This window comes from Equus asinus, chromosome 6, assembly GCF_041296235.1.
Source record: "Equus asinus isolate D_3611 breed Donkey chromosome 6, EquAss-T2T_v2, whole genome shotgun sequence".
Taxonomy (NCBI): Eukaryota; Metazoa; Chordata; class Mammalia; order Perissodactyla; family Equidae; genus Equus; species Equus asinus.
In genome coordinates this window covers 27739768-27811856 of record NC_091795.1, presented here as the reverse complement: position 1 = coordinate 27811856, position 72089 = coordinate 27739768, and the positions used below count along the sequence as shown (strand labels likewise).

Here is a 72089-nt window from a genome sequence, read left to right as displayed (position 1 = left end):
CTGTTTTCCATGGTGGCTGCCCCAGTTTACATTCCAAGTAGCAGTGCACAAGGATTCACTTTTCTCCACATCTTCCTCAACACTTGTTATTTCTTGTCTTTTTAATAATAGACATTCTGATAGGCATGAGGCGATACCCCATTGTGGTTTTGATCTGCATTGCCCTAAGGATTAGTGGTGTTGAACATCTTTTCATGTGTCTGTTCATCTGTATATCTTCTTTGGAAAAACATCTATTCAGATCCTCTGCCCATTTTTTTGAATCATGTTGCTTGTTTCTTTGTTGTTGAGTTGTATGAATTCTTTATATATTTTGGATATGAATCCCTTATTGGAAATACAATTTGCAAATATCTTCTCCCAATTGTTAGGTTGTCTTTTGATTTTGTTGATGGATTCCTTTGCTGTGCAGAAGGCTTTTAGTTTGATATCGTCCCATTTGTTTATTTTTTCTTTTATTTCCCTTGCCTCAGGAATCATATCCAAAGTAATATTGTCAGGACTGATGTCAAAGAGCATGCTGCCTATGTTTTCCTCTAGAAGTTTTATGGTTTCAGGTCTTACATTCAAGGTTTTAATCCATTTTGAGTTAATTTTTGTGTATGATGTAAGACAGTGGTCTAGTTTCATTCTTTTACATTTGGCTGTCCAGTTTTCCCAGCACCGTTTGTTGAAGAGACTTTTCTTTTTCCATTGTGTGTTCTTGGCTCCTTTGTTGTAAATTAGCTGTTCATAGACTTGCGGGTTTCTTTCTGGGCCCTCAGTTGTGTTCCATTGATCTGTGTGCCTGTTTTCTGCTAATACCAAAGGGTTTTGGGTTTTGGTACTACAGTTTTGTGGTATAGTTGGAAATGAGGGCATGTGATACCTCTGGTTTTGTTCTTTTTTCTGAAGATTGCTTTGGCCATTCGGCATCTTTTGTGGCTCCATTCCAATTTTAGGACTGTTTTATTCTATTTTTGTGAAAAATGCATTGGCATTTTCATAAGGATTGCATTGAATCTGTAGATTGTTTTAGGTAATATGGACATTTGAACAATATTAATTCTTCCAATCCATGATCATAGAATATCTTTCCATTTCCTTCTTATCTTAGATTTCTTTCAGTAATGTGTTATAGTTTTCAGTGTACAGGTCTTTTACCTCTTTGGTTAAATTTATTCGTAGTTATTTTATTCTTTTTGTTGTGGCTGTAAATGGGATTATTTTCTTAATTTCTCTTTCTGATATGTATAAAGACCACATCTTTTTGTATATTATACCTTGCAACTTTACTGTATTCTTTTGCTATTTCTACTGGATTTTCGGTGGAGGCTTCAGGGTTTTTTACGTAAGAAATCATGTCATCCACAAATAGTGACAACTTCACTTCTTACTTTCCAATTTTGATGTCTTTGTTCTTTTTCTTGCCTTATTGCTCTGGCTTGGACTCCCAGTACTATGTCGAATAAAAGAGGTGAGAGTGGGCATCCATGTCTTATTCCTGTTCTCAGAGGAATAGTTTTCATTCTTTCACTGTTGAGTATGATATTGACTGTGGGTTTGTCATATATGGCCTATATTATTTTGATGTGCTTTCCTTCTATACCCATTTTATTCAGAATTTTTGTCATAAATGAATGTTGAATCTTGTCAAATGCTTTTGCTGCATCTATTCAGGTGATATGACTTTTGTTCTTCATTTTGTTCATGTGGTGTATCACATTGATTGATTTGTGGATGTTGAACCATCCTTGCATCCCTGGAATAAATTCCTCTTGAGCATGGTGTGTGGTCCTTTTAAGATATTATATTTGATTTGCTTATATTTTTTGAGAATTTTCACGCGTATTATCATTAGAGATATTGGCCTGCAATTTTCCTTTTGTGTGTTGTCTTTGTCTGGTTTTGGTATCAGGGTAATGTTGGCCTCATAGAATGAATTAGGAAGTCTCCTATCCTCTTCAATTTTTTGGAGGAGTATGAGAAGGATAGGTATTAAAATCTCCTTTTAATGTTTGGTAGAATACAGAGAAGCTGTCTGGTACTGGACTTTTGTATTTGGGGAGGTTGTTGATTACCATTTGAATCTCCTTATTATTGACAGGTCTATTCAGATTTTCTATTTCTTCATGGTTCGGTCATGGAAGGTTGTATGATTCCAAGAACTTTTCCATTACTTCTAGGTTGTCCAATATGTTGGCGTATAGCTTTACATAGTATTCTCTTATTGTCTTTTGTATTTCTGAGGTGTCCATTGTAATTTCTCCCCTCCATTTCTGATTTTATTTATTTGAGCCTTCTCTCTTTTTTTCTTGGTAAGTCTCACTACAGGTTTGTCAATTTTGTTTACCTTTTCAGAGAACCAGCTCTTACTTTCATTGATCTTTTCTATTGTCTTTTTAAGTCTCTATTTCATTTAATTGCACTCTTATTTTTATTGTTTCCTTCCTTATCCTAACTTTGGGCTTTGCTTGATCTTCCTTTTTAGTTCTTTTAGGAGTAGCATTCGATTGTTTATTTGCGATTTTTCTTGTTTCTTAAGGTAAGTGTGTATTGCTAGATACTTCCATCTTTGTGCTGCTTTTGCTGCATCCCACAGATTTTGATATGTAATATTTTCATTTTCAATTGTCTTGAGGTATTTTTTTTCTCCTTTGATTTCTTCATTGACCCAATAACTGTTTAGTAGCATGTTGTCTAGTCTTCACATATTTGTTAATTTTCTAGTTTTTCCTAGTAGTTGATTTATAGTTTCATATCATTGTGGTCAGAAAAGATGCTTGACATGAATTCAATCTTCCTAAATTTGTTGAGACTTGTTCTTTTTCCAACATATGGTCTCTCTTTGAGAATGTTCCATGTACACTTGAGTAGAATGTGTATTCTGCTGCTTTTGGATGGAATGTTCGATATATATCTATAAAGTCCATCTAGTCTAATGTGTCACTTGATGTCCATGTTTCTTGCTGATTTTCTGTCTGGATGATCTATTCGTTGATATAAGTGGGGTATTAAAGTCCCCTACTCTTATTGTCCTGCTGTCAATTTCTCCCTTTAGGTCTTTTAATTGTTGCTTTATATATTTTGGTGCTCCTATGTTAGGTACATGTATACTAATAAATGTTATGTATTCTTGATGCATAGTCCCCTGTATTATTATATGATATCTACCCTAGTCTCTTGTTACCTTTTTGGCTTGAAGTCTATTTTGTCTGATTTAAGTGTGGCTACACCCACATCCTCTTGGTTGCTATTAGCTTGGAGTACTGTTTACCATCCCTTCACTCTGAGTCAGTGTTTGTCTTCAGAGCTGAGATGTGTTTCCTGAAGGCAACATATTGTTGGGTCTTGTTTTTCATCCATCCAGCCACTCTGTGTCTTTTGATTGGTGAATTCAATCCATTTACATTTAGCGTGATTATTGGTACATGAGGACTTAATACTGCCATTTTATCTTTTGTTTTCTGTTTGCTCTATATTTCCATTTTTTCTCTTCCCTTGTGTTTCTGGGTGCCATTTCAGTTTGGTGGTTTTCAGTGATGTGTTTCTCAGTTTCCTCTTTATTTATGTCTTGTGAGTTTGCTCTGGATTTTTGTTCTGTGCTTCCCAGGAAATCTGTATAAAACGTCTCATAGGTAAGATAGTCTTTTTTTTGCTGATAGCATCTTATCTTAATTTGCCTACACAAGTTTTGTTCTTTGCCTCCTCACATTCTATGTTTTGGTTGTAACAAATTATCTCTTTTTTCCTTTTTTTTTTTTTCTGGTGAGGTTGCTTGTCCCTGAGCTACCATCTGTGCCAATCTTCCTCTATTTTGTATGTGGGATGCTGATGAGGTGTAAGGCTCTTTCTGGCTTTAATATTGTGAGATATTTTGAAAACCAAGACTGATGTGTAATCTCCCTTTTAAGCTATTTCACTGATTAAAAGTAAGAGACAGTAAAACCCTCGTGTGGCTGTTCATACAAGCTGTTATTTAAAGCTCTTATTTAAAGAAGTGATTATGCTGCTTCTGCAGGTCAGAAATTTGTAGTGCATGAATATGACCAGCAGATGGCAGCAAGTGTCCACTCCTTTTTGAAAATCACCTTCCAAACCTCCCATTCTCCTAGAGGGAATTGTGATACTACAAATGAAACAGTGTTTGAACCATTAATAATATGCAACTGTAAAAGATATTTTCTTTGTAAATAGGGAAGGCTATTTATTATTTTATTTTAGTTTGAGATGTAATTGACATGTAGAATTCTATTAGTTTCAGGTGTACAAAATAATGGCTTGATATTTGTATATGTTGTGGAATGATCACCACAATCAGTTTAATTAACATCTGTCACCATACGTAGTTACAAAAGTTTTTTTCTTGTGATGGGAACTTTGAAGGTTTACTCTTAGCAACTTTCAAATATACAGAGCAGTGTTATTAACTGTAGTCACCATGCTGTACATTATATCCCCATGACTTATTTATGTTATAATTGGAAGTTTCTACCTTTTGACTCCCTTCATCCATTTTACCTACCCTATCCCCTGCCTCTGGCAACCACCAGTCTGTTCTTTATATCTATGAGCTTGGTTTATTTTTTTTCTAATTCCACTTATAAGTGAGATCATATGTTATCTTTCTCTGTTAACTTAGTTCACTTAGCATAATGCCCTCAAAGCCCATCTATGTTGTCACAATGACACAACTTCCTTCTTTTTTATGGATCAATAATATTCTATTCTATATATATATAGAATTTGTATATTCTATATACACACATATACCACAACTTATTTTCCCTATCTTGGCTGTTGTAAATAATGCTGCACTGAACATGAAGGTGCATTTATTTGAGTTACTGTATTTGTTTTCTTTAATAAATACACAGAAGTGGAATTGCTGGATTCTTTGGTAGTTCTATCTTTACTTTTAAGATGAAGCTTAATACTATTTTTAATAGAGGCTGCACCAATTTACATTCCCAGTAACAAGGGGTCCCTTTTCTCTGCATCCTTGCCAACACTTGCTATCCTGTCTTTTTTTTTCTGTCTTTTCTCCCCAAATCCCCCCAATACATAGTTGTATATTGTAGTTGTGGGTCCTTCTAGTTGTAGCATGTGGGATGCAGCTTCAGCGTGGCTTGACCTCAGTGCCATGTCCACGCCCAGGATCCGAACCAACAAAACCCTGGGCTGAAGAATTGGAGCATGTGAACTTAATCAGTTGGCCACCGGGCCAGCCCTATCTTCTGTATTTTTAATAACAGCCATTCTAACAGTTGTGAGGTGATATCTCATTGTGGTTTTGATTTGCATTTCCCTGATCATTAGAGATTTTAAGCACCTTTTCATGTACTTGCTGATCATATGCTTGTGTTCTTTGGAAAAATGGATATTCAGATCCTCTGCCTATTTTTTAATCAGATTGTTTATTTCTTTTGTTTGAGCTGTATGCATCGTTTATACATTTTGGATATTAACCCTTTATCAGATATATGATTTGTAAATATTTTCTCCCATTCATTAGACTGCCTTTCCATTTGTTGATGGTTTCTTTTGCTGTGCAGAAGCTTTTTATTTGATGTAGTCCTACTTATTTATTTTTGCTTTTGTTGCCTTTGCTTTTGGTGTCAGATCCAAAAATTCATCACCAAGACCAATGTCAAGGAGCTTATTGCCTATGTTTTCCTCTAGGAGTTTTGTGGTTTCAGATCTTACATTCAGTCTTTAATCCATTTTGAGTAATTTTTGTATATGGTGTAAGACAGAGTTCAGTTTCATTCTTTTGCATGTGGTTGTCCAGTTTTCCCAACAGCATTTATTGAGGAGACTATACTTTCCCCATTATATTCTGGGCCCCCATGTCATAAATTAATTGTTTCTATATGTCTGGGTTTATTTCTGGGCTCTCTATTCTGTTCCATCATTCTACGTGTCTGTTTTTATACCAAAACCATACTGTTTTGGTTACTCTAGCTTTGTATGAAATGTAGTTTGTAATCAGGGAGTTGATGCCCCTAGATTTGTTCTTCTTTCTCAAGATTACTTTAGCTATTTGTGGTCTTTTGTGGTTTCCTACCAATTTTAAGATTTGTTCTATTTCTGTGAAAGATGCCATAGGAATTTTGAAAGGGATTTCATTGAGTTTTGGGTAGTATGGACATCTTAACAATATTGACTCTTCCAATCCATGAACACAGAATAGCTTTCCTTTCACTTGTGTCTTCTTCGGTATCTTTCAGTAATGTGTTATACTTTTCAGCATACAGATTTTTCACCCCCCTGATGAAATTTATTCCTCGGTGTTTGATTCTTTTTGACGCAAATCTAAAAAGGATTGTTTTCTTAATTTCTCCTTCTGACAGTTTGTTATTAGTGTATAGAAATGCAACAGATTTTTGTATATTGATTTTGTATACTGCAGCTTTACTGAGTTCATTTATTGGTTCTAACAGTGTTTTGGTGGACTCAGTGTTTTGTATATATAATATCATGACATCAGGAAAAAGGGCGTTTCACTTCTTCCTTTATGATTTAGATGGCTTTTGTTTCTTTCTTTTGCTTAATTGCTCTGGCTAGGACTTTCCAATCTTATGTTGAATATAAGTGGCATGAGTGAGTATCCTTCTCTTGTTCACAATTTTACAGGAAAAGCTTACAGCTCTTCACTATTGAATATGATGTCAGCTGTGGTCTTGTTATACATGGCCTTTAATATGTGGAGGTATGTTCCTTCTATACCCACTTTGTTGAGAGTTTTTATCAAGAAATGGTGTTGAATTTTGTCAAATGCTTTTTCTGCATCAATTTAGATGATCATATGATTTTTGTCCTTCATTTTGTTATTGTGGTCTATCGCATTGATTGATTTGTGGGTGTCTCATTTTCGATAGCACTCAAAAAAAAGATAATAAAATACTGAGGAATAAATTTAGCCAAAGAGATGAAAGACCTGTATAAAAACTATAAAACTATGAAACACTAGTGAAAGTTATTAAAGTAGTTACAAATACATGGGAGTGGTGTCATCAATTGGCAGGGTAGGAGACCCCAGCCTTCTTTTCACGACAAAGAACAACAATTAGGCAGTATTCATGAATAAAAATAGCTCTGGGAGAGCTCAGGAGACCACTTAAGAAGCATCAGCTACACAGTGGAGCAAAAACCTGAGAATACATGCACAAAAAGGGTGGAAAAAACAATTTCACTTTGCCTGCATCAAACCATCCCCCAGGTTGGCACTGCTCAGCACCAAGAGGGAAGTGCCCAACCCAAGAGAGTTCCCCTGGCTGGGAAAAGGAGAAAGGGGTAAGCAACCGGCTTTCCCAGACTTTCATGGCACTACATGAAAGGCCTGTTTAAACTTCACTTCACCTAGAGAGTGGCACAGCTGAGAGATCTAGAGATGACTAGGAGTAAGGAAGATGGTAGCAGCACCAGAATCAGCCATTTGGTGGGAGCCACCACAGTTCCTCTGCTCTTCTGAGGACTCTAGCAGCTTTTGCTGCTGAGGACCTCAATGGTCCTTGTGGATATGGCAAATCCCACAGCTTTCATCACTGAGGATCCCATGATTGACCCCAACAGACTGTTCCAGAAAGGGCCTCAGGAGCTTTCGCCATTAAGAGAGCGATGGCCAGCACTGCTGCTGCAGACCCTTTGCATCTTTTAACACTGAGGGCCTCCCAGGTTTTTGATTTTGTAGGCTCCACTGGCTGAGTCCCTCTCCGCATCCCCAACACCCTGGTGGAGACTCTCTAGCCTGTGCTGCCATGGATGCCCCAGGCCCTGGGATTCACACCAGAGGCTAGCCCCATCTTCTGTGGCTGCATGTGTACATGATGCCATCCCAGGTCCCCAGTGTTTGGTGTGCAGCCATGGCTAGTCCCTGCAGCTGCACAAGGGCACATCAACAGCCCAGGCCTCCACAGTTGCTTTAGTGCCTGGAAAGACCCCCAACTCCTGCACTGCCATGTGTGCCAACAGCCAGCCTCTGTAGCCATTCATTTGCACATTGCTGACCCTGACTCCCATCACTTCCATGTGCATGTCCACAGCTACCCCTTACAGTTAAGCACCAGCACACCACTGACTCTTGCCATGACCTTCACGACTGTACACTCCCCTGCAGCCAGTATCTGTAGCAACATGAGTGTATGCCAACAGCCCACATAATACTAGCTGATCATGCACCCACAATCAGCTCCAGCCTCTGCTGCTGGTCTTGACTCTCACCACTGCAAGGGTGCCTTCAGCCAGCCCTTCCACCCTGCAGGCACCTGTAAACAGCCCCTGCTGCTGAATGTGTGCACACTGCTAGTTCTGGCTACCATTGCTGCTTGCCCAGTTTTTCACTGCTGCACCTGGAGGCACTGCTGAGGATCTCAATAGCCCTTGAACTCCCATTGTTCCCACAGACCTCCCACTGTTCTTACCATCAAGGATAATGCAGTTGTCACTATCATGGACTCCAGCTGCCTGAGCTAATGAGACACCTTCTCCCTTCAGTTCTGAAGCTGCCACTTGCCCCCACATTTGATGCCCTGCACCACTAGACCTGGAGCTACCACACACTCCAGCATGTGCCCCCCTACTTCAGGTAAAGGTCTTCCTTTAGTGAAGTCAGTCCATAAAGCCCGGAAGAGTTGATTGTTTTTTCAAACATACAGACACCTATACAAGGCTACAGGGATGATGAAGAATCAGGAAAACATCACAACACCAAAGGAACACAACAAACTTCCAAGGGCTGATCTCAAAGAAATGCAGATCCATGTATAGTCTGCAAAGAATTCAAAATATTTGTTCCAAAGAAGCTAAGAGGGCTCCTAGAAAACACAGACAATTTTAATGAAAGCAGGGAAACAATACAAGAACAAAATGAGAAGTTCCGCAAAGAGATAGAAAACATTAAAAAAACCCAACCAAATAGAAAGTTTGGAATGAAGAATACAAAGACTGAGATAAAAAAACACAGTAGAGAGTTTCAATAGTAGACTCAATCAAGCAGAGGAAAATATCATCAAACTCAAAGAGAGATCACTTCAAATTATCCAGTCACAGGAGAAATAAAAACAATGGAAAGGAATGAAGAAAACCTCTGGGACTTATTAGATAACATTAAGTGAAACAATATGCTCATTATGGGAATCTCAGAAGGAGAAGAGAAAGAGAAACGGTTAGAAAGATTATTTAAAGAAATAATGACTGAAAACTCCCTAAATCTAGGGAAAGATATCTACATACACATACATGAAGCTCAAAAGTCCCAAGTCAGTTTCAACCCAAAGAAGACTTCACTGAGACACACTATAATAAAACTGTTAAAAATAAAAGAGAAAGAGTCAATCTTAAAAGTAGCAACAGAGAAAAAGCTTGTAACATACAGGGAAACTCCCCTGATGCCTACAGTGTATTTCTCATCAGAAACCTTGCAGGCCAGAGAGAATGTGATGATATACTCAAAGTACTAAAAGAAAAAAAACTGCCAACCAAGAATACTTTACCCTGCAAAGCTATTCTTCAGAATTGAAGAGAGATAAAGACATTCCTAGACAAAGACTGAAGAGATTCATCACTATGAAACCTGCTTTACAAGAAATGCTGAAGGGAGTTCTTCAAGCTAAAAGAAAGAATGCTAGCTAGTAACATAAAATCATATGAAAGTATAAAACTCACTGACACAGGTTAATATATTATCAAATCCAGAATTGGCTAATTTTGTAGTGTAATGTAACTAAAAATAAATATAGCTACAATAATTTGTTAATGAATACACAAAATAAAGATTTGTATATTGTGACATCAAAAAAAACCTGTGGCGGGTGCACTAAAGATGTTCTGATTTTTATACAAAGTTAAGTTGTTATCAGCTTAAGGTAGATTGTTATAAGATGCTTTATGTAAGCCTCATGCTAACAACAAAGCAAAAAACAATATTACATATACAGAATATAAGAAGAAAGGTATTGCAGCATACCACTATAGAAAATCATCAATTTGAAATAAAAGACAGCAAGAGAGGAAGAAAGAAACAATGGGTCTACAAAACAACCACAAAACAAAGAACAACATGGCAATAGCATATCCTTACCTACAAATAATTACTTTAAATGTCTATTGACTACATTCTCAAATGAAAAGACATAGAGTGGCTGAATGGATAAAAAAATAAGATGCAAAATATTCTGCCTACAAGAGATTCACTTCAGCTTTAAAGACACATATAGGCTAGAATGAAGGCATAGAAAAAGATGTTCCATGCCAATGGCAACCAAAACAGAACAGGTGTGGTTATACTTACATCAGACAAAATAGACTTTAATTCAAAAACTGTAATAAGAGACAAAGACGTATATTATATAAATATAAAGGCGTCAGTTCATTGAGGAAAAATAACTGTAGTAAATGTATATGCACCAAGTCAGAGCACCTAAATATATGAAGCAAATATTAACAGATCTGAGGAAGAAACAGATAGCAATGCAGTAATACTAGGAGATTTCGGTACCCCACTTTCAACAATGGATTGATCATCCAGACAGATATTCAATAAGAAAATACTGGACTTGAACTATATCTTAGACCAAAAAGACCTAACAGAAATATATAGAACTTTCCATCCAATAGCAGCAGACTATACATTCCTCGCAAGTGCACCCAGGACATCTCCCAAGAGAGATAATATATTAGATCACAAAACAAGTATTAGCAAATACAAGAACATTGAAGTCATACCAGTATAGTTTCTGATCGCAATGATATGAAACTAGAAGTGAATCACATGAAGAAACCTGAAAATTCACATATGTGGAGATTAAACAACAAACTCACGAGCAACCAATGGGTCAAAGAAGAAATAAAAAGATAAATCAAAAAATATCTTGAGACAAATGAAAACGGAAATACATCATACCAAAAATTATGGAATGCAGCAAAACGATTCTTTCTTTTTTTAAAAAGATTGGCACTGGAGCTACCATCTGTTGCCAATCTCCTTTTTTTTCCTTCTTTTCCCTAAAGCCCCTCAGGACACAGTTGTACGTTCTAGATGTAGGTCCTTCTGGCACTGCTATGTGGAACGCTGCCTCAGCATAGCTTGATGAGTGGTCCTAGGTCTGCACTAGGATCTGAACCACTGAAACCCTGGGCTGTCGAAACAGAGCATGGGAACTTTACCACTTGGCTACAGGGCAAGCCCCAGAAATGCAATTCTAAGGGGAAAATTTACAGTGATAAACTTCCCTTCTACATTGAGAAACAAAAAGATCTCAGGTAAACAATCTAAATTTACACCTTAAGGAACTAGAAAAAGAAGAACAATTTAAGCCTAAAGTTGGCATAAGAAAGGAAATAACAAAGATAAGAGCAGAAATAAATGAAATAGAGACTAGGAAGACGATAGAAAAAGATCAATGAAACTAAGAGTTGATTTTTTAAAAGATAAACACAATCAACAAACCTTCAGTTAGACTAATTAAGGAGCTAAGAAACAGGACTCACATAAATAAAATCAGAAATGAAGAGACATTATAAGTAGTACCACAGAAATAAACAGGATCATAAAGGATTATTTTGAACCAGTAGATGCCAACAAATTGGATAAACTATAAGAAATGGATAAATTCCTGGAAACATCCGACCTACTCAAACTGAATCATAAAGAAATGGAAAATCTGAACAGACCAATTACTAGTAAGGAGATTGAATTGATAATCAGAAATCTCTAATAAAATGAAGTCCAGGACAAGATGATTGACTAGTGAATTCTTCCAAACATTTGAAGAATTAACACCAATACTTCTCAAGCTCTTCAGAAAAATGGAAGAGGAGGGATCACTTCCAAACTCATTTTATGAGGCCAATATCACACTAATACCAAAGAGACAAAGACACAAGAGAAGAAAACTATAGGTCAATATCTCTGATGCACATAGATGCAAAAATCCTCAACAAAGTACTAGCAAAATGAATTCAACAGTATATTAAAAGGGTTATACATCCTGATCAAGTCAGATTTATCCCTGGGATATAAGCTTGGTTCAACATATACAAATCAATAAAAAAATGAAGGATACACCACATTAAAAAAAGGATAAATATCATCTCGATAGATCATCTTGGTATATGGAGGAAATGCAATTGACAAATTCAACTCCTTTTCATATAAAAACTCTCAACAATTTGGGTATAGAAGGATTGTACCTCAATAAAATTAAGGCCATTTATATGACAAACTCACAGCTAACATTGTAAGTCAATCGTGAAAAGCTAAAAACATTTCCTGAAAGATCAAGAACAAGAGTTGGTGCCCACACTCACCACTCATATTCAACACAGTGCTGGAAGTCCTAGCCAGACCAATTAGTGAAGAAAAAGAAATAGAGTGCATCCATATCAGGAAGGAAGAAGTAAAATTGTCTTTGTTTACAGATTATATGATCTCATATATAGAAAAGACCACATTACTGAAACTAAGAGAAACAACATGTAATAGAATCATAAGAGTCAGACAATGGAGTTAGATATTTAATAACATACTTTACTTAAATGTTCAAGAAATGAAAGACAAAGACTAATTCTTTCATCAGAGAAGTAGAAACAATAATGAAGAATTAAATGGAAATTACACCTATAAAACAATGAGAATAGTATTTAGTGAATTTACTGTAAGTGAGTACAATATATTGAATTAAAGTATATGATATAATTATACTGGTATGTCTTTAGAAATATATTGGCTATGTGGTACATTTTCCATCACATCAGTTTGCTCTCATTTTATCTTTAAAAATCTATTTAGAGCAGGTGTGTAGTAAAAAGATGTCAGCTCACATGACCTTTCACTTTGATTAACTGTGCTTAGATTTTGTGTCCCTGCCTAAATTTGGGGTGGAATTTACCTTTAGAGCCTGGACTAGTTTCATTGTGTACTCAGTCCCTTTGAAACCAGGCCCTCTCACACCACCTGACTTTGAGTGGCCTTCCTATATTTGCAGTATTTAACTGCTACTGCCTTTCTCAGCCAATTTCCCTGATCTTGCTACCTTATGTAATCAGTGACAGCTGAAAGGCCATTCATGTTTATCTGGATTCTCATTCCTCTCCTCATGGCAAACTTGGTCCATTTGCCTCTCTGTCCTGGATGTGAGTGTGGAATGATGGGGACTGCTGGTACCATTTCCACATTTTCTGGTTTTACTAAATCATTAAAGATAATCATGAGTTTCCTAGACTCCGAGATATTATTTATTTTAAGATTAATCTTCAATGTAGAAAATTTATAGTAAGTAATGCAAAATTATGTTTTAAAACTGCACTAATATACATTTATTCATTTAAAAAAGACACTTTGCTAGTGCCACATTCATAGTTTGAGTGTACACCTTCTTTCAAAATCCAAGACAGATTCATTGTTTCTGTGGATTAATAAATGATTTGGAAGATTACCAAACTGTACACTTAGCTTAATATATGAATAATTGATTATTGACAGATTAATATGTTGAGACATCATATAGTATGCAAGCTTCTTCTGCAAGCACTGCTCCCACGATTCAGAATGGAGAGATGAAACCTCCATATGGTGGGAGAATTTTCAGGGACTCAAACCTGCCAGATCATTGACATCAGAGATTAAAATCTGGGGTATAATTGATAGATGGAGAATGTTTCAAGATAAAAAAAGGGACAATTTGATAGGTTGGCATGATTTCCTGTCTAGTTTGGTCTATCTTTCCAGTTTTCCTGGGAGCGAGGATTTCTCAGGGCCTGAGATTTCAGTGCTAAAATGAGGAAAGTCCTGCGACAACTCGGGTGGCTGGTCACCCTATCTATTTCCTTACTATTCTACCTTTTTCAGAAGGTTGAGGGTTCAGGGAAGGGAAAAGAAATTAAGGTAGAATCAATCAGTGTTTCTGTTACCCCAAATAATTCAGGAACAGAGAAGAACAGGTAGAACTGCAATTGGATTTTCCCTTAAATTGTTTCTTTTGGGGCATGAGAATTTGAGATTTTGTACTTGGACCACAATCTGTCCTGCTTAGATTTCCAATAAACGCAGCCCAACGGTTGTGTCTCACTTCATGGGGGCTTGGAGAAAATAAAAGAAGTAATAAGAGAGGTCCAGTGAGAGAGCAGTAGGAGGGAAAGAAAACAACTATTGTACTTGGTGTGAAGACCAGGAATGTGTCATTCCTACAGGCTTAAGTGACGGAGCATAGGGTATTTGAAGAGTATTGTTTGTCAGGGTCTTTCAGAGAAATAGAACCAAAAGGATATATACATAGAGAGAGAGAATTTAAGGAATAGCTAGTATGGGGGCTGGTAAGTCTGAAATTTGTAGAGCAGGCTGGCAGATTTGAAATTCAGGTTAGTGTTGATATTTCAGTCTTGAGTTTGAAATCTGCAGGCTGGAAACTCAGGCAGGGCTTCCATGCTGCAGTCTTCAGGAAGAACTTCTTCTTCTTTGCGAGACCTCAGTCTTTGTTCTTAAAGCTTTCAACTGATTGGATGAGGCCCACCCACATTATGGGGTATAATCTGCTTTGTGCAAAGTCTACTGATTTAAATGCTAATGCACCAAAACATGCTTTAACAGCAACATCTAGACTGGAGTTTGAGCAAATGACGGGCACCATAGCTAGCAAAGTTGAAGCACAAAATTAACCATCATAAGGGCAAATTTGAGGGGCTTCATGAAGGGAGAATTGACCCTTTGTGAGGGCTGAGGTTTTGATCTCCAGATAGTCTACTTGATACAGAGCACAGCCGGGTCTTAGCATATTTCTCATGCCAAGAAGCAGTGCAGAGGTTAGATGGACTCCCATAGAACAACCCATATGCTCCCTGATAGAGTAAGCATTGAATCTCTCTCCCACTCAACAGATTACAAAGGTTTCATTAGCTAAACTTGCAGTATGCCTCAAGCCGGAATAACCTATGCCCTCCTCACCATGAATGCATACTTAATTTCATAAGGGACTTTCCCCTCACTTTTCCCTCTGTTTGAGAAGGAAGATCAGGACTAGAAATAGGACAAGGAGCAAAATCTTACAGGGACCTGTGACTAGAAGGAGGTTAAGACAGTAACACTAAGCTGGCTTTTCAAACCACTGGTTGGAACTGAATTTACATGAAAGCACCTAGACTTAATTATTTGGTTAATTTAACAAGAAATGAAAATATTTAACTGAAAAAATAAGAAAAACTAAAATTCAGGGTTAAAAAGACACATTTCACATGAGATTAAACATAGTTGAAGAGAAATTAGTGAACTAAAAGATAGGTTAGAAAAAACAGGCTATAATTAAGAAAAGAGAAGCAAAAGGAAGGAAAATATAGAAAGGAGATTCTTAGGGGATTTGTTGAGAAGGCAATGTGCTATTGAAGCGACAGAAGAAAAGCAAGGTAATGGAGGAAAAAGCAATGTTTGAAGATACAATGCTCGATCACTCTCCAACCTGATGAAGGACATCACATCACAGATTCAGGATTCCAAGAAACACAAGCAGGATAAATAAAACGAAAACTCAATGTAAGCACATCGTAGTAAAATTGGTTAAATCAAAGAGAAAACCAAGGCCTTAAAAGCAACAAGAGAAAAAATAAATAAATTTCCTTAAAAAATACGCAGTAATTATTACAGCTGACTTGTGATATGAAACAATAGAGCAAGAAGACTGACATTTTTTTCCCCAAAGTGCCTGGAAAAGTTCACTACAAAATTAAATTATATAGCAAAGGAAAGAGTCTTTGAAGAATTAAAATGAAACAAAGACATATTAGAAGCAATTGGAATACTTTATTTTCGTAGACTCATCCTAAAAGGAAGGCTAAAGGAGATATTGTAGGCAAGAGGAATCCAGTTGGAATCTCAGAAATCAAAATTACCAGCCACCAAGAAGTCTCCCAATGTTCCCTGCCTCCTGGGATTCCTTTCTCCTGATATTAACACCCTCCTCTCCACATTAAATCAGGATAACCTGTGTAACCAGTACAATATTGAAGAAATAACAGTGTGTGACTTGAGAGGCTAGGACATTAAAGAGATTGTGACTTCTTACTGCTCTCTTTTGGATAATTTCCTGTAAAGGAAGCTAGGTGCCACCTTGTGAGAACAGGCAAGTAGCTTTATGGACAGATTTACCTGATAAGAAACTGAGGCCTCTTGCCAATGACCAGCACTAATTTGCCAGCTTGTGAGTGGGTTACCTCGAAAGTTACACATCAATTCATTTGCTGACTGCAGCTGTGGGTGACATCTTGACAGCAGCCTGATGAGAAACCTGGAGCCAGAACCACTTAGGGAAGCCATCCTCAAATTCCTGACTTACAGAAATGGTGTGAGAGAATAAATGTTAATATTTATGTTGCTGAGTTTTGGGGCAATTTGTTACACAGCGATGGATAAATATTTTAAAGGTATAGTAATAAATGTAGTAAAATATGGGCATAAGTATGATGTCTATCAGCTGTGTAAAATGAAAATAATATTTTTCAGGGTTAAAATGTATACAGAAGTAAAAGATGTGACAATACTAGCATATGAGTCGAGGAAGTTCAATGGAGTTGAAGTATTGAATAGTCCCTGAACTGTCTATGAGAGCATGAAAGTGCTAATTTATATAAAATTTGTTTGTTTGTTTTGTTTTTTTGAGGAAGATTAGCCCTCAGCTAAGGAAGCCTGGCCCTGAGCTAACATCTGTGCCCATCTTCCTCTACTTTATATGTGGGACGCCTACCACAGCATGGCGTGCCAAGCAGTGCCATGTCTGCACCTGGGATCCGAAACAGGGAACCCCGGGCTGCCAAGAAGCGGAACGTGCAAACTTAACCGCTGCGCCACCGGGCAGGCCCTTATAAATTTTTCTTATATGGAAGAATAAAGAGAGTGATTCTTTTTTCAGTCTTTTGTTTTTTTGACTTGATAGTGATTTAAAAAAATTGTTTCAGTGAGGTAAAATTAACATACAGTAAATCAAACATATTTAAAGTGCAGGACTTGATGTGTTATGATGTATGTATATACCTGTGAATTAATCTCTACAATCAAGATAGTAAATAAATCCACATAAGTGTTTAATATTCTTATGTCCTCTTGAATAACTGACCCGTTTATCATTACAAAATGACCTTCTCTATCCCTGGTAATATTTTTTGTTGTGAAATCAACTTCATCTGATATTCAAATAACCCCTCTACTTTTTAAACTAGTGTTAAAATGTTTAATCTTTTACATTTTAATCTGTTTGTGTGTTTCTATTTGTTTTCTATTTGTCCCATCTGTTCTTTCTTCCCCTTTTTCATTTTTTTGTTTACTTTTCAATTAATTACTTTTTATCATTCTTTTTTGTTTCCTTTGTTGTTTTACAGTGTATAATTTTTGCTTCTTTATTTAGTGGTTGTTTTGGGGTTTGTGCTATATATCTTTACCTTACCATACTCTACCATCACTTCCTATCTAGTGTTAGGATTTTTAAATAATATTCTCCATTTTCACTCCCCTGATTTTTATGCTATTTCTGTCATGCATTTTACTTTTATGCATGTTATAAATCCCACAATAAATCGTTATAATTTTTGAATACATACTAAGGTAACTTTTAAAGAGTTTTAAATAATAAGAAAGGAAAATCTTAAATATTCACTCATGCAGTTACCTTTGGCAGTGCAATTTATATTTTCCTCTGCTATTGTTTTCCTTTTGCCTGGAGGCCTCTTTCAGTATTTCTTGTAGTATGGAACTATTGGTTATGTATTCTTTCAGATTTGGTATGCTTTCAAAGTTTTTATTCAACACTTGCTTTTGAAATATCATTTTTCTGAGTATGGAATTTTTGTTGGACAGCTGTTCTCAGTGCTTTGAAGATGGTGTTCCACTGTCTGCTGGATTGCATTGTTACCAAGGAGAAATGTGCTGCCATCCTTGTGTTTGTATGAAATATGTTTTTTCTCTCAGTGCTTTCAAGATATTCTTCTTATCATTGGCTTTGGCCAATTTGATTATGATGATAAGCTTCAGTGCATTTTTCTTCATGTTTTTTGTCCTCACAGTTCATTGAGTTTCATTGATCTGTTCATTTATAATTTTCATCTATTTTGGAATAGTTTTTGCCACTATTTCTTCAAATACTTTTTCTATTTCTGACTCTCCTTCTCCTTTCAGACTCCAGATAAAAGTATATTTTCCACTTGAAGTTGTCCTGTAGCTCACTGATGAACTTGCCATTATATTGGATTCTTTTCCTTCTGTTTCATGTTGAATAGTTTCTATTGTAAAGTCTTCGTGTTTATTAGTTTATTCGTTTGTCATTTCTTATGAATTCCACTCAGTTTTATATCAGACACACTGTAGTTTTCATCTCTAACAGCTCACTTTAGCTCTCTTTCTTAATATCTTCTATGTCTCTACTTAACTTGTGAATATATGTCATACATTTATAATAACTTTTAATGTTCTTTCCTTTTAATTCTAACACTTGTGTCAGTTCTGGGTTGGTTACATTGATGAACTTTTCTCCGCATTATGGGGCATTTTCCTGATTTTTTGCATGACTGTTAACCTTTCATTGGATACAAGGCCTAGTGAATTTTACTTTGTTGGGTGCTTGACATCGTTGCATTGCTATAAATATTCTTAAGCTTTGTTCTGGGACAGAGTTAAATTACTTGGAAATAGTTTGATTCACTTGGGTCTTGCTTTTATGGTGTGTTTGCTGGGCCCAGAGCAGTATTTAGTCTAGAGCTCACGATTCTCCCACTACAAAGACAAACTCCTTCTGAATACTTTACTCAATGTCCTGGTAATTATGAGGTTTTCAAGTCTAGCTGGTGGAAACAGGCACTATTCCTGCCTCTGTGTGAGTGCCAGATACTGTTACCTCCAATTTCCTTGGTAGTTCTTGGCTCAGTCACAGGCAGTTTCCTCATAGAAATGGAGCAAATGGCTCTCTCTTGAATATTCTAGATAAACTATTATAAACAGATAATGGGAGTCCTCTCTATCCTCTGCAGCTCTGTCTTCTGTGGTACTTTGTCCTGCAAAATTTAACCTCTTCTGTTTTTCTGGACTTTCAGATTTGTTTCCTCAACCAGAGAATCCAATGGGCTCTGCCTGGGTTCCTCCTCCTTGTGCTGCAGCCTGAAAACTCTCTCACTGCAATAAGCTGTACATTCATAGGACTCAGCTCCCCTGTTTCCTGTCTCTCAGACTGTCCTTAATTGCCTGATGTCCAGTGTCTTGAAAACCATTTGTTTTTCAAATATACAGACACACACACACAGAGGCGAGAGTAAATCTCATCCTTTTTATCCCCTTTTGTCTGGAAGTGGAAGTCCCTCTTCCATGGATGCTAGGGACTGAATGTTTGTGTCCCCAAATTCACATCTTAAATCCTAAACCTCAATGTGTTGGTATCAAGAGGTGGGGAATTTGGAAGGTGACTCAATTATGAAGGTGGAGCCCTTGTGAATGGATTAGTTCTCTTATAAAAGAGATTGCAGGGAGTTCCTTCTCCCCTTCCAGCAAATGAAAATACAGCAAGAAGATGACCATATATGAACCAGGTAGCGGTACTCACCAGACAGTGAATCGGCTTGTGGCTTGACTACAGGTTTTCCAGCCTCTGGAACTGTGAGAAATAAATTTCTTTTGTTTATAAGCCATCCAGTTTATGGTATTTTTGTTAAGACAATTGATTTTTAAAATTGTGGCTATTTTATTTCTAATTTCTAGAAATTTTTTTGGTTCTTCTTAAATGTACAGTGGCTTTTTTTTTCAGTTTCCTATACCTTCCACACAATGTCAAATTTGTAATTCATTTCTTTAAACAAGCTCTCATAATTTTGTAATTCCCTAATTTGAACTCTAGGCAGAACTCTATTCTTTGTTATTTTTGTTTTTTCCCTTTCATATTCAAGTTATCTTATTTGCTTGGGTGCTAAGAATCTTTGATTTCTTGGCAGTAAGAGTCGTTGAAAACCTATTTGTGAGGTTTCCTGTGCCCTTCTCTGAAGCAGCTTCCATTTGGGGGCCATATCAGTAGGAATATCTTAACCCAGTTCCAAGGATGGAGAGTTCCAGACCCATATAGGCCATGCACTTGTGGAGTAAAAATCATTGCAAAGGTTGGTCTGGAGCCATAACTTCCCAAGGAAATCTTGTTTGTTTATTTTTTTTTCTCACCATTTCTGCAATGAATGCAGAGCCGTCTTTTTAGTTCCTAGCAGTTGTGGGAAGGATAGGTTCCAGTTTCTCTTTGTTGACGCTTACTTTGAGATTAAAGTCTCTCTGGCCCCTAACTCGAATCAGGACCCCAGTGTCTTCCAAATGATTACATTCTGGACCTGTGTTCTATCCCTCTTGCCCTTACATATCCTCCAAATCCAAACTCAAGTGTTTCCAGTATCCTTACACACATTTTGGGTAAAAATGGAGTCAGAGCTCAGACATTATCTGGTCATAGATTTTTTTAAAAAAAATTGGGCCCAAAGTTGCCCATTTTCTTTTTGTCCCTTCCCTTCTCCTTCCTTCCTCCCTCCCTTCTTTTCTTCTTTCCTTTTATAGCTTTTTCTCCTAACATCTTTCATTATTTCACCAGGATTGTTAATATGAGGAAACTAGCCCATCATTTCTGGAAACTGAAACCATTTACAAACATTTTGAATCTAAAGTAGAAGCTCTTCATTATATTATCTAACAGTTTGTAGTTTCAGACCTTTTAAGTTGATCTTAGTTTCTAAGTTGACTTCTGTGTCATCTGGTCATACAAGTACACTTCTGGTGATGATATGTTCAGCTCTTGATTTGCATTAGATATTTTCACAACTCACTGCACATGCAATTTGCTTCTATCATTGAGTGCTTTGCATAGGCCCCTGGAGGCCCAGATCAGCTGTTCAGGTTTTATAAAATGGGCCTTTGCAGTGTGAGCTGTGCTGCATCAGGCAAGCAAGGGCACCAAGATGATGTTGCAGACACAGGTCCTTATAACCTTGTTGCTCTGGGTATCAGGTGAGAAATTTTTAAGTGCTTTTGGAGTAATATCTTTTTATAGTTAAAAATTAATTTTAAGATGTACTGCGAAATACTGGCTGTTTACAAAATAGACCCAATTGTGTGCTGACATGTAATACTATTAGAAAGCACATTTTAAATTACATATTTCAATGTGTCTATGATAAAGTGTGTGTGTATCATCATTATCTATTTGTGTTTGCAGGTGCCTGTGGGGACATCGTGATGACCCAGTCTCCAGACTCCTTGTCTGTGTCTCCAGGACAAAGGGTCGACATGAAGTGCAGGGCCAGTCAGAGTGTTAGCAATGAGTTATCCTGGTACCAGCAAAAACCAGGACAGGCTCCTAAGCTGCTGATCTATGCAGCATCCAACAGAGCATCTGTGGTCCCTGACCGATTCAGTGGCAGTGGATCTGGGACAGATTTCACTCTCACCATCAGCAGCCTCCAGGCTGAAGATGTGGCCGTTTATTACTGTCTGCAGCATTATAATAATCCTCCCACAGTGCTTCAGGCTCGAACACAAACCTCCTCCCCAAACCATGGGTCAGTGAGTCTCTTCTGCACCAGCTGCTTCCTCTTACACAGTCTTGAACATTCACATTCCTCTATCTACCAGAGAGGTCATATTTCCTGACTCACTCTGTGCTGGATTTGTAGGGTCCAGGGGAAAATTAAGAGGGTTTGCTTTTTCTGAATCCCTTTTTATGGGAGATGGCTGGAGAAAAAAATGCTGTAAATATCTCTTAGAGATCAGGAGGTTTTGTGTCACAGGAACCTGCATGTTTCTCATGGACTCATTGTGTGATTCAGCCAATAAGGTTTGTCTCTACCCTCTGGAAAAGGGTTCACTGAGTTTTACACTATGATGGATCCATTCTCTCTTCCCTGTTCTTCTGAGATTCAGGAACATTTCTATTTTAATTTCTAGCTCTCCTGGTTTCCTTTCTTTATCTGCAATCATCCTTTTAACTCTGGACTATCCCATTATTATATCGTTCACCTCTCCTACTCAAAACCTTCCACAAAGAAGGTTGTATCCCTCTCTTGCTGTTTCTTTCCATGCACAGATTTTCCAGCGAAGCATTCATGATCAGTGTCACTGAAGTTGTTTTCCTACTCTGTCTCCTTTTGTACCACCTTTATCTTCTCTCCATTTCCACAGTTGTACTCATTCTTACAAATGCACTTCTCTCATTCTTTAACCCTATCACTCTAGAAATATACGATACTGTTCCCTGTTACTTTTTCTCATCATCTATCATCTTCCTCTTTAAATCCATCTCTTGGGCACCCAAGTCTAATTTTGTGACTGAAGGAAATAATTGCTCTAAGCGTGCTATAACTTGAGTCCTTTGGACAACATTTAATTAACCTGCTCATTTCAGTGTAAAAATGGAAAAACTCCAGTCATTTTGATATTACTTCTTCACCTCCTTCTGAAATATTTGGGTTAATTAAATTTAGGTTCAGGAAAGATTCCTGCAAACCTCATCAGTGTAATTTGAACACTCTTACCTGCTTAACAGCTCCTCATGATAATTACAAATATATTTAAAGTATTGCTATTGAGGAATCAGTGGCATTCATTCATTCAGGATAGTTTTTGAGTTCTTCCTATGTGTCAGGAGCAAAAATATCTGCTTTCATTCCAGTTGGAGTAACCAGACCATAAACAATTGTATCAGTAAATATTTACTGTAATTTTCTAAGTGCTGGAAGAAAAGTAAAGCAAGGAAGAGGATAAAAGATTGTGGGGTAAGAGTGAGGAGAAATTTTAAACTAGATGATGCATTAGTTAGCTATTGTCATGTAATAAACCAGCCACAAAATGCTGTGGTTTAAAATGGTGGCATTTTTATTGCTGTTATGCTAATGGACCAGCTGATTAGTTCTATTAATATGTGCCATACTCTATTGATCTTCACTGGCTTGCTTGTGTGCTTGAAGTCAGCTGACAGGTCAACTGGGTGCTGATTAATACAGAAAGGCCCAAATTTCTTTAATCTCTTTCACATTTCTATAGTTGGCTGATCATCAGCTGGGGCTGTCTGGGTGACAACCTCATGTCTCTCATCAACTGGCAAACTAATCTCAATTTCCCAAGGCTGTTGGCAGGGTCACTAGAGAGAAAGTAACACTACTTAAGGTATCTTGAAATCTAGACTCAGTACTGTCCTAATGTCCCAATTTATGCATTGTAAGGATCAATGCAATTGATCCTATTGAAGGAGATGTTAAATAGCACTTACCTGTTCATAAGAGGAACTGCAAAGTTATACTGGAGGAAGCATGCATATAGGGAGGGAATGAGGAGTCCCCTTTAATAATAGAGGATCCTTTTTTGCAATGAACCTACCGTAGAATGTCATGGAGAAGGTGAGAATGAGAAGGTGTGACTATCAAGGCCTTAATGTCATGAGAAAATGAGCCATAGAAATATCTCCAGGGAATAGAGCTTTAGCTAGAGGAAATAGCACTGCTCTGAGGCAGAAATGAGACCAGTGTGTTGGAGAAATAGTGGGAGGGCAGTGTGAGAGAAAGAATTTACTATGTTTGGCATGACAATCAGAAATGTTTTGCTCCTGTGGACTCAAGTGTTGGAACATAAGGTTTGAAGTGTGTTTTTTCTTAGGATACTGCAGAGAAAAAGAACTAATGGAATGTATACCCAGAGAGAGAGATTTAAGGAAGTGCAAGTGTGGGTGTTAGAAAGTTGGAAATCTGTAGAGGAGGCTGGCAGGTTGGAAATTCAGGTTAGTGTTGATGTTGCAGTCTTTAGTCTGAAATCCAGCAGGTCTTCTATGTTGCAATCTTGAGGAAGAATTTCTTCTTCACTGGGAAATCTCAGTTTTTGTTGTTAAATGTCTCAACTGATTGAATGAGGCCTACCCACATTATGGGGCATAATCAGCTTTTTGCAAAGTGTTGATTTAAATGTTAATCACACCAAAACATGCCTTCACAGCATCATCTCAACTGGTGTTTGTCCACACAACTGGCAGCATAGCCAGCCAAGTTGACACAAAAGGTTAACCTTTATAAGGGTAAAATTGAAGGCAGAATTGACCTTTTGTGAGGGATGAGGTATTGCTCTCCAGCTAGGGTCTACTTGATACAGAGTACAGCTGGATCTTAGGAAATTTCTCATGCCAAGAAGCAGTGCTGAGGCCACACGGACACCTATAGAACATCCAGTGTGCCACCTGATCTACTCAGCATTGAGTATCTCCCCAACTCTTAGAACAGATTACAAAAGTCTCAGTAGCTGAACTTGTAGTACACCTGAAGCCACAGTAACCTGTGCCTTTTAAGGGATTTTCCCTTCACTCTGCCCTCTGTTTTAGAATGGACAGCAGGACTAGGAACAGGAGTAGGTACAAAATCTTATATAGTCTCTGTGACCAGAGGGGGTTTTGATAGTTATCCTGAGCTGGCTTTTCAAACTACTGGATGCAACTGAATTTACTTGAAAGCACCTAGATTTAATTACTTGGTTAGTTCAACACATAATAGAAATATTGTACTGAAAAAATAAAATAAATGAAACTCAGGATCCCATCCACAGATTTCACAGTTGATTAAACTCAGCTCAAGAGAAGTGAGTTAACTAAAAAGTAGGTTAGAAGAAAATGTCTAGAATTAAGAAAAGAGAGACAAAAGGAGGGAAAATATAGAAAAGAGATTCTTAAACACATGGGATTTACTGAGAAGGCAATGTGTAATTGAAATGACAGAAAAAAAGAAAGCAATGGAGGGAAAAGCAATGTTTGAAGATGTAGTGCTTCGTCACTTTCCAAAGCTGATGAAAGACATCCATCAAGTCATAGATTCAGGAAGCTCCAAGAAACACAAGCCCGATAAATAAAATGAAAACTCAACCTGAGCACATCATAGTACATTTGCTTAAAGCCAAAGAGGAAAACAAAGCCTTTGGGGCCAGCCTTGTGGTGTAGTGCTTGGGTTTTGCATGCTCTGCTTGGGCAGCCCAATTTTGTGGGTTTGGATCCTGGATGTGGACCTACACCACTCACCAGCCATGCTGTGGTGGCATCCCACATACAAAATGGTGGAAGATTGGCACAGATGGTAGTTCAGGGCAAATCTTCCTCAAGCAAAAAAGAGGATGATTTTTATCAGCTATTAGCTCAGGTCTTGTCTTCCTCAGCAAGAAAAAACAAAACAAAGCAGAAACAAAAGCAGAAAAGCAAACCCTTTAAAAGAAATGGAGAAAAAAGATAAATTTCCTTTAAAAACACGCTGTAAGAATTACAGTTGACTTCTGATATGAAACAATAAAGCAATAAGACAATGGAATAGTATGCATTCAAAGTTCAAGAAAAAAATTCATTACCAAAATAAAATTACCTACCAAAGGAATGTGTGTTTCAAGAATTAAGACAAAATAAGGACATATTCAGAAAATAATTGGAATATTTTATTACCAGTAGACCCATGCTGAAAGGGAAGCTAAAGGAGATATTTTAGACAACAGCAATATGGTTGAAAACTCAGAAATTATTATACTCAGCCACCAAGAAGTCTCCTAACGTTCCCTACCTCCTGCTATTTCTTTCTCCTGATATTAACATCCTCCTCTCCACATTAAATCAGGACAACCCATGTAACCAGTAGAATATTGTAGAAACAAAATTGTGTGACTTGAGAGGCTAGGACATTAAAGAGATTGTAAGTTCTTACTACTGTCTTTTTGATAGTTTACGGTAGAGGAAGCCAGATGCCACCTTGTGAGAACAGGCTAGTAGCTTTATGGACAGATTAACACGGTAAGAAACTGAGGCCTCTTGCCAATGGCCAGCACTAACTTGCCAACAGATGAGTGGGTTACCTTGAAAGCTACTGTTCAAATCATTTGCTAACTGCATCTCTGGCTGACATCTTGACGGCAACCTGATGAGAAACCTGGATCCAGAACCAGCCAGGGAAGGTATCCTCAAATTCCTGACTCACAGAAATGGTGTGAGACCATAAATGTTTAATATTTGTGTTGCTGAGTTTTGGGGCAATTTGTTCCCCAGCAATGGATAACTAGTGTAAAGATGCTGTAAGAAATACAGTGATATATGGGCATAAGTATGATGTCTATCAGCTGTGTAAAGCAAAAATAATATTTTTCAGGTTTAAAGTACACATAGAAGTAAAACATATGATAATCATAGCATATAAAACAACAAGAATTTAAATGGAGTTGAAGGACTGAACAGTCCTTGAATTGTCCATGAAATCTTCAAAGTGCTAATTCAAATAAGATTATTTTTCTGGCAGGGCGAGAGATTATTTTTTCTCTCCTTTGTATTCTTTTTATGACTTGATAATGAGTGAATAAAAAAACTTACTTATTGAGGTAAAATTAGCATCCAATAAGTTGCACATATTTAAATGCACAACTTGACATGTTATATGTTTATACTTGTGAATTAATCTCTATAATCAGGATAGTGAATGTATCCACAAAAATGTTGAATATTGTTGTGTGTGCTTGAAAAAGTGACCCCTTTATCACTGCTGAATGTCTCTCCTTATCCTTGGTAATATTCTTTGCTCTGAAATCAGTTTAATCTGATATTAACATAACCACTCTTTTTTGATTAGGATTACAATGATTAATATTTTAAATTATGTTTTTACAATTATTTTTTTATTGAGTTCCTAATAGTTTACATCAACGTGAGATTTCATTGTACATTATTTCTTGACTGTCGCCACCTAAGTCCTCCCCTTCACCTCCTGTGCCCACCTCCACCCCCCTTCCCCTGGTAACCACTGAACTGTGTTCTTTGTCCCAGTACTTGTTTATATTCCACATATGAGTGAAATCATCTGGTGTTTGTCTTTCTCAGATTGACTTATTTTGCTCAGCCTAATTCCCTTCCATGTTATTCCAAATGGCATGAATTTGTCCTTTTTTCTGGCTGGGTCGTATTCCATTGTGTATATATACCACATCTTCTTTATCCAATCATCAGTCAATGGGCACTTGGGTTGTTTCCATGTCTTGGTTATTGTGAATAATGCTGCAATGAACATAGGGGTGCATATGTTACTTTGGATTGTTGATTTCAAATTGTTTGGGTAGACACCCAGTAGTGGGATAACTGGGTCATATGCTAGTCCTATTTTTAGTTTTTTAGGAGTCTCCATACTGTTTTCCATAGTGGCTGAACCAGTGTGCATTTCCACCAGTGGTGTATGAGGGTTCCCTTCTCTCCACACTCTCTCCAACATTTGTTATTTTTAGTCTTAGTGTTTATAGCCATTTTAACAGGAGTAAGGTGATATCTTAGTGTGATTTTGATTTGTATTTCCCTGATGATTAGTGATGTTGAACATCTTTTTCATGTGTTTATTGGCCATCTGTATTTCTGCTTTGGAACAAGGTCTTTTCATCTCCTCTGCCCACTTTTTGATCAGGTTGTTTGCTTTCTTATTGTTCAGTTGTGTGAGTTCCTTATATATTATGGAGATTAACCCCTTGTCAGATAAATGACTTGCAAATATTTTCTCCCAGTTGGTGGGTTTCCTCTTTGTTTTGATCCTAGTTTCTTTTGCCTTGCAGAAGCTCTTTAGTCTGATGAATTCCCACTTGTTTATTTTCTTTTGTTTCCCTTGTCTGAGAGGATATGATATTTGAAAAGATCCTTTTTAGTTCGATGTAAAAGAGTGTACTACTGATATTATCTTCCAGGAGTTTTATAGTTTCAGGGTGTATCTTCAAGTCTTTGATCCACTTTGAGTTTATTTCTTTGTATGGCGTGAGATAGTGGTCTACCTTCATTCTTTTGCATGTGGCTGTCCAGTTTTCCCAACATCATTTATTGAAGCGACTATCTTTTCTCCACTGTATGTTCTTGGCACCTTTGTCAAAGATTAGCTGTCCGTAGATGTGTGGTTTTATTTCTGGGCTTTCAGTTCTATTCCATTGATCTGTGTGCCTGTTTTTGTACCAGTACCGTGCTGTTTTGATCACTATGGCTCTGTAGTACATTTTGAAGTCAGGGATTGTGATATTTCCAGCTTTGTTCTTTTTTCTCAGGATTGCATTAGCAATTCGGGGTCTTTGATTGCCCCATGTGAATTTTAGTATTCTTTGATCAATTTCTGTGAAGAATGTTATTGGGATTCTGATAGGGATTGCATTGAATCTGTAGATTGCTTTGGGTAGTATGGACATTTTAACTATGTTTATTCTTCTAATCCATGAGCAAGGAATTTCTTTCCAGCTCTTTAAGTCATTACCAATTTTTCTCAGTAATGTCTTATAGTTTTCATTGTTTAAGTCCTTCATCCCCTTGGTTAAATTTATTCCTAGGCACTTTATTCTTTTAGTTGCAATTGCAAATGGAATTGTATTCTTGACTTCTCTTTCTGTAAGTTCGTTATTGGAGTATAGAAAAGCAACTGATTTTTGTAAGTTGATTCTGTACCCTGAAACTTTACTGTAGTTGTTAATTATTTCTCTTAGCTTTCCAAAGGCTTTTTGGGGTTTTCTATATATAAGATCATGTCTGCAAACAACGAGAGTTTCACTTCTTCACTCCCTATTTGGATTCCTTTTATTCCTTTCACTTGCTTAGTTGCTCCCGCCAAAGCCTCCCGCACTATGTTGAATAAGAGTGGTGATAGTGGGCATCCTTGTCTTGTTCCTCTTCTCAGGGGGATGGTGCTTGGTTTTTGCCCATTGAGTATCATGTTGGCTGTGGGTTTGTCATATATGGCTTTATTATGTTGAGATAATTTCATTCTATCCCAATTTTGTTAAGAGTTTTTGTCATAAATGGCTGTTGGATCTTGTCAAATGCTTTCTCTGCATCTATTGAGATGATCATGTGGTTTTTATTCCTCAGTTTGTTGATGTGGTGTATCACGTTGATTGACTTGCAGATGTTGAACCATCCCTGTGTCCCTGGTATGAATTGCACTTGATCATGATGTATGATCCTTTTGATGTATTGCTGAAGTCAGGTTACCAAAATTTTGTGGAGGATTTATGCATCTATGTTCATCAGCGATATTGGCCTGTAGTTCTTCATTTTGTGCTCTCCTTGTTTGGCTTTGGTATCAGAGTGATGTTGGCCTTGTAGAATGTGTTAGGAAGTGTTCCACCTTCCCTAATTTTTTGAATAGCTTGAAAAGGATAGGTATTGAATCCTCTCTGAAAGTTTGGTAAAATTCCCCAGGAAAGCCGTCTGGTCCTGGGGTTTTGTTCTTTGGGATGCTTTTGATTGCTGTTTCAATCTCTTTCCTTGTGATTTGTCTATTCAGATTATCTGTTTCTTCTTGACTCAGGTTTGGGAAGTTGTAAGAGTCTAAGAATTTATCCATTTCCTCTAGGTTGTCCATTTTATTGGCATATAGTTTTTCGTAGTATTCTCTCGTAATCCGTTGTATTTCTGTGGAGTCTGTTATTTCTCCTCTTTCTGATTTTGTTTATTTGAGCTTTCCCTCTTCTTTTCTTCATGAGTCTGGCTAGGGGTTTGTCAATTTTATTTATCTTCTCACTTCTTTTCTTCATGAGTCTGGCTAGGGGTTTGTCAATTTTATTTATCTTCTCAAAGAACCAGCTCTTTGTTTCATTGATCTTTTCTAGTGCCTTTTTTGTTTCAATAGCATTTATTTCTGCTCTGATTTTTATTATTTCTCTCCTGCTGACTTTGGGCTTTGTGTGTTCTTTTTCTAATTCAGTTAGGTGTAATTCGAGATTGCTTATTTTGGATTTTTCTTGTTTGTTAAGTTGTGCTTGTATTGCGACAAATTTCCCTCTTAATATGGCTTTTGCTGCATTCCCATATGAGTTGGCATCTTATGTTATAATTTTCATTTGTCTTCAGATATTTTTTCATTTCTCGTTTAATTTCTTCAATGATCCATCACTTGTTCAATAGCATGTTGTTTATTCTCCACAGCTTTGTCCCTTTCTCAGCTTTTTTCTTGTAATTAATTTCTAACTTTATGGCATTATGATCAGAAAAGATGCTTGTTACTATTTCACTTTTTTTTTTTTAATTTATAGAGGCTTGCCTTGTTTCCCAACATATGGTCTATCCTTGAGAATGTTCCTTATGCACTTGAGAAGAATGTGTATTCTGCGGCTTTTGGATGGAGTGTTCTATATATGTCTATTAAGTCCAACTGGTTTAGCTTTTCATTTAATTCCACTGTTTCCTTGTTGATCTTCTGTCTGGATGATCTATCCATTGATGTGAGTGGGGTGTTGAGGTCCTCTACTATTACTGTGTTATTTTTTAATTTCTTCTTTTAGGTTTGTTATTAGTTGCTTTATGAACTTTGGTGCTCCTGTGTTGGGTGCATACATATTTATAAGTGTTATTTCTTCTTGATGGAGCGTCCCTTTGATCATTATATACTGCCCCTCTTTGTCTCTCTTTACCTGCCTCATCTTGAAGTCCACTTTGTTTGATATACTGCTTTCTCTTGTTTGCCATTAACTTGGAGTATCGTCTTCCACCCCTTCACTCTGAGCCTGTGTTTGTCATTGGAGCTGAGATGTGTTTCCTGGAGGCAACAAATTGTTGGATCTTGTTCTTTAATCCATCTTGCCACTCTGTGTCTTTTTATTGGAGAGTTCAATCCCTTTACATTGAGGTTGATTATTGATGTATGAGAGCTTACTGCTGTCATTATATCACTCATTTTCCAGCTTTCCTGCATTTCCCTTGTTTCTCGTCCTGTGTGTTTTGGCCTACCCATTGAATTATGTAGTTTTTTATGATGTGTTTCTTTGTTTTTTTCCTTATTTATTTTTTGTGTCTCTGTTCTGCTTTTTTGTTTAGTGGTTACCCTGAAGTTTGTATTCAGAATCTCATGTATAAGGTAGTCCATTTTCTGATGGCCTCTTATTTCCTTAGTCTAACCTGATTTAGTCCCTTTCCTCCTCCCCTCCTAAGTTGTTTTTCTCATATCTTATTCCAACTTGTGCTGTGACTTTGTGGTTAAAGTGACAAGATTGTCTTTGTTTTTGATGTTTTCCTTCCCTTTTGCCTAATGGTATAGTTGAATTTTTGCTATCCTATTCTGATTCTGTCTAACTATTTATCTCCTTACTCTGTGTTTTGTGAACCCTTTTCCCCTTTTTTTCTGTTTTCAGGTATGAGGGCCTTCTTGAGGATTTTTTGTAGTGGGGGAGGGTCTCATGGATATGAAGTCCCTTAGCTTTAGTTTGTCTGGGAAAGATTTATTTTCTCCGTGATATCTGAAGGATTTTTTTTTAAAGAAAGATTTTTTAAATTAAGATTTTATTTTTTTCCTTTTTGTCTCCAAAGCCCCCCTGTACATAGTTGTATATTCTTCATTGTGGGTCCTTCTAGTTGTGGCATGTGGGACGCTGCCTCAGTGTGGCTTGGTGAGCAGTGCCATGTCCGCGCCCAAGATTTGAACCAACGAAACACTGGGCTGCCTGCAGCGGAGCGCACGAACTTAACCACTCGGCCACAGGGCCAGCCCCTCTGAAGGATATTTTTGCTGGATAGAGTATTCTTGGCTGAAGATTCTTGTCTTTTAAAGTTTTGAATATGTCATTCCATTCTCTCCTAGCTTGTAAGGTTTCTGCAGAGAAATCCTCTGAAAGCCTGATAGTGGTTCCTTTGTAGGTTATTTTCTTCTGCCTTGCTGCCCTGAGTATTCTTTCTTTGTCATTTATTTTTGCCACTTTTACTACTGCCTTGTGGTAGATCTTTTTACATTGATAAATCTAGGAGATCTGGAAGGTTCATCCACACATATTTCCTTCTCTTTGCTTAGATTTGGGAAGTTCTCAGCTATTATTTCTTTGAACATGCTTTCTGCTCCATTTTACTTCTCTTCACCTTCTTGAATACCTGTAATTCTTATGCCACATTTCCTCATTGAGTCAGATATTTCTTGGAGACTTTCCTCATTTCCTTTTAGTCTTAGTTCTCTCTCCTCCTCTGTCTGGAGCATTTCAACATGTCTATCTTTGATTATGCTGATTCATTCCTCTATGGTGTCCACACGAGCTTTCAGGGAATCTGTATTTTGTTTTATCTCTTCCATTGTGTCTTTCACCTCTAACATTTCTGATTGATTCTTCTTTATAGTTTAAATCTCTTTTGTGAAGTCCTCCTGAACTCATTGAATTCTTTCTCTATATTCTCTTTTACCTCATTGAGTTTTTTGATGATAACTATTTCGAATTCATTGTTGTTTAGCTTACATATTTCTGTGTCCTCAGGACTGAGTTCTGGGTGCTTGTCATTTTCTCTCTGGTCTGGAGATTCGATGTAGTGTCTGATGTTAGAAGGTCAGCTCTTTCTTATGATATTATTCAGTTGCAGTTACAGCCTATCGCCACCAGGTGGGGGTCAAGAGCCATGTATTCTGAGCCCTCTGCCTTCAGCGGAGATGGCGCGACTGGGGTTGGGGGAGGGGAGCTTTCTCCTGTGTGGAGTCCGGGTTTTCTCGATCAGCTCTTGCTATCTGGTCTCCTGGGGTCTTGGCTTGATGAGGTCATCCTGCACGAAAGCTTTTGCCCCATTAGAGGGCTTCCATTTAGGCTGCAAGGGCGCTAGGGAGTCCTGGGTGATCCCGTGGATGCGTGACCCTTCCACGGCTCCCTCCCTCACAGATCCTCCTATGGCAGGGTTCGCAGTCTTTAGGGGAGGAGCAAAATTGTCTCTTACCCTGTTCCAGCTCTGTGCAAGAGGGGCTCCAGCCTCTCTGCCCTCCTTCATGTGGCTGCATGTCTCTCTGAGGTTTTTGTATTCTTAGGATATCTTCTGTTGAAGTATGGTTGCCCCTTTTCATTGTATGTTGGAGGGGAGAGTGTCCTGGGCGAGTACACTCTGAGATGATGCTGACGTCACTCCTAATCTTTTAAATTTTAATCTGTTTTGTATCTTTCTATTTGTTTTGTATTCATCCCATCTGTGTTTTCTTCCTTTTTCTCTTTACTTTTGGATGAATTATTTCCTATGATTCCTTTTTATTTCCTTTGTTTGCTTATAATATTTAATTCTTTATCTTTTATTAGCGGTTGCTTTGGGGTTTGTAGTACATATCTTTAATTACCATAAAGTACTCTCACTTCCTGTCTAGTGTTAGAATTTCAATACTATATTCCATTTCTAATCCACTGAAATTTATGATATTATCATGCATTTCATTTTCATATGGGTTATAAATCCCACAATACTTTGCCATAATGTTTGATTATATAGTCAACTAACTTTCAAATAGATTTAAGTCACAAGAAAAAATTTTGTAAATTTACCCATGCTGTTACTTTTTCCAGTGCTATTTATATTTTCATCTGCTATCGTTTTCCTTTTTCCTGGAGGACTTCTTTCAGTATTGCTTGTAGTGCAGAACTATTAATGATGTATTCTTTCAGATTTGCTGTGTTTTAAAAGTTTTTATTCCATATTTGCCTTTGAGATATCATTTTTATGGGTATGGATTTTTGGTTGATGCTTTATTTCAATACTTCCAAGATGTTGTTCCACTGTCTCCCAAATCTGCCAACATCCTTATGTTTGTATGTAATATTTTTTTTCTCTCGCTGCTTTCAAGATATTGTTATCATGGCTCTGAATAATGTGATTACGATAATAAGCTTTGGTGCACTTTTCTTCAGCTTGCAATTCCTTGAGTTTCCTGGATCTGGTCATTTATAATTTTCTTCAAATTTGAAAAGATTTTTGGCTATTATTTCTTCTAGTATTTTTCCTGTTTCTGATGCTCCTTCTCCTTTAGGACTCCAATTACGTGTATGTTATCCACTTGAAGCTGTCCTATAGCTCAGTGATGAACTTGCCATTCTTTCAGACTTTTTCTTCTGTTTCCTATTGAATAGTTTCTATTGTTATGTCTCCTGTTTACTTATCTCTCCTTCTGTCATCTCTGATTAATTCTACCCAGTTTTTCAATATCACCTTTTCTCATCTCTGATTAATTCCATTCAGTTTCTATATCAGACATGCTGTAGTTTTCATCTCTATCAGTTCACTTTAACTCTTTTTCTTAATGACTTCTATGCCTCTACTTAACTTTTGAACATCTATAATACAATTATAAAAACTTTTAATGTCCTTTCCTGCTAATTCTAACATTCGTGTCAGATCTGAGTAGTTTAAATGATTAAATCTTCTCCTCTTTATGGGTCATATTCCTGCTGTTTTGCATAACTGCTAACCTTTCATTGGATACAAGGCTTAGTGAATTTTACTTTGTTTGGTGGTGGACATCATTGTCTTGCAATAAATATCCTTAAGCTTTGTTCTAGGACATAGCTAGATTATTGGAGATAGTTTGATTGTTTTGGGTCTTGCTTTTATGGTTTGTTTCTTGGGACTAGAACCATATTTCATCTGGAGCTAATTATTCCCACTACAAAGACAAAGTCCTTCTGAATACTTTACTCAATACCCTGGGAATTTTGAGGTTTACAAGTCTGGCTGGTGGAACCAGACCCTGTTCCTGTCCCTGTGTGAGTGCCAGGTACTGTTACCTCCAATTTCCTTGGAGGTTCGTTGCTCAGCCTCAGGCATTTCCCTCATAGACATGCACCAATCAGCTCTCTGTTGAATATTCTAGATAACTATCAACAGATATAGGGAGTTCTCTCTATCTCTGCAGCTCTTTCTTCTTCAGCATTTTGTCCTGCAAACTTTAGCTACTTCAGCCTTTCTGGACTTTCAGCTTTGTTTCCTCAACCAGAGAGCCCACTGGGCTCTGCCTAGTTCCTGCTCCTTGTGCTGCAGCCTGAAACTTCTTTCAAGGCAATAAGCTGGTACAATCATAGAACTCAGCTCATTTGTTCCCTGTCTCTCAGACTGTCCTTCATTGTGTGATGTCCAGTGTCTTGAAAATAATCTGTTACAAAGATACAGACACACATAAACACACACACATCCAGGAATGTAAATGTCTGCCTTTTTACCCAATTTTCCCTGGAAGTGGAAGTCCTCTTCTATCGATGCTACAGACTGAATGCTTGATCCTTAAAAAAATTGAGAGCCCAGAAGTAAACCCACACGTTTATGGACAGCTAATATTTGACAAGGGAGCAAAGAGCATACGATGGAGAAAGGAGAGTCTCTTCAATAAATGATATTGGGAAAACTGGACAGCCACATGCAAAAGAATGAAAGTAGAGCATTCCCTTACACCATGCACAAAAATCAACTCAAAATGGATTAAAGACTTGAATGTAAGACCTGAAACAATGAGACTTCTAGAAGAAAACATAGGCAGTACGCTCTATGACATTGGTCTGAGCAGCATATTTTCAAGTCCCATGTCTGACCGGGCAAGGGAAACAAAAGAAAAAATGAACAAATGGGACTACATCAAACTAAAAAGCTTCTGCACAGCAAAGGAAACCATCAACAAAATGAAAAGACAACCTAACAATTGGGAGAAGATATTTGCAAACCATATATCAGATAAAGGGTTAATATCCAAAATATATGATGAACTCATACGGCTCAACAGCAAAAAACCAACAATCCAATTAGAAAATGGGCAAAAGATCTGAACAGAGATTTCTCCAAAGAAGATATACGGATGGCCAACAGGCATATGAAAAGATGCTCAACATCGTTAGCTATCAGGGAAATGCAAATCAAAACTACAATGAGGTATCACCTCACTCTGGTCAGAATGGCTCTAATTAACAAGACAGGAAACGACAAATGTTGGAGAGGGTGTGGAGAGAAGGGAATCCTTATTCACTGCTAATGGCAGTGCAAACTGGTGCAGCCACTATGGAAAGCAGTATGGAGTATCCTCAGAAAATTAAGGATAGATCTACCATATGATCCAGCTATTCCACTGCTGGGTATTTATCGAAAGAACTTGAAAACACAAAGGCATAAAGATACTTGCACCCCTATGTTCATTGCGGCATTATACACAATAGCCAAGACATGGAAGCAACCTAGGTGCCCATCAAAGGACGAATGGATAAAGAAGATGTGGTATTTTTACACGATGGACTGCTACTCAGCCATAAAAAATGACGAAATCCGGCCATTTGTGACAACATGGATGGACATTGAGGGTGTTATGCTGAGTGAAATAAGTCAGAGGGAGAAAGTCAAATACCATGTGATTTCACTCATAAGTAGAAGATAAAAACGACAAAAATAAAAAACATAGCATTGGAGATTGGACTGGTGGTTACCATTGGGGAAGGGGGGGAGGGCAAAAGGGGTGATTAGGCTCACATGTGAGGGGGTGGACTATAATTAGTGTTCAGGTGGTGAACATGATGTAATGTATACAGAATTTGAAATATGATGTACATCCAAAAAAAAATTAGAAAAAAAACATATTTATGAGGTTTCCTGAGGACTTTGGAATGATAGGACCTTCTCCAGAGCAGCTTTCATTTGGGGCCTGTATCAGTAGGAATATCTTAACACGATTCCAAGGTTGGAGACTCCCAAACCAATATAAGCCATACAGATGTGGAGTAAAAATCCTTGCAAAGGATACTGGAACCATAACTTCCTAAGGATATCTTGTTTGTCTTTTTCTCTCTACTGTTGCAATGAATGCAGAGGCCTCTATTCGGTTTCTAGCAGTTGTGGGAAGGATAGGTTCCAGTTTCTCTTTGGTTGACAGTTCATCTGAGATTAGAGTCCCTCTTGCCCCTAGCTCAAATTAGGGCTCCACATGCGTTTGCAAATGAGTAATTTCTGGGCCTGTTTTCTATTTCTCTGGCCTTTGTATGTCCCCTAAATCCATGCTCACGTGTTTCCAGTGTACTTACATACCTTTAGGATAAAAATGTCTTCAGAGCTCATTTGCTGGTCATAGATTCTTTTACAAAATTGGGCCAAAAGTTCCCCATTGTTTCTTTGGACCCTTCTTCCCTCCCTCACTACCTCCATTGGTCCCTCCGTCCTTCTGTCTCTTTCTTATTACTTTGCTTCCTTCCTTCCTTCAGTCTTTCCTTCCCTTTCCCCTCCCTCTTTCCTGCTCTTCCTTTCTTTTCTCACTTTTTAGTTTTTTTCTGGCTGTTTTATTATTCCACCAGGATTGTTCATATCTGGAACCTTGCCCATAATTTCTGGAAACTGAACGCATTTGAAAATAATTTTGACTTTAAAATAGAAACTCTTCATTAGATCATCTAGCAGTTTGTAGTTTTAGAGCTTCTAAGTAGACTTCTGGTCATACAACCACATTTTTGGTGATGATATTTTTGGCTCTTGATTTGCATTAGATGCTTTCACAGCCCACTGCACATGCAAGTTGCTTCTGTACTCATTGAGTGTTTTGCATAGACCCTTGCAGGCCCAGATCAGCTGTTCAGGTTTTATAAAAGGTCTTTGCAGTGTGGGCTGAGGTTCATCAGGCAGGCAGGGACAGCAAGATGATGTCACAGACACAGGTCCTTATATCCTTGTTGCTTTGGGTCTCAGGTGAGACATTTAAGTTCCTCAATGTTTTTGGAGTAATATCATTTCAGAATTAAAAAAATAATTTTAAGATATACTAGGAAATACTAGGTATTTCCAAAATAGACCCAATTATGTGCTGACCTGTAATGCCATTAGAAAGCACATTTTAAATTACATACTTCAATGTGTCTATGATAAAGTGTGTGTGTATCATCATTATCCATTTGTGATTGCAGGTGCCTGTGGGGACATCGTGATGACCCAGTCTCCAGGTTCCTTGGCAGCATCTCTAGGACAGAGAGTCGAGATGAAGTGCAAGGCCAGTCAGAGTGCTAGCAGCTACTTAGCTTGGTACCAGCAAAAACCAGGACAGGCTCCTAAGCAGCTCATCTACAGTGCATCCAGCAGAGCGTCTGGGGTCCCCGACCGATTCAGTGGCAGTGGATCTGGGACAGATTTCACTCTCACCATCAGCAGCCTCCAGGCTGAAGATCTGGCCATTTATTACTGTCAGCAGTATAATAGTGCTCCTCCCACAGTGCTTCAGCCTCGAACAGAAACCTCCTCCCCAAACCATGGGTCTGTGAGTCTTTTCTTCACCAGCTTCTTCCTCCCAACACGGCCGTGAACCTGTACATTCCTCTCTCTACCTGAGAAATCTTATCTCCTGACTTATTCCTTGAAGGATTTTTGGGCCCAGGAGAAAATTAAGGAAGCTTGCTTTTTATGGATGCTTTTTTGTAGGAGATCCTTGGGAAAAAAAGCTGTAAAGATCTCTTAGAGATCTGGGGCTTTGTTTCACAGGCACCTGCACGTTTCTCATGGACTGATTGCATGACTGAGCCAATAAGGTTTGTCTCTACCCTCTGGAGAATGTTTCAGTGAATCTTACTCACTGATCGATCAATTCTCACTTCTCTGTGTCTCCTTGACTCTGCAATATTTGTATTTTAATTCTTGATTCTCCTGGTCTCCCTTCTTTATCTGCCATTACCTTCTAAATCTGGACCATCCCACTACTAAATGCTTGACGCTTCTTATTCAAAATCTTCCACAAAGAAGATAGTATCCATCTCCTGCTTCTTTTCTTTTCCTTGGATGCTGTATTCCAGCTAAGCTTTTATGGTCACTGTCACTGAAGTTGCTTTCCTACTCTTTCTCCTTTTGTACCACCATTTAATCTTCTCTCCAATTCCTCCATTGTACTGATTCTTACAAAGGCAATTCTCTAGTTCTTTAACTCTGTCACTCTAGAAATATATATTGTTCTCTATTACCTTTTCTCATCATATGTCAACTTTCTCTTTAAATCCATCTCAATGGGCACTCAAGGCTAACTTTGTTACTGAAGGGAATCATGGCTCTAGGGGTGCTATAACTTGAGTCCCTTGGACAACATTTAGTTAACCTGCTCATTTCAGTGTAAAAGTGGAAAAAATGAGTCTTCACCTCCTTCTGAAAAACATGGGTTAATGAAATTTAGCTTCACAAATGATCCCAGCAAATCTGATCTATGTACTCTGAGCACTCTTACCTTCATAACAGCTTCTTATAATAATTAGAAATATGTTTAAAGTATTGGCATTGAGGAATACATGTCATTCACTCATTCAAGATATATTTTTCCAGTGCTTACTATGTATCAAGTGCAATAATATCTGCTTTGGTTCTGGTTGGGTGAGCCAGACAAGAAACAATTGCTTTAGTATATATTTACTCTGTTCCTTTTTAAGTGCTATGAAGAAAACTAAAGCAAGGAAAGCGTAAAAGCATAAGGGGTAACAGTGAGTAGAAACTTAAAACTGGATGATGTAGTATTTAGCTATTGTCATGGAATAAACCACTCAGAAAATGGAGTGGCTTAAAATGGTAGCATTTTTATTGTTGTTATGTTTATGGGTCATCTGAGTAGTTCTGTTAATATGGGCCAGACTTGATTGATCTTGGCTGGCTTGTTTGTGTGTTTGAAGTCAACTGACAGGTCAACTCGTGCTAGTTAGTATGGAAGGGCTCATGTTTCTTTCATCTCTTTCACATTTCTGTAGTTGGCTGACCATCAGCTGGGGTTGTCTGGGTGATGACCTCATGTCTCTCATCAACCGGCTGACTAATCTCAACTTCCTATGGCCGTTGGTAGAGTCCCAAGACAGAAAGTAAAACCACATAAGGCACCTTGAAGCCTAGACTCAGCACTGTCACAATGTCCCATTTGATGCATTCTAATGATCAATGCAATTGATCCTATTGAAGGAGAGGGTAAATAGCCTCTACCTCTTGATAAGAGGAAATACAGAGTTATACTGCAAAAAGAATAGATAAAAGAAGACGTGGAGGATCTCCCTTAAGAACAGGGGATCCGTTTTTGCAATCAATCTATATCAATGCAATCAATCAACTATAGTTGGTCATGGAGAACGTGAGGCTGAGAAGATATGACTTATTCAAAGTCTTGATGTGGTGAGGTAATAAGCCATAGAAATATCTCCAGGCAATAGAGTTTTAGTTAGAGGACACAGCAAATTTCTAAGGCAGAAACGTGATCAGCATGTTGGAAAAATAGAGGGAAGCCATGTTGCTAAAATGGAGTGTGAAAAGGGGACAGTAGTGGAAATAAGATCAAATAAGTAATGAAGTTGCCACATTGTATAGGATTTAGGAGACTTCTCTATGATTTGAGTTGTATCTTGAAGGGTATGGTAAGGGGACAGTTTTGGACAGAGGAGGACATGATTTGATATGTAGTTGTAGAGGATCTCTCTGTTTTCTGGCCATTGCTATCGTCCAGGCTAGAGAGCATGACAGGTTTGGTCTATGGCAATAGCAGTAGAGGTGGCGAGAAGTGTTATATTTTGAGGATAGAGATAATAATACTGATGGTTTTGACAAGGAGTGTGAGAGAAAGAGAGATCTGGGGACTGCAAGGTTATTTTCTGAATACCAGAACAATGGAGTTGTCATTTATTTAGATAGAGATAACTGTGGTGAGAGTAGATTTGGGGTGGAAGAGCAGGAATTTGGTTCTGGACATTTTATGTTTGAGATGTGTGTTAAACCTTCAAGTGTGGTTGCAAAGTAGACCATTGGATATATGAGTCTAGAGTTCAGGGGAGAGAACTGGACTGGAGATTGAAATCTTGTAACTTGTTACAATGGGATAAGTGTTGACTTGATTAGATGCCCAGTGACTGAGCCTGAAGCAGGAGAGATGAGCAAGAAGCAGTCAAGGAGTCTGAGAAGGAACAGTGGGTTGGAAGACAAGCAAGATAGTCTGATGTCCTGGAGCTCAGAGAAAAAGGTGCATCAAGAGGGAGGATGTGTCAACATGCTAAATGCTGCTGATGGGTCTAGTGAGGTGAGGACTGGGATGTGAGCATTGAATTTGGCAATATAGAAGTTACTAGTGACCTTGAGCAGAACAGTTTCAGTGAGATGGTGTGGGTAATATCTTGAATGGAGGAAGCTAAAGAAAGAAAGAGAATAGAAGGTTTGAAAGTGATGACTGTATTAGCTGTTTCAATGAGCTTTACAGTAAACAGAAGATGAAGCTGGCCACGACTGGAGAGAGATGTGAGGTCAAAGAGTTTTTACAAAAGATTTTGCATGCTGACAGGAATAGTGCTAAAGAGAGAATACTGATAATTCAGGAAAGAGGGAGAAATGTCAAGCAATGCTGTTAAAGGGAAGAGCTATGGGATCAGAGGAAGTGTCCTCAGATGGGAGGGTTGTCTGCTCCTCTACAGTAACAGGAAGGAAAGTAGAATGTGGCAATATAGATGCCAGGGGACCAGAAGAACCTATGGGAGGGACCAGTGCAAGTTCTCTTCTGATTGCATCTCTTTACCTCGGAAACAGGAAATGGGGTAATTGGCTTACAGTTAGGATGGAGTAGAGATGTTAGAACTTGAAGTAAAGAAGGAAAGAGAAAGAGTGAAAACTGAATCAACCAGGGAAAGGAAACGTGATAGCAGTGCAGTATTTGGGGTCCTCAGGAAGTTCATGGTTATGAATCTGAAGTGAGATGTCAGAATTATTGTGTTTTTGTCCAGTCATATCAGAAATGTGGGGGAAGGCACATAGAGATTTGGGATTTTGCTGTATGTAACGAAACAATAGAAGACCAAGGGACTTCTTGTGTATAAGGCAGTCATTATAAATAAGGATCACGGAATTTAAGGTGAGTAAGGAGGGAAATGAGAATATGAGGGGCTTAGGGACAGACAAAATGTAGAAAAGTCAACAGATTTGTCAAAAGATGATTTTCAAAGAACAGTAAAATTTTGACTCTCATGGATAAATAATAACAATAAACATGCGTAAAATAATTTATTTTACTCACATGATATGAGTGAGATAGGAAGATGTATTTGGCTCAAGGGAAAAGTCAAAACAGCATGGATATATATGAAGTAATAGAAAGAATTGCAAATAGAGACAAACGAAGTGGTTTTTCCAAGTGGTGGTAAGGAAGTCAGTTAGGGCCTCAGCGGTCAATTGCAAAGTTCTGCTTTGGCGGTCTGGGTTTGTCAGTTCAGATCCCGGGTGCAGACATGGCACCTCTTGGCAAGCCATGCTGTGGTAGGCGTCCCACATATAAAGTAGAGGAAGATGGGCATGGATGTTAGCTCAGGGCCAGTCTTCCTCAGTAAAAAGAGGAAGATTGGCAACAGATGTTAGCTCAGGGCTAATACTCCTCAAAAACAAAAAAAAAGAAAGTCAATTAAATCTCTACTAGACAGGACAGAATTCAGGTATCTATCAGTTACCTACAATTTATAAAGAGTTACAAAACATTTCAAAGACAGTAAACAGGGGTAGACTCTGATAACCCAGAAAGGTATGTTATAGATATGCCTAATTTTCCATTGAAACACAAGATTAGTTTCCCTACAGATTTCAGGTCCTGATGAAGGCTAGAAATTATTGGCAATGGCATACCAGATGGAGAGAGCTCTTAGAAGTGGTCAAGAGTGAAGTGTTTAACATTTTGGTGATAAAGAAGTTGCAATTATTTTCTAATGCCACATCTAAGACATGGTCATGGAAGTGAGTGATCAAGACTGAGTAAAGAAGAGACAATTGGAGGAGATTCAATCAAAGAACTGACTGATCAGTATAATGGAAGGTTTATATATGAGTTTATTGACATTACCAGGAATAGTGACAGGCTTGGATTTGAAGAAAGTGTCTGTAAGCCAGGAACAAAAATATCCCCCAAATGAGAAGAGGCCTTGGAGCTGGTATATGACTGCAATAAGGAGTGATACTGAGTCATGTAGTCTACCTACACAGAATTCAAAGATTGTTTTTTATTATTTTATTTTTTAGGTAGGAGGTATGGAAGAGATCTAGAAGTGGCAAACAAAGTGGGCAACGGGAACTCCTTGAGAAGGCTGCAGAGGAAGCACTGTACTCAGGGGAGACCAGAAGGCTAAAGAGCACACAAGCTAAGAGAGCATTCAGAAGAGATGGAAACTCTAGATCTTATCAGTGGTTGGGAAGGCGTGTGAGTTTGGGAGATTTTTAAAGTCCTGCTAGTTAGGAATGAGTCTTTCATCCCTCAAGTCTTCCATGTATTTGTTTGCTGCTCTCTAAATTCTGCTTTACAGTTGTTTTCAAACTTAAAAACTTTTCTAATTATAAAAGGAAACTGTTCTTCACTTCTCAGTTTTGACTGGGAGTCTTTTTTTTTTTAATGGTAAAAACGTATTGGGGGGTGACCTGCCCATTGGTGCAGTAGTTAAGTTTGTGCACTCTGCTTCGGAAGCCTATTGTTCGTGGGCCCAGAGCCTGGCAAGGACCTGCACACTGCTCATCAAGCCATGCTGTGGCAGCATACAACGTAAAAAATATAGAGGAAGATATGCACAGACTTAGTTTAGGGCCAATCTTCCTTATCCAAAATAAACGAACAAAACATATTGGGAAAAGTATAATTTGCATTGGTTCTATCACAAGGATAGGCAGAGATCTAGTGTTTTCTCATTCCTGGGATGTTTTCTCTGGAATCAAAGTTAAATGGCAAGTAGGGAAATAGGGATGCTCAGTGGACAGTGACTACAAACTTGCCTAGAGAGGAGGTTCTATCTGGGGAACATGTTTGGGATCTGAGTGGAGGGGACTACATTGGGCTGCATGACTTCACACTGAGACTCAGAGTTAGGGCTGAAATAAAATTTAAAGGAAGTGGATGGAAATATAGAGAAGGAGACTCACTCTCTTTTGGAATAAGAGGAGTCCCAGCTGAAGATTTTTAAACTATACCATTCCAACTCTTTTTTTCCCCAACAAACCAAACCAAACCAAATCAAACAAACAATAAAAAATAATCCTATATTTGTACAAGTAGCTAGAAAGTGAAAAGTAGCTGGACACCTATCTCACTTGCCCTGGTAGGAAGGTTTACATTTGGGGTCATGTTGTTATGAGAATACATCTTGAGGTTGAAAAACAGTAATTAGTTGTACTATCTTTAGCTTCCAGGCTGCTGATGATAGGAGTGAAGTCTGTCCCAGACCCACTGCCACTGAACCCGGTGAGCATGCTGTTAACTCGAGTGGAAGCATGGTAAATGAGGGCCTTGGGGGGCTACCCAGGTCTGTACTGGTACCACGCTAAGTAATGCCTGACATCCACATAGAGGAGGCTTTCCGTGGCTCTGCAGCTGATAGAGACTCTCTTTCCTGGGGAGACAGGCAAGGACTCTGCAGCCTGAGAGAGCACAATCTACCCACTGGAACCTGCAATCAGAGGCACATGGGGCTGATCCAGAAATGCTGTGTAACTCAGGGATAGACGAAAAAATCAAGCTGAAATGTAGTTTCTGTGACAGGTGGACAAGTGTATGTTGCTTGTAGCCTTTATTTTATATCCAATTTTAAGATTATGGGTCTTTATGAAGAGGAGGATTACTTTGGAGGGAAAATTTCATTTCTGTGTTTGTAAATATTCTCTCATCTGAAACATGGTACAGCAAGAACCTGAGGATCTGGGCTGGTGACATCACCTTGTAACTTCTCTTTTTGCTTGATGTTGCTCAAGCTCTATCCCCCAGATATGGCTCCGTTTATGTGGCTCAGATCACCCTCTCAGGATGTCGTAGGGGCTGGAGGAACACATGTAAAGAACCAAAGAGTATGATGTGAAATTCATAGAGCACAGGCTTGTGTTTAAAAATCTTGTAAGCTGTGCTTTCCTTACTTTTTAAATAACAGTAATTGGTGCCTAAGCATTTGCTCTTAGATTCTTTGCCAAAACTAAGATGAAATTAGTTATGTTTTAGCATCCCTAGTACAGTTGCTAGAAACAGAAATATATTCATGATGAAGCATTTGTTGAAGTGTACATGTGGAAATTGTTTTAACGCTCAACTCATAGAGTCTAAAATGTTTGCAAATAGAGCGATCTCCCAAGATGGCAGCAGTAGAGGCCTCCAACATCCAATGTGCCATGTCTGGTGTAGAGCAGTGGTGGTACCAGTAGGACTGCCACTGCCCATCTGTGGTGGCAGTGGTGTCATATAAAATCTCTTTCTGTGATTTTTCTTGGACAGTTATGCCATCCAACTCCCATGCCTTTTCTATAGCATGTTACCAGAACTTCCCATCAAATCTGTAAGTCATATAATAAGGTTCAGTCATTTCCTTTTGTGCTTAGGTTAGACCCGGTTGGTTTCTGTTGTTTCTAATCAAATGCCCGGACTGATAAAAATGTTTCCATATTTGACAGCATTATGTCTTCGTCAAAGTTTCTTTCCCACAAAATATTTATATTTGTACTAAACTCTTTACACTTCTATCAAAATTTAGAACAATTTATAGGGTTGCAAAAAACATCTCATTAGTATATTGCTTAAGATTATGTTACAATTGAAAGTAAACTTGATAGACTTGCTGTTTTCTTTCCTTTATTTTTTTTCATTCATGCATTTCCTAAACAAATGCTAACTGAAGATCAACTATATTCCAGGTACTTTTCTGAGTACTAGTGTTATAATAATTGTGGTGACCAATGAAAGACATGATCCATACTCTCAGGAGTTTATGTGGTAGGGATATACACATTGGTAAAAGAATGCTACAAAAATGCAGATTTTGAGGTAGGAGATGTATATATGAGGCCATCTGGAAGGGAATTCTAAGTGTCTCTTTTGTTTATCCTATGCAGGATAGCAAGATTTGGAAGTCTTTTAGGCAAAGAGATGACATGATCAAATTTGCCTTTGAAGAAGATCATTCTTGTTTCAGTGGAGAACATTTTGGAGTGAGACAAGAATAGATTCAAGAATAGAAGTTAGGAATCTATTTTAGGAATCCAGAAGAGAGATGCTCATGGCTTCGTCTAAGGCCATGACTCTGAAGATGGAAAGAAGTGGATGGATTTGGGAATATGTATGTTGTAAAATTGGCTATGAGGATTGAGGTAAAAATCAGTGTCACAGATATCTCCAATGTTTGTAGTTTACTCAAGATGCATGGTGTCCCCTTTCTTAGGATGTGGTTTGGCCGATTGAGATGTAGAGGGGGAGACGATAGTGATTTATATATTAAAGATACTAAGTTTAGGGTGTCCTTGAGATATCCAAGAATAAACTTAATATTTTGGAATTTGAAAGAGAAGTCTGAATTGGAAGTATCAATTGATGAAAGATGTGCTCTTCTATCCAACGATATGAACTTTAATACAATTAATGCTTTCTGTTATTCATTTTATTTTTTATTTATTCATTTATTCAACAAATATTAATTGACCAGTCTATGGCAAGTACTGTGCCAGGTACTTTGCGGATATAATTTTTAGTATATATCAATAAAATTGTGAGATTATATTATAATAAATATATTTAAAAGTTTATTATTAATATAACACCAATATGTGCACAACATACACATATGTACATTTTTTATTGACTAATATTTTAGTACTCCTCAAGATATCATCAATATCTAGTATTTTTCTGGCCTCCTGCTGCCCTGAAATCCCATGTGTCCTTTAATAACCATAACCTTTCCTTCCGCTCAAAATTAAACCCTATCTTCAATATTTGTAGTGGTCATTTCCTGCATTTTACATTCTAGATCTCTAAACCATAAAGCTTTGCTTGGTATGGTACTATATACAAATGGAGTCAAAAGACCCAGAATAGCCAAAGCAATCCTGAGACAAAAGAGCAAAGATGGAGGTACCACACTCCCTTATTTCAAAATATACTACAATGCTACAGTAGTCAAAATAGCATGGTACCTGCAGAAAAACAGACACACAGATCAATGGAACTGAACTGAGAACCCAGAAATAAACCCATCCATCTATGGAGAGCCAATTTTTGACTACAGAGCCAAGACCATACAATGGAGAAGGGAAAGTTTCTTCAATAAATGATGTTGGGAAAACTAGACAGCCACATGCAAAAGAATGACAGTAGACTATTTTCTTATACCATGCACAAAAATTAGCTCAAAATGGATGAAAGACTTGAATGTAAGACCTGAAAACATAAAACTCCTGGAAGAAATCATAGGTAGTATGCTCTTTGACATTGGTCTTAGCAGTATCCTTTTGAATATCATGTCTCCTCATGAAGGTTAACCAAAGAATAAATAAACAAATGGGACCACATGAAACTAAAAAGCTTCTGTATGGTAAAGGAAACCATCAACAAAATGAAAAGACAACCCACCAACTGGGAGAAAATGTTTGAAAACCATATATCCGATAAGGGGTTAATATCCAAAATATATAAGGAACATTCAACTCAACAACAAAAAGATGAACAGCTCGACAAAACGGGCAGAGGATCTGAACAGTCGTTTTTCTGAGGAAGATATACAGATGGCCAACAGGCAAATGAAAAGATGTTCAACCTCACTAATTATTAGGGAAATGCAAATCATATCATATATTTGTATACATTCTTTTGTTACTAGCATTTTCCCCCAGATTTATTGAGATGTAAATGACATATAACATTGTGTTACTCTAAGGTGTACAACATGTTGATTTGACACACATATATTGCAAAAGGATTACTACCACAGTGTTAGCTAACATCACCATCATGTCACATAATTACCATGACTTGTTTGTGGTGAAAATATTTAAGATATACCCTTATAGTAACTTTTAAGTATATAATACAGTGTTATAAACCATAATCATCAAACTGCACATTAGATCCCCAGGACTTTTTCATCTTATAACTGAAAGTGTGTACTCTTTGTCCAGCATCTCCTCATTTGTCCCACCCCCAGTCCCTGGTGACCAACTTTCTATCTCTGTTTCTATGACTTTGGCTTTTTCAGATTCCACATAGAAATGATAAGTGTTCCTGTTGTTCCACACCCTCACTAGCATTTGGTATTGTCAGTGTTTTGGATTTTGGTCATTCTAATAGGTGTGGAGTGCTATGTCATTGTTTTAATTTGCAATTCCTTAATGACATGTGATGTGGAGCATGTTTTCATATGTTTATTTGCCATCTGTATGTATTCTTTGGTGAAATGTCTTTTCTGATATTTTGGCTCTTTTAACTGGATTGTTCATTTTCAACTGTGACTTTTAAGGCTATTTGGATATTTTGGATACTACTCTTATGTTAGAATATGCATTTTGAAAATATTTTCTTTCAATCTGTGGCTTGCTTCTCATTCTCTTAACAGTATCTTTCACGGGGCAGAAGTTACTAGTTTTCTTTTTAATTTTTTTTTTATTATTTTGAGGAAGATTAGCCCTGAGCTAACATTTGTCACCAATACTCTTCTTTTTGCTGACCAAGACTGGCCCTGAGCTAACATCTATGCCCATCTTCCTCTACTTTATATGTGGGACACCTGCCACAGCATGGCTTGACAAGTGGTGTGTAGGTCTGCACCCAGGATGCCAACAGGTGAACCCTGGGCTGCTGAAGTGGAATGTGTTAACTTAACCACTGCACCACTGGTCTGGCCCCCAGAAGTTACTAATTTTAATGAAGTTCCACATATACATTTTTTCTTTCATGGATTGTGCTTTTGGTGTTATATCTAAGAAGTCATCACTAAACTCAAGGTCAATTAAATTTCCTCCTATATTATCTTCCAGGAGCTTTAAAGTTTTGATTTACATTTAGGTTTATGATCCATTTTGAGTAAAGTCTGTGCTAAGATTTATTTTTCTTTTTTTATGTGGATGTCCAGTTGTTTCAGCACCATTTGCTGAAAAAGCTCTTTTTTCCATTGAATTGCCTTTGCCGCTTTGTCAAAGATCGGTTAATCCTATTTGTGTAGGTCTATTTCTGGGCTCTCTGTTATGTTCAATTGATCTGTATTTGTCTACTCTTTCACCATTGTCAAGTTGTCTCATTTACTGTAACTTTACAGTAGGTCTTGAAGTCAGGTAGTGTCAGTCCTTTGACTTTGTTCTTCTTCAGTACTGTGTTGGCTGTTCTGGGTTTTAGTTTGGTTCTTCTTAAAGACTGTAATATCACCATTTATAGTGTCCTTTTCCCTCTAGATATATCCATATTTGTTATTCATTTTTTTTAAAAAATAAGCTATTTATGCTAATTTCAAAATCTGAAATCCTATGGGTACTTTCTTGTCTCCTTTCTGTGATTCTGTTGTTACACATGTTGTTCATGTTCAGGCAGTCTCATTTTCTTTTATTTCAAGAAACCTCTGACATCTTGCTCATGTTGGCCCTTCAAAAATTATTTGAGAAGTCTCCTGAGAGTTTAGAATGGATGTATCCTCCTCAAGAGAAGTTTTGTGTTTCTTTATTCCAGGTGCTTGGGGGCTCTACTAGTTGAATGGGCTAAATCAAGTTCAAAGTTGGAAAGTTCCAGACTCACTTAGGCCATGTATGCTTGGGATGTGAAACCATGCGGGAATTGATCTACCGTCACAACTTCTTAGGGAGTTTTTTTCTTCCTACTTTCCGTTACCAACATATAAAGGCCACCTTGAAAGCCAGCAGTCAAGTCTTTTGATGACTACAGCTCTGGATGACATCTTGACAGCAGCCTGATGAGAAACCTGGAGCCAGAACCAGCCAGGGAAGCCATCCTCAAATTCCTGACTCACAGAACTGTGTGAGACCATAAATGTTCAATATCTATGTTGCTTAAATTTGTGGCAATTTGTTACATAGCAATGGATAACTAATGTAGAGATGCTGTAAGAAATGCAGTAAAATATGGGCATAAGTGTGATGTCTATCAGCTTATAAAACAAAAATAATACTTTGCAGAGTTAAAATATACATAGAGATGAAACTTATGATAATAATAGCATATAAATCAAGAGGTAGGTCAATGGCGTTGAAATTGAACAGTCGTTGAATTGTCCATGAAACTGTAAATATGCTAATTTAAGATTTTTCTTTTCTGGCAGAAGAAAGGGAGTGATTCTCTTTTCTCTCTCTCTTTTCTTTCTTGGCTCAATAATGTGTGATTAAAAAAAGTTTTATTACAGTAAAATTAACAAGCAATAAACTACACATATTTAAAGTGCACAACTTGACAAGATATGATATATGCATGTACCTGTGAATTAACCTCTACAATCAAAAAGTGAACGTATCCACATAAATGTTTAATAGTATTATGTCTTTTTGAATAATTGACCCCTTTATCAGTACAAAATGACTTTCTTTGTTCCTGGTAATATTCTTTGCTCTCCTAAATCCATCTGATATTACAATACCCACTCCATTTTTTTTGGTTAGTGTTAGAATGGTTAATCTTTTAAATTTTAATCTCTTTGTATCTTGCTATTTATTTTCCATTTGTCCCATCTCTTCTTTCTTCCTTCTTTGCTCTTTTTCTGTTTACTTTTGGAGTATTTTGAGTATTTCTTGTGATTCCTTTAATTTTCTTTGTTGGCTTATCATGTATAATTCTTTGATTTTTCATTTAAGTGGTTATTTGGGGGTTTGTAGTATATGTCTTTACTTACCATACTCTACCATCACTTGCTATCTAGTGTTAGAATCTTTCAATAATATATTCCACTTCTACCCCTTGACCTTTATGCTATTTTTGTCGTGCATTTTACTTTTATATATGTTGTAAATCCCATAATACATTGTTATAATTTTTGACTACATAGTAAACTAAGTTTTAAAGAGATTTAAATAATAAGAAAAATATCTCACAAATTTACCCCTGCAGTTACCTTTTCTGGTGCTATTTGTATTTTCATCTGCTATCATTTCCTTTTGCTGGGAGGACTTCTTTCAGTATTTCTTGTAGTGTGGAACTACTGGCGACGTGTTCTTTCAGGTTTGTTTTGTTTTAGAAATCTTTATGCTATATTTTCTTTGAAATATGATTTTTCTGGGTATAGAATTTTTGGTTGACAGTTGTTCTCAATGCTTTCAAGATGTTCCTCCACTGTCTTTGGGCTTGCCTTGTTACCAAGAGAAATCTGCTGACATCCTTATTTTTGTTCCTCCCTATGTAATGTGTTTTTTCTCACTGTGGTATTCATCTTATCATTTGCTTTGAAGAATTTGATCATGAAGATAAGCTTTGGTGAATTTTTCTTCATGTCTCTTATGCTTACCGTTCATTGAGTTTCCTGGATCTCTTCATTTATAATTTTCATCAAATTTGGAATATTTCTGGGCATTTCTTCTTCAAATATTTTTTCTGCCTCCTATCTTCCTTCTCCTTTGGAACTTCAGTTAAATGCATGTTAGCCACTTGAAGCCATCTTTGGCTCACCAATGAACTTGCCACTTTTTCAGGATTCTTTTTCTTCTGTTTCATGTTTGATGGTTTCTATTGTTATGTCTTCATGTATACTAATCTATTCTTCTGCCATATCTGATTAATTCCACCCAGTATATTTGTACCAGTTTTTGTCATCTCTGATTAATTACATCCACTATTTTATATCAGACACACTTAGTTTTCACCTCTAGTACTTCACTTTAACTCTCTTTTTAAATATCTTCTATGTCTCTACCTAACTTTTGAATATATGTAATACAGTTATAATAACTTGTAACATTCATGACTGCTAATTCCAGCATTTTTGTCAGTTCTGGTTTGGTTTAGATTGATTAAGTATTCACCTCATTACGGTTTATATTGCTGATTTTTTGCATGATTGGTAATTTTTCATGGGATATAAGATCAAGCGAATTTCACCTTGTTGTGTGCTTGCCATCATTGAATTGATATATATATTCTTAAACTTTGTTCTGGAACATAGTTAAATTACTTGGAAAAATTTGATTCTTTTGGGTCTTGCTTTTAAGGGTTTGTTTGTTGGGACCAGAGCAGTATTTACTTTAGAGCTAATTATCCTCAATAGAAAGACAAAGTCCTTCTTATTACTTTACTCCATGTCTTGTGAATTATGAGGTTTTCATGTGGAAACAGGCATTATTTCTGTCCCTGTGTGAGTGCCAGATATTGTTACCTCCAATTTTCTTGGAAAGTTCTTTGCTTGGCATCAGGCAGTTTCCTTATAAACATGCATCAAACAGCTGTCTGTTGAATACTCTAGATGTATTGTCAACAGATATAAGGAGTTCTCTCTATCTCTGCAGCTTTTTCTTCTGTGGTACTTTGTCCTGCAAACTTTAGCCTCTTCAGTCTTTCTGGATTTTCAGCTTTGTTTCCTCAACCAGGGAGTCTACTGGGCTCTCTCTGATTCCTCCTCCTTATGCTGCAGACTGAAAACTCTCTCAAGACAATAAGCTGGTACACTCATCCGACTCAGCTCATTTGTTTCTTGTTTCTCAGGCTGTCCTTCATTGCCTGATGTCCAGTGTCCTGAAAACCACTGTTTTCAAAGACACACACTCACACATGTGGGAATGTAAATCTCATTCTTGTTACCCCATTTTGCCCGGAAGTGGAAATCCTTTTCCACTGATGCTAGAGACTGAATGTTTACATCCCCCCAAATTCATATGCTGAATCCTAACCCACAATGTGATGGTATTAGTACATGGGGGCCTTTGGAAAGTGATTAGGTCATGAAGGTGGAGCTCTCATGAATGGGCTTAGCACTCTTATAAAAGAAACCCCAGAGAATTCCTTCATCCCTTCCATCATGTGAAGACGCAGCAAGAAGAGGGCCATGTATGAACCAAGAAGTGGGCTTTCACCACGCATTGATCCTGCTGGTACCTCAATCTTGGACTTCCCAGCCTCAAAAATTGTGAGAAATAAGTTTCTGTTGTTTATAAGCCACCCAGTTTATGGTATTTTTGTTAAGATAATTGATGTTTAAAATTGTGGTCATTCCATTTCTAACTTTCAGAAATTTTGTTTGGTTCTTTTTCAAATCTTATTTTATTTTAATTTTCCTTTTTATTGTATGCAATGACAAATTTCTAATTTATTTCTTTAAATAAGCTCTCATAATTTCCTAATTTCCAAATCTCAAGTCTGGGCAGAACTCTTTGTTCTTTGTTATTTTCATTTTTTTCTTATTCGTATTCAAATTATCTTATTTTCTTGGATGCCAAGAATCCTTGATTTCTTGGTGGTATTGATCCTTGAAAAGTTACTTGTGCGGTTTCCTGAGTATTTAGGATAGAGATGTTCTTCTCCAGCGAGGCTTTCATTTGGAGTCTGTACCACTAGGAATATCTTAACCCAATTCCAAGCATGGAGAGTTCTAGACTCATATGGGCCATGCATACATGGAGGAAAAATCTTTGCAAAGGTTGGCCTGCAGCCATAATCTCCCAAAGAACTCTTGTTTGCTTTTTTTTAAATCCATTTTTGCAATGAATGCAGAGCCCTCTTTTCAGTTCCTAGCAGTTGTGAAAGGATAGGTCCCAGTGTCTCTTTGATTGACACTCCATTTGAGGTTAGAGTCCCTCTGGCCCCTAGCTCAAATTATGGCCCCATATGTCTTAATAAATGAATAAATTCTGGGCATGTCTTTTATCTCTATGGCCCTCAAACCAAGCTCAAGTGTTTGCAGTGCTCTTACACACCTTCAGCATAAAAATGCCTTTAGAGTTTTGACATTTTTTAAAAAATTGGGTGAAACATTCCCCATTTTCTTTTTATTCCTTCTTCCCTCCCTCACTTCCTTCCTTCCTCGCTTCCTTTCTTTTTTCACTTTCTAGTATTTCTCCAACATGTTTTATTATTTCACCAGGATTGCTGATATGAGGAACCCACTGCTCAAGCCATTTGCTGCTATACTCACCGAATGCTTTGCACAGGCCCCCGCAGGCCCAGATCAGCCACTGAGGTTTTATAAAAGAAGCCGTGCAATGTGAGCTAAGCAACTTCAAGCAAAAAGGTACAAAAAAATGATGTTGCAGAAACAAGTCCTTATGTCCTTGTTGCTCTGGGTATCAGGTGAGAAATTTAAAAGTGCCTCAGTCCGTTTGGAGTAATATCTTATGAAATTTAAAAAAAAAACTAATTCTAAGATATAGTGAGAAATATAGGCTATTTCCAAAATAGACCCAATTATTTGCTGAAATGGAATACCATTAGAACACACATTTTAATTTATGTATTTCTATGTGTCTGTGATGAAGAGTGTGTGTATCATCATTATCCGTTTGTGATTACAGGTGTTTGTGGGGACATCGTGATGACCCAGTCTCCAGATTCCTTGGCTGTGTGTCCAAGACTGATGGTCACCCTTGGCTGCAGGGCTAGTGAGAGTGTTAGCAACTTCTTAGTCCAGTACCAGCAAAAACCAGGACAGGCTCCTAAGCTGCTAATGTATGCAGCATCCACCAGGTCATCTGGGTTTCCTGACTGATTCAGTCAGGCAGTTAATCTGGGATAGATTTCACTCTCACACTCGGCAGCCTCCAGGCAGAAGATATGGCTATTGATATCTGTCAGCAGTATGGTAGCTATCCTCCCACAGTGCTTCAGCCTTGAACACAAACTTCAGTCCGAGAACCATGGGTCAGTGAATCTTTGCTGAACCAGCTGCTTCCTCCCTACAGAGTCCTGAACATGCACAATCCTCTGTCTATCTGAAAGGTAGTATCTCCTGACTTATTGCTTGGAGGGATTGCAAGGCCCAGGAAAATATTCTGGCAGATGACCTTTTCTGGACCTCTGGATCTGGATTTCAGGATCTGGATTGTGTGGGAGGTTATAGAAGAAAAAATGCTGTAGAGATCTCTTAGAGATTAGGAGTTTTTGCGTCATGGGAACCTGCATGGTTCCCATGGACTGATCACATGATTCAGTCAGTGTTTGTCTCTACCTTCCATAAAAGTGTCTAGTGAATTTATACCCAGATGGAACAACTCTATCTTCTCTGTCTCTCTTTTACTCTGGAACATTTCTATTTTAATTCCTGATTCTCTTGGTCTTCTTTCTTTATCTGCTATCACCCTCAAACTCTGGAACATCTCAATATTAAGCACTTGACCTCTCCTATTCAAAACCTTCCACACAGATGGTAGAATCCCTCTTTTGCTTTTTCCTTCCATGGGCCTATTTTCCAGCCAAGTCTTTCTGATCAAAGTCACTGAGTTTCTTTCCTTCTCAGTCTCCTTTGTACCATCCTTATCTTCTCTCCGTTTCCTTCAGTCATACTCATTCTTACAAAGGCATTTCTCTAATTCTTTGACTCTGTCACTCTAGAAACACATGATAGTGTTCCCCATTGCCTTTTCTCATCATTTGTCAACTTTCTTTCTCTCCCTCTTTTTTTTTAAAGATTGTCACCTGAGCTAACATCTGTTGCCAATCTTTTTGTTTTTCTTCTTCTCCTTCTCCCCAAAGCTCCCCAGTACATAGTTGTATAGACTAATTGTAGGTCCTTGTTCTGCTATGTGTGATGCCACCTCAGCATGGCTTGATGAACGGTGCTCGGTCCATGCCCAGGATCTCAGTTGGTGAAACCCTGGGCCACCAAAGAAGAGTGCATGAACTTAACCAGTCAGCCACCAGGCTGGCCCCTGAACTTTCTCTTTAAATCAATCCCAATCGGCACCCAAGTCTAACTTCGTGACTGAAGGAAATTGTGATTCTAAGTGTGCTGTAATTTGAATTCCTTGGAAAACATTTAATTAACATGCCCATTTCAGTGAAAATAAGGAAAAACTCCAGTGATTTCAGCATTATTTCTTCACCTCCTTCTGAAATACATGGGTTAATGAAATTTAGTTTCAGGAAAGATCCCAGCAAGTGTAGTCCCTGATCCCTGATCAGTGTAGTTGAACACTCTTTCCTGCATAACAACTTCTTATAATAATTAGAAATATATTTAAAGTATTGATATTGAGTAATTCATGTTTTACTCATTCATTCAAGACATGTTTTTTGGGGTGCTTATTATGTGTCAAGAGTAAAAATATTTGTTTTCATTCCAGTTGAGGGAGCCAGATAATAAACAACTGTGTCAGTAAACATTTACTAAGTGCTGTGAAGAAAAATAACCAAGGAAGGGAATAAAAGCTGGCTGGTATAACAGTGGGTAGAAAATTAAAACTGTATGATGTCTTAGTTAGCTCTTGTGTAGTAGACCACCCACAAAATGCAGTGGCTTAAAACGGTAGCGTTTTTATTGCTGTCATGATTATTACTTGGTTGAGTAGTTCTGTTAATATGGGCCTGACATGTTTGATCTTGGCTGGCTTGCTTGTGTATTTAAAGTTAGCTAAGGTAAATTTATCTTCTGGGTTTTAATTTTAGTTCTTCGTAAAGACTGTAATATAAACCAACAACCCAATTAAAAAGTGGGCAAAAGATCTGAACACAAATTTCTCCAAAGAAGATATACGGATGGCCAACAGGCATATGAAAAGATGCTCAACATCATTAGCTATCCGGGAAATGCAAATCAAAACTACAATGAGGTATCACCTCACTCTGGTCAGAATGGCTGTAATTAACAAGACAGGAAACAACAAATGTTGGAGAGGATGTGGAGAGAAGGGAACCCTTGTTCACTGCCAGTGCGAGTGCAAACTGGTGCAGCCGCTATGGAAAGCAGTATGGAGTATCCTCAGAAAATTAAGGATAGATCTACCATATGATCCAACTATCCCACTGCTGGGTTTTTATCCAAAGAACTTTAAAACACAAAGGCATAAAGACTCTTGCACCCCTATGTTCATTGCGGCATTATACACAATAGCCAAGACATGGAAGCAACCTAGGTGCCCATCAAGGGACGAATGGATAAAGAAGATGTGATATTTATACACGATGGACTACTACTCAGCCATAAGAAATGATGAAATCCGGCCATTTGTGACAACATGGATGAAACTTGAGGGTATTTTGCTGAGTGAAATAAGTCAGAGGGAGAATGTCAAATGCCATATGATCTCACTCATAAGTAGAAGATAAAAACAACGACAAACAAACACATAGCAATGGAGATTGGATTGGTGGTTACCATATGGGAAGAGGGGAGGGGGGAGGGCAAAAGGGGTGATTAGGCTCACATGTGAGGGGGTGGACTATAATTAGTTGTTGGGTGGTGAACATGTTGTAATCTACACAGAATTTGAAATATATTATGATGTACATCCAAACATAAATAAATAAATTAATTAATTAATTAAAAATAAAAATAAAAAATAAAATAAAAATGGAAAAAAAAGACTGTAACAACACCCTTTACAATTTCCTTTTCCTTCTAGATATATCCATGTCTGCTATTTGTTTAAAAAATAAACTATTTGTGCTCATTTCAATTTCTGAAATCCTACAGGGACTTCCTTATCTGCTTTCTGTGATTCTGCTGTTACTCATGTTGTTCAAATTCAGGTAATCTTGTTTTCTTGTTTATTGAGAAATATCTGACGTCTCTCTCATGTTGGCTTTTCAAAAATTATTTCTGAGGTCTCCTGAGAGTTTAGAATGGGATTGTCCTCTTCAAGAGAAGTTTTATGTTTGTTTATTCCAGGTGCTTGTGGCCTCTACTAGTTGGATGGGTAAATCAAGTTGAAAGCTGGAAAGTTCCAGACTCACTTAGGCCATGCATGCTTGGGATGTGATCCCCTGTGGAGATGGATCTACAGTCACAATTTCCTAGGGAAGGGTATTTTTTCTTCTTGCTTTTCCCTTTCGTCTCTAGTTCTGCAACAAATCTAAGCAGTTGTCCCCGCAGTTCCGTTCCCAGAAGTTGAGGGGAGGGGAGAGTTCTGTCCAGATTTGGTTTGCTCTTATCCTGAGAGATCCTGAGGGGCTTCAGACTAATGTAGGATTGATCTCCCTCAGAACTTCTCACCTGGGTGGTCTCTGGGCCTCCACTTCAGACTCTCTGGCCTTTGCACGGCCCTGGTACCCAAGCTCGCAGGTTTGTTGTATACTTAGATGCCTTCAGGAAAAAGCAGCTTTAATAATAAAATATTTTTTGGTTACAGAAAATTGAAAATTTCACGCTATCTTTTCAGAGCCTCAATGTTTTTAAGGACACACACACAGACACACTCTTATGTGTATGTGTGTTTGTATTTAACATAAAGGTTCTTTGTTAGATTGTCTTGTGTTGGTTGTAGCTTGGGTAAGAGAATGTTGTTGATTTTGAGAAATATTTTATATTTCAACTGGTTTCTGAATACTTATTGGAAATTGCAGTTTCTAAATTTGTGTGTGTGTCTTTCATAGCCAAACAGTCGCCTTTTCTGATGTTATTTTTGGCTCTTTAAATTATGTACTTCCACAACAACTGCTATGATTTACTTCCATAATCACTATTTGTTTGCATGCTCTCCTCTGGGCCCTGGTTGGCTGCTGAGAGCTTTGCAAATGTGCTCTGTTCCTGCACAACGTGGACTGAGCTTCCTCAGGCAGGGCAATGGGAGAACAATATCACAGGCCAAGCTCCTTATGTTTTTGCTGATCTGGGTTCCAGGTGAGAGGATTAAAAGTACCTCAGTCTATCCAGATTAATATTTTTGTGGATTAGAAAATGATTTCAGATGCAGAGCAAAATAAGTGTTATTTCCAAAACAGACTCTATTAGGTATAACAGGGTCTGTGTGGTATGTAGCATTATAAAAAATGTTTTAAAACTTCTTGGCTAAATGTATGTGTGTATGGTCACTGTTCATTCCTGATTGCAGGTGCCTATGGGGACAGCATAATGATCCAGTCTTCCCGGTTGCTGGCTATTTCTGCAGGAGACAGGTTCACCATCAACTGCAAGTCCGGCTGGAGCATTAGCAACTACTTAGCCTGGTACCAGTAGAAACAGGGACAGACTCCAAAGCTGCTCACCTCTTGGGCACCCACCCAGGTACCTGAGGTCCCTGACTGACTCAGTGGCAGCGGATCTGTGACAGATTTCACTCTCACCGTCAGCGGTCTCCAGGCTGAAGATGTGGCCGACTTTTACCGTCAGCAGTGTTATAGCTCTCTTCTGACAGTGCTCCAGCCTTGAACAAGAACATCCTCGGGTCTGCTTTTCAGCTTGTCAGCATCTAAAGCACCAGATGCTTCCTCCCCACACAGCCCTGGACTTGTGCCCTTTCTCTGTCCGCCAGAGAGGCTGCGTGTCCTGACTCACTTATGGGTTGGTTTGCAGGGCTAGGAGATAATTAAGGGTCTTGATATCTCTTTGACCTCCTGTTGTGGAAAGTCCCTAGAGGAAAATGCTATTAAGACCTCTGTATTAGTTTTCTATTGCTGCTATAACAAATCACCACAACCTTACTAGCTTAAATATTAAAAACTTATCATTTTATAGTTCTGGTGTCAAAAGACAAAAATGGGTCTCACTGGGCCAAAATCAAGATGCTGGCAAGGCTGCTTTCTCTTCTAGAAGGTCTAGGAGAGAATCTATTTTCTTGCCTTTCCTGCTCCTAGAGACTTCTGAGTTCCTTGGCAAGTGGCCCCCTTCCTCCGTATTCAAAGCCTGTGACATTGCATCTTTCTGACTCTTCTTCTGTAGTCACATCTTCCTCTGATCACAGCCAGGAGAGATTCTCTGCTTTTAAAGATTTATATAATTAGATTGGGCCCACCCAGATAATCCAGGAGAATCTCCTCATCTCAAGGTCATTACCCTTATTCACATCTTCAAAGTTCCTTTTGCCTCCCTGTGAGGTAACATATTAATAGGTTCTTGGGTAATATGGCCTGGACAGCCTTGGGGGCCATTATCCTGCCTTCCCACAGCCTCCCTTGGACTCTTCTATTTCATTGTCAGGAACTTTGTCAGCGTGTTTTATTCAGTTAGATGCACATGACTGAACCCAGTCAGGCTCCAGCTCGACTCAGTGGTTTATAAGATCCAGTGAGATTTATGCCGTGATGAATCACTACACCCTGACAAATCACTTCCCTGTGACTTCTTGCTTCCAATCTTTCCTATTTTAATTCCTTCTCAGGCTCCCTCCCTTCCTCTTTTCCTTGCTATTATCTTCTGAATCTTGGAGCTTCAGGTTCAATACCTCCACCACCGACCCAGATCTGCCTCTTGCCCTCCCTGCTTATGGACCCTTTTTAACAGCCAGGCCTTTTGGGTGATGTCTTCCAATTGTGCTCCTGGCAGTCCTACCTCAGTTTCTTTGCTTAGTACTGCCCTTATTTTGAAAGCAAAAGAAAGTAACAACAAAAAAGAAAATGAAGTGAAATCTCTTCATCAAATTCTTTCTTTTCAAATTATTTTATTGAGGTCACCTAGGTTTATAACATCGTGTAAATTTCAGGTGCACGTTATGTATCAGCTTCTGTATAGGTTGCATCATGTTCACCACACCAATAATCTAGTTTCTTTGTCTTTTGCTGAGGAAGATTTGCTGTGAGCTAACATCCATTGCTAATCTTTCTCTTTTAGCATGAGAGCATGACCACAGCATGGCCATTGACAGACGAGTGGTGTAGGTCTGCACCTGGAAACCGAACCCAGGACACCAAAGCAGAGTGCAGTGAACTTAACCACTAGGCCACTGGGGCTGGCCCACTAATAGTCTAGTTTTTATCCATCATCATACATATGTGCCCCTTTACCACTTTGCCCTCCCCTAGACCCCTTTCCCTCTAGTAACCACCAATCTGTTCCTTGAATTTATATGTTCATTTGTTTATCTTCCACATGAGCGAAATTATACAGTTTTGTATTTCTCTGTCTGATTTATTTCATTTAAAGTAGCCTCGAGTTCCATCCATGTTGTTGCAAATGGCACGATTTTGCCCTTTTTCGTGGCTGAGCAGTATTCTATTGTATGAATATATATACCACATCTTCTTTATCAATTCATCTGTTGATGGGCACTGTCGTTGCTGCCACATTTTGGCTATTGTGGATAATGTTGCAATGAACATAGGGGTGCATATATTTTGGAAATAGTGTTTTCATGTTCTTTGGATAAATAGCCAGAAGTGGAATAGCTGGATCATATAGTATTTCTATTTTTAATTTTTTGGGGAGCCTCCATACTTTTCTCCATAGTGGCTACCCCAATTTAAATTTCCACAAACAGTGCACAGGGTTTCATTTTCTCCACATCCTCACCAATACTTGTTATTTCTTGTCTTTTTTTTTTTTTAAATATTTTATTTTTTCCTTTTTCTCCCCAAAGCCCCCCGGTACATAGTTGAGTATTCTTCGCTGTGGGTTCTTCTAGATGTGGCATGTGGGACGCTGCCCCAGCGTGGTCTGATGAGCAGTGCCATGTCCGTGCCCAGGACTCGAACCAACGAAACACTGGGCCGCCTGCAGCGGAGCGCGCGAACTTAACCACTCGACCACGGGGCCAGCCCCCAAATACCACAAGTTTAAAATCAGGTTTCTGGACAGATTTTGCCAGCTTTTATCCTTTTATTTAATGGATTAAAAAGAGCTTATGCCTGCCATGCAGAACACGAGAATGACAGTGACAACGATGATGAAGCTGAAGATGATGATGAAACGGAGGAACTGGGGAGTGATGAAGATGACATTGATGAAGATGGGCGGGAATATTTGGAGATTCTGGCTAAACAAGCAGGTGAAGATGGAGATGATGAAGACTGGGAAGAAGATGATGCTGAGGAGACTGCTCTGGAAGGCTATTCTACAATCATTGATGACAAAGATAATCCTGTTGATGAGTATCAGATATTTAAAGCTATATTTCAAACTATACAAAGTCGTAATCCTGTGTGGTATCAGGCTCTGACTCATGGTCTTAATGAAGAACAAAGAAAACAGTTACAGGATATAGCAACTCTGGCTGATCAAAGAGCAGCCCGTGAATCCAAAATGATAGAAAAGCGTGGAGGATACAAGTTCAGTGCTCCAGTTGTGCCAAGTTCTTTCAATTTTGGAGGCCCAGCACCAGGGATGAATTGAGTTATCACTTTCTTTCCTGCTGTGTGACTGTAATGAAGAGCTTATGTTCCTCCTAGTAGTGGTTCCAGAACTGGTTCATGTTATCTACTCTAATTGATCAATAGATGGACAAAAAAAAAAAAAAAACCCCAGGAGGTGGGACCTGATCATGCAACTTGGCACTGAAAAAGAAACCAGAGGGATTGGGGGAGGGGAGGTACTTGGGGGGAATTTTCTTTATTTTTCGAAGAAAGTAAGATTTTGAGTGAAAGTTCAAGTGACACTGTGGAAACTGAAACAAGAGGGGATGTCATGAAGGCAGCTTTTCTTTTTCTGAGTGAAAAATAGGCATGGGCTACAGGACTATTTAAAACGTCTCATTTACAGCATAAGCTCAAAGGTAGATGTAATTTTTACACCTATGAGTATTTGTCCAATTTCTGTCTCTTCCTCACCATTGGGTATCTATCCTTTATATGTAAATAAGATAAGGTAATCAATAGCCTTATTCAGTCTTCATCATTTTCATTCATCAAAGATTGTTCCTATGTAGATTATTGGACATTTATTGTAGCACTACATAACTGATTTAAAAAAATCTGTAAATGAATTAGCACTTTCGTATTGAAACAAGCCTGCTAGCCTATGTATAAAATAGCAAAATGTTTGCTGTTTATAAAAAGAAGGGATGTAATTGGGTGGGGGGCAGGGGTAATTTCAAGTTATTAATTTAAAAGTGAACTAGCAATTTTGTACCTGATGACTTTGTGGTGCACTCACCTCTGATAGTGACTTGAATTCGGTATGTTAAAAGGGGTTAGTGATACTTCATTGCTGCTAAAAAATGGCAACTCCCTCTGTGTCCTGTTTTTTCTTAAAGCTCTCAGTGTACAAGTGGATATTTGGATACGAGACTTTACTGTAACAAATAAGAAAGGTGATATTTGAAGCATGTAAATTGGATATAAAGTTCTACTCTTAAAGAGTTGATCAAAGAGTATGACTAAACATCTATATATGCACTCTATTAAAAGAACTTAATTCAGCTGTTATGTCTTGATTTGATTGCAGTTTTTTCCTAATTATAAATTTTTTTTCTCGTTGGCCTGTTTTTATCCTGTACCTAGAAAGAGTGCAAAATGCACACCTTTAAAGTTTGACATTTAACACCTGCTCACCCCGTTTCCCCATCTCTCCCCTATCCCTCCTGTTGATTGTGGTATCTGATCTTAACTAGATAGGCTGAAGGTACATGGTTCCCTCCAAAAACCGCTGTTGATACCACTGTAAAAACAAGCCAGCAACAAAACAATGTAGAGAGGTTGGCTTGCTTCCCTCTCTCCTAACAACATGTTCAAAAATCAGCCTTTATTGATCTTAAACATCTGTCAGATGAGTCATACACTGGGTTTTTTTTTTATATATATATGTATACACACAATTTCAAATTGAAAGCAATACCTCAATGGAGTCAAAACTATTAAATGCTGTTGTCTATAACAGACTAGAAAATTTATAACTGTAAAAATGAAACAAATGCACATATTGATATTTAAAATGCATAACGAAGAAAACCCATTGGTGGTGTGTTTTTCTTGTATGCCAGTGATTAAGCCACTACTGTTGGCACTGTTTGGTTTTCTATTTTAACACTGAAGGAGTGAAAGTATTTCCTATATTTATGAATTTACTATGAAAATCTTGGCAAAAACAGAAAAAAAAGAATTGTCTAAAATGTCTGGGTGAAAACTGTTAATCAAGTGTGTTTCTACTTTTTTCCTCTAAGTTGGACACCATCTGTATACCCAAGGTTGCTTAAGGGGATTTCACTAGTGTATAAAATCAGTAAAATTAAAATGGCGTAGTTGTATATATGCAACATTGTGTACAGAGGGGAGATATTGAATAATATTAAACATTTTCGTCTTCCTTTACCTTTTACCTCCTAACTAATACCTAGTCTACTTTTTTAAATTTCAGACTTCACTGCTCTTTGAATTGATAATTCAAATTTTCACATTGTTATTGGAAAACCATATCTAATAAAGGTTTAGTTATTCCCATGCACAGTAAAAAATAAATAAAAAATAAAAAATAAAAAAAATTCCTTATCAGCAATGTAGTGACATTCTTAATAGATTAGCTTCAAAATGCTGTAGTGTGTGTGTTTTTTATTGATCTCTGTACATGTTATACCCTTTCTATGAACATTAAAAATGAAAATAACTGAAAAGAAGCATCGTCAACTTGCTGACTGTGATTCAGGGTACACTGACGTCAGGGTGCTGTTATGACGTTATGTCAGCAGCCGGCAGTGTTGTATAAGCCAACAAGCCTACACCTGCCTGACTCTTCAAGGGATCATTGGGGTCTCTAGGTAACAAAAGCAAACATATTAAAAGCCAGGTCAGATTTTACTGTTTTTAGACAAAAGGTCATGGTAAGATTTGCAGAGCTAAAAAGCAAGTACAGTGAAATCTTAAATTATTTTATTTACTATTCATTTTTATTGAGGTAACATTGGTGTATAACTTTATATAAATTTTAGGTGTACAACATTATAATTCAACATCTGTATATACTACAGCATGCTCACAACCAAAAATCTCGTTTCCATCCATCACCATACAATTGGCCCCTTTACCCATTTTGCCCTTCTCCCACCCCCCTTCCACTCTGGTAACCACCAATTTCTTGTCTGCTTCTATGAGTTGCTTTTTGTTTTATTTTTGTGTGTGTGTTTTATTTTGTTTTTTTATATTCCACATATGAGTGAAATCACACAGCATTTATCTTTTCTCTGTCTGACATTTCACATAGCACAGTACTATTCAGGTCCATCTATGCTGTCACCAACGGCAAGATTTCATCTTTTTATGGCTGTATAGTATTCCACTGTATATATATACCACATCTTCTTTATCCATTTCACCTGTCAATGGGCGGTTAGGTGTTTCCATATTTTGATTATTGTAAACAGGATTGCATTGAACATAGGGGTGTACGTATCTTTTTGAATTAGTGTTTTTGTCTTTGGATGAATACCCAGAACTGGAATAGCTGGATCACATGGTAGTTTTATTTTTAATTTTTTGAGTAATGTCTGTTTTCCATGGTGGCTGCACCAGTTTATATTCCCACCAGCAGTGCACAAGGATTCCCTTTTCTCCACATCTTCTTCAACATTTGTTTTCTTGTCTTTTTAATAATAGACATTCTGACAGGCATGAGGTGATACCCCATTGTGGTTTTGATCTGCATTTCCTTAAGAATTAGTGATGTTGAATATCTTTTCATGTGTCTATTCATCTGTATATCTTCTTTGGGAAAATGTCTATTCAGATCCTCTGCCCACTTTTGAATCATGTTGCTTGTTTCTTTGTTGTCGAGTTGTATGAATTCTTTATGTATTTTGGATATTAACCCCTTATTGGACATACGATTTGCAAATATCTTCTCCCAATTATAGATTGTCTTTTGATTTTGTTGAGGGATTCCTTTGCTGTGCAGAAGGCTTTTAGTTTGATGTAGCCCCGTTTGTTTATTTTTTCTTTTATTTCCCTTGCCTGAGGAATCATATTCAAAAACGTACTGTCAGGACTGATGTCAGAGAATATACTATCTATGTTTTCCTCTAGAAGTTTTATGGTTTAAGGTCTTACATTTAAATTTTTAATCCACTTTGAGTTAATTTTTGTCTATGGTGTATGGTGTTTGTGTATGGTGTAAGTTTCATTCTTTTACATTTGGCTTTCCAGTTTTACCAGCACCATTTGTTGAAGAGACTTTTCATTTTCCATTGTGTGTTCTTGGCTCCTTTGTTGTAAATTAGCTGTTCATAGGCTTGTGCGTTTCTTTCTGGGCCCTCAATTGTGTTCCATTGATCTGTGTGCGTGTTTTTCTGCCAATACAGTAGAGTTTTGGGTTTTGGTACTACAGTTTTGTAGTACAGTTGGAAATGAGGTAGTGTGATACCTCTGGTTTTGCTCTTTTTTCTGAAGATTGCTTTGGCCATTCGGGGTCTTTTGTGGTTCCGTTCCAATTTTAGGACTCTTTTGTTCTATTTTTGTGAAGATTACATTGGTATTTTCATAGGGATTGCATTGAATCTGTAGATTGCTTTAGGTAATATGGACATTTTAACAATATTAATTCTTCCAATCTATGAGCATGGAATATCTTTACATTTCTTTCTTGTCTTCAATTTCTTTCAAGAACGTGTTATGGTTTTCAGTGTACAGGTCTTTCACTTCTAGGGTTAAGTTTATTTGTAGTTATTTTATTCTTCTGTTGTGGCTGTAAGTGGGATTGTTTTCTTAATTTGTCTTTCTGATAGTTGTTAGTGTATAGAAAGACCACAGAATTTTGTATATTATACCCTGCAACTTTACTGTATTCTTCTGTTAATTCAGCAGACTTTTGGTGGAGTCTTTAGGATTTTCTTTATATAAAACCATGTCATCCACAAATAGTGACAACTTTACTTCTTACTTTCCAATTTTGATGTCTTTTTTTCTTTTTCTTGCCTTATTGCTCTGGCTAGGACTCCCAATTCTATGTTGAATAAAAGTGGTGAGAGTGGGCATCCATGTTTATTCCTGTTCTTAGAGGAATAGTTTTCATTTTTTTACTGTTGAATATGATATTGACTATGGGTTTGCCATATATGGCCTTCATTATTTTGATATACCTTCCTGGTATACCCCTCTTATTTAGAATTTTTGTCATAAATGAATGCTGAATCTTGTCAAATGTTTTTGTTGCATCTATTCAGGTGATATGATTTTTGTTCTTCATTTTGTTCATGTGGTGTATCACACTGATTGACTTGTGAATGTTGAACCATCTTTGCATCTCTGGAATAAAGTCTACTTGAGCATGATGTATGATCCTTTCAAGATAATATATTTGATTTACTAGTATTTTTTTTAAGAATTTCCATGTGTATGTTCATCAGAGATATTGGCTTTTAATTTTCCTTTTGTGTGTTGTCCTTGTCTGGTTTTGGTATCAGGGTAATGTTGGCCTCATAGAATGAACTAGGCAGTATCCTCTCCTGTTCAATTTTTTGGAAGAGTTTGAGAAGGATAGGTTTTAAAATCTCCTTTTAATGTTTGGCAGAATAAACAGAAGCTGGGTATTCCTGGATTTTTGTATTTTGGGAGGTTTTTGATTACTCTTTGAATCTCCTTATTAGTGGTATGTCTATTCAGATTTTCTATTTCTTCATGGTTCAGTCATGGAAGGTTGTACAATTTAAGAATTTATCCATTACTTCTAGGTTATCCAATATTTTGGTATATAGCTTTACATAGTATTCTCATAATCTTTTGTATTTCTGAATTGTCTATTGTAATTTCTCCTCTTTCATTTCATTTGTTTATTTGAGCCTTCTATCTTTTTTTCTTGGTGTGTCTGGCTACGGGTTTGTCGATTTTGTTTATCTTTCCAAAGATCAAGCTCTTAGTTGATCTTTTCTATTGTGTTTTAAAGTTTCTATTTCATTTAATTACACCCTGATTTTTATTATTTCCTTCTTTCTCTTAACTTTGGGCTTTGTTTGTTCTTTTCTAGTTGCTTTAGGTGTAGCATTAGATTATTTGTTTGAGATTTTTCTTGTTTTTGGAGATGAGTGTGTATTGCTATATACTTCCATCTTCCTGCCTCCCTTGATGCATCCCACAGATTTTGATATGTAATATTTTCATTTTCAATTGTCTTGAGGTATTTTTTGATTTCTCCTTTGATTTATTCATTGATTCAATAGCTGTTTAGGAGCATGTTGTCTAGTCTTCACATATTTGTTAGTTTTCTAGTTTTTCCTTGTAGTTGATTTATAGTTTCATACCATTGTGGTCAGAAAAGATGCTTGACATGAATTCAATCTTCCTAAATTTATTGTGACTTGTTCTTTTTTCAACATATGGTATATCTTTGAGAATGTTTCATGTACACTTGAGTAGAATGTGTATTCTGCTGCTTTTGGATGGAATGTTCGATATATATCTATAAAGTCCATCTAGTCTAATGTGTCATTTAATGCCCATGTTTCCTTGCTGATTTTCTGTCTGGATGATCTATTCATTGATGCAAGTGGGGTATTAAAGTCCCCTACTCTTGTTATCTTGTTGTCGCTTTCTCCTTTTAGATCTGTTAATTGTTGCTTTATATATTTTTGTCCTCCTGTGTTAGGTGCAAGTATATTAATAAATGTTATGTCTTCTTGATAGATAGTCCCCTATATTATTACATAATGTCTACCTTTGCCTCTTGTTTCCTTTTGGGCTTGAAGTCTACTTTGTATGATTTAAGTATGGCTACAACCACTCCTCTTGGTTGCCATTAGCGTGCGGTACTGTCTATCATCTCTTCTGTCTGAGTCAGTGTTTGCCTTTAGAGCTGAGATAAGTTTCCTGGAGGCAACATATGTTGGGTCTTGTTTTTTCATACATCCAGCCACTCTGGGTCTTTTGATTGGTGAATTCAATCCACTTACATTTAGGGTGATTATTGGTATATGAGGACTTAATACTGCCATTTTATCTTTCGTTTTCTGTTTGCTCTATATGTCCACTGTTTCTCTTCCCTTGTGTTTCTGGATGCCATTTCAGTTTGGTAGTTTTCAGTGATGTGTTTCTCAGTTTCCTCTTTATTTATGTCTTGTGGCTCTGCTCTAGATTTTTGTTCTTGATTCCCATGAAATCTGTATAAAATGTCTCATAGATAAATCTTTTTTTTGCTGATAGCATCTTATCTTAGTTTGCCTACACAAGTTATATTATTTTCCTTGTCGGCTTCTATGTTTTGGTTGTAATAAATTATCTCTCTTTTTTCTTTTTTTTTAGTGAGGATGATTTTCCCTGAGCAAACATCCGTGCCAGTCTTCCTTTATTTTGTATGTGGGACACCGCTACAGCATGGCTTGCTGTGCAATGCTAAGTCTGTGCTCAGGATCTGAACTGGTGAACTCTGGCCACCAAAGCCGAGCTCGTGAACTTAATCACTACGCCACCATGCCAACCTCAAATTATCTCTTTTCACATTGTGAGTTTATTACCACATTGAAGTAGCTTTAGTTATTTTTAACAATTTTTCCACTTTAACCGTTATGCTATCATTGCTTAATAACAATCTTAACTTATTTTAAATATTATAAGTGATTTATAAAGGTTCTCTAGAGAATTTAGGTAGACTAGTAAAATAAAATAAAACCCCCATAAACCTGTACATTCTGTACACCTTTATAAACATTTTTGTTTATCTCTGTCTCACTTTCTCTTTCCTTCTCTCCATCTCCCCCTCTATCTCTCTATCTCATTTACCTCTATCTGTATTTTTAATATCCATCTATCTATCTTTTTACCAATGATTTTGGACTTTGATTTCATAAAGATCACCATTTTTAGTTTGTGTAGTTCAACCTTTAGAAAGAGATGCATACTTTAAGAGATTTTCTGAGTACAAAAATAGGCAACATTTCATCAATGATAAACTATTTATTCAACCAATAAAATTATATGTTAACTTAAGTTAACTTAGGTTATCTAAAATAGCTTTCAGGAGGGGTGTGGAATATGATGTATAGAAATAATATAGACCCTGTCAGTGGCCCAATCCATGTTAGAATCATTTCTTGTGTGATTGTAGAGAAATTACTTAGATTTTGAACTCCAATATTATCATTAAACAAGCCTGTAATATGAGCATCCTTGTGAAGTAATGAAATATAAAATTAGACAATTAACCTAAAGAACTAATTTCCTTTCTCAGCAAGTCAAGATGACTCTACAATTTGTGCACAAGTTAGTCTGTTTATACTTTGCCTCCTTCTCCAAAAATATTTGAATTGAATTAAAAATTAGGAAAATAAGAATAAAAATGGAGAGATCAAATTGAGATTAAAACAATGCCAATCAAAAAAATCAAAACAAGTGTTACATGATACAAAAATGAAAAGAAAAGAATACAAACTACACTTCACCAAAATTAAACCTCTGCTTTTCAAAAGGCACAGTTAAAAAAAGTGAAAAAACAAACCACATACTTGGAAAAAATACTCATAAAACACAAATATGAGAGAGGAATTGTGTGTAGATTGTACAAAGAACTCTTACAGTCAATAATAAGAAAACAAACACTCCTATAAAAACTTGGCCAAAAATTTGAACAGATACTTCACCAAAGGAGATATTCAGTAAAATAACAAAGGCTGCCTGAGCAACTGGAAGCCCAGGCATTAATGATGGGCACGCAAAATGGCAGACATGTTGGAAAACAGTTGGGCTGTTTCTTGTAAACTTAAGCCTACAGATACCTTATGACTCAGCAGTCAATAAGTAGATATTTACCCAAGAGAAACGAATCCCTATTTTCACACAAAACCTTTACTCAAATGTTACAGAGACTTTATTCATAATAGTAAAAAATTGGAAACAGCTAAACGTCTTTAAATTCATAACTAGATAAGCAAATTATTGTATAGTTATGCTGGAATACCACTCAGCAATAAACAGAGTGAACTACTGATAGACACAGCAACATGGATGAGCCTCACTGCCTTATGCTAAGTGAAAGAAGCCAGACTCGAATTTCTACACACTGGATGGTACTGTTTCTATGACATTCTGGAAGAAGTAAACTATAGGATCATGGGACAGATCAGTGGTGGCCAGGGGTTAGGGGTGAGGAGAGGTTGATCACAAAGGGACTCAAAGGAACTTTTAAGGGTGATGGGTCTGTTCTCTATCTTGGATGTGGTTGTGGCTACATAGCCATGCATTTGCCAAAATTCATAGAAGTTTACACTAAAAATGGTGGAGTTTACTGTATGTAAATTATACTTCAGTAAACCTCATTCAAAAAGAAAAGTGCTACGATGGAACATAAAACCTATCTCTGAGCTTCTTGGAAGTCAATAAAAAGTAAACATGCTAACTTACATACTTCATAGCTACAGGAAAAAAATGCCAGTTCCTATGTTTGAGTAACAGTTTTCCCATTATCAACTTGAAGACAATTTCTATCTTGGCAGCATTGGATAGGAGCTGTGTATTGAGCAACATTATAAATAATAATTTCATAGGAAAAACAGAAACAGAATTCATATGACTATATCTTGTACAAATGTTGACTGTGAATAGAGAACCACAGATGGTAAGGGGATCATGTGGATTGGGAATCCATTGACCTCAGCAGGAGTTTTCCTTGGTGAATTCACCAGAGCCAAGGGTACACCACTTAGACTTGTAGCTCGTAACCCTCTTGCCGCTATTTTAGAGCTGAATGGACTTATCCTAATGCCAAGCCAAATGCTCATTGATTCATTTGCAACCAAAAATCTAACTATATGGTAAACTGGATGGTGGTGGCATATTCACATAAGACATTTCAAACATTTCAGTATATGCCCTACAGATGACCTATCAATTACTAACAATGTGAGAACACTGTTCTAAGCCCAGTTTGCAGGTAGCTGTTTAGGAACATGTTCATATAAGACTTAACAAACATTTCATTGCATGTGGGACAGAATATATATAGCATTTGTTCACTGAGAGAAAACTGTGGTGAAACCATCTTACTTGCAGCCATTAAGGATCATCTTCATATTAGTCATTATAACCATTTCAATATTTGCTGTTCTGATTGAATATGAGTTTCAAACAATGAAAGAAACACTGTGCTGAATCCAGCTTGCAAATAAGTTTTAACTAACACTTCACTACAAGTGTCACAGAATATCTGCAATATTGTTTCACTGAAAGAACTCTGTGGTGAAAGCATCTTGAAGCTATTATTAGGAACATGTGTATTTGAGACATTTCTCACATTTCAGTATATGCCATAATGAATGGGTATCATTTTCCTACAATGAAAGAACACTGTGCTAAATAGAGCTCACAGATAGCTATCTAGGAACGTTTTTACATAAGACTTATCAAACATTTTACAATAGTCGTGACAGACTATACATAACATTCAGTCACTGAAAGAAAACTGTGGAGAAACAATCTTGCTTGTATATATTTAGAAACTTCTTCATGTTCACCATTTCAAGCATTTCCATATAAGACATACTGAATGAATATCACTTTGAGACAATGATATAATGTGCTGAAGCCAGATTGCGGGCAGCTGTTTAGGAACCTTTTCATAAGAGACTTATCATACATTTCACTACAAAGTATCTATTACATCCATTCAATGAAAGAACACTATTGTGAAGCCAGATTGCTGGTAGCTAATTAGGAACATCTTGATATAAGGCTTTTCTAATATTTCAGTTTATGCCAAACAGAATGACTATCATTTTCTTAAAATGAAATAACACTGTGTTGAACTCATCTTGCAGGAAGCCATTTAGGATTTCTTCATACAAAACACCAAACATGTCACTACTGCTCTGACAGAATCTCTGTAAGATTCATTCACTGAGGAACACACTCTGGTGAAACCAGATTGCTCATAAGTTTTTAGGACTATCTTTATATAAGGCTATTCAAAC

At 37.5% G+C, this 72089-nt stretch overlaps 2 gene segments (V, D, J or C); both read left to right on the top strand.

Annotated features, from left to right (window-relative positions):
• The first annotated feature begins 20916 nt into the window (after positions 1-20916).
• LOC106838631 (immunoglobulin kappa variable 4-1-like) lies at positions 20917-21636 on the top strand. The segment is given in 2 exon segments: positions 20917-20980; positions 21189-21636. Coding segments are annotated over 2 exon segments (483 nt in total).
• A 15700-nt stretch (positions 21637-37336) lies between these two features.
• Positions 37337-56726, top strand: LOC106838629 (immunoglobulin kappa variable 4-1-like). The segment is given in 4 exon segments: positions 37337-37412; positions 37628-37970; positions 42717-53641; positions 56011-56726. Coding segments are annotated over 3 exon segments (396 nt in total).
• Positions 56727-72089: the final 15363 nt, after the last annotated feature.